This window comes from Setaria viridis, chromosome 3 (genome assembly GCF_005286985.2).
Source record: "Setaria viridis chromosome 3, Setaria_viridis_v4.0, whole genome shotgun sequence".
Classification (NCBI taxonomy): domain Eukaryota; kingdom Viridiplantae; phylum Streptophyta; class Magnoliopsida; order Poales; family Poaceae; genus Setaria; species Setaria viridis.
Genome location: NC_048265.2, coordinates 41,972,332 through 42,043,132, shown reverse-complemented (window position 1 = coordinate 42,043,132; position 70,801 = coordinate 41,972,332). Strand labels below are relative to the sequence as shown.

General features: G+C 46.5%; 6 protein-coding genes and 1 pseudogene across 6 annotated transcripts; 1 reads left to right on the top strand and 6 right to left on the bottom strand.

Moving 5' to 3' along the window:
• The first annotated feature begins 13,056 nt into the window (after nt 1-13,056).
• On the top strand, nt 13,057-18,647 carry LOC117847867 (probable LRR receptor-like serine/threonine-protein kinase At1g05700). The gene is made up of 12 exons (XM_034729161.2): nt 13,057-13,641; nt 13,744-13,937; nt 14,922-15,412; nt 15,598-15,736; nt 15,869-15,940; nt 16,107-16,178; nt 16,261-16,341; nt 16,474-16,643; nt 16,719-16,951; nt 17,029-17,155; nt 17,560-17,628; nt 17,841-18,647. Exons 1-12 carry the CDS (start codon nt 13,144-13,146, stop codon nt 18,524-18,526), a joined length of 2,832 nt encoding a protein of 943 aa, XP_034585052.1. The 5' UTR covers nt 13,057-13,143; the 3' UTR covers nt 18,527-18,647.
• A 22,590-nt stretch (nt 18,648-41,237) lies between these two features.
• Nucleotides 41,238-42,943, bottom strand: LOC117847691 (aspartic proteinase nepenthesin-1). Its single transcript, XM_034728943.2, has one exon. The coding sequence runs from the start codon at nt 42,880-42,882 to the stop codon at nt 41,554-41,556; it is 1,329 nt and encodes a 442-aa protein (XP_034584834.1). The 5' UTR covers nt 42,883-42,943; the 3' UTR covers nt 41,238-41,553.
• A 4,381-nt stretch (nt 42,944-47,324) lies between these two features.
• On the bottom strand, nt 47,325-53,150 carry LOC117848553 (aspartic proteinase nepenthesin-1-like; annotated as a pseudogene).
• Nucleotides 53,151-56,567: 3,417 nt separating this feature from the next.
• On the bottom strand, nt 56,568-57,926 carry LOC140222390 (protein ALP1-like). The gene is made up of 2 exons (XM_072292853.1): nt 57,215-57,926; nt 56,568-57,113 (listed from the first exon to the last, which is right to left on the bottom strand). Exons 1-2 carry the CDS (start codon nt 57,924-57,926, stop codon nt 56,656-56,658), a joined length of 1,170 nt encoding a protein of 389 aa, XP_072148954.1. The 3' UTR covers nt 56,568-56,655.
• Nucleotides 57,739-60,167, bottom strand: LOC140222278 (uncharacterized). The gene is made up of 4 exons (XM_072292444.1): nt 59,643-60,167; nt 59,525-59,554; nt 59,039-59,338; nt 57,739-58,919 (listed from the first exon to the last, which is right to left on the bottom strand). Exons 1-4 carry the CDS (start codon nt 60,165-60,167, stop codon nt 58,257-58,259), a joined length of 1,518 nt encoding a protein of 505 aa, XP_072148545.1. The 3' UTR covers nt 57,739-58,256.
• Nucleotides 60,168-62,018: 1,851 nt separating this feature from the next.
• On the bottom strand, nt 62,019-64,378 carry LOC117847881 (aspartic proteinase nepenthesin-1). The gene has a single exon (XM_034729175.1). It carries the CDS (start codon nt 63,493-63,495, stop codon nt 62,164-62,166), a length of 1,332 nt encoding a protein of 443 aa, XP_034585066.1. The 5' UTR covers nt 63,496-64,378; the 3' UTR covers nt 62,019-62,163.
• Nucleotides 64,379-66,219: 1,841 nt separating this feature from the next.
• On the bottom strand, nt 66,220-68,009 carry LOC117847882 (aspartic proteinase nepenthesin-1). The gene has a single exon (XM_034729178.2). The coding sequence runs from the start codon at nt 67,938-67,940 to the stop codon at nt 66,615-66,617; it is 1,326 nt and encodes a 441-aa protein (XP_034585069.1). The 5' UTR covers nt 67,941-68,009; the 3' UTR covers nt 66,220-66,614.
• Nucleotides 68,010-70,801: the final 2,792 nt, after the last annotated feature.

The window sequence follows — 70,801 nt, the reverse complement described above, 5'->3', positions numbered from 1 at the left end:
CCTGACCAATCGGGATGGAGTGCAAGTGACCTGTCACACTAGGGGAAGTGGTCCGGACCCCATGGTGTTCAGCATGGAGACCAAGACCTTAGAAGGAGTCCCGGTGGTGAGTGAATACCCGGATGTCTTTCCTGAGGAACTACCTGGAATGCCCCCTGACAGGGACATAGAGTTCGTAATTGACCTCGTCCCCGGAACCTCCCCTATAGCCAAGAGACCCTATAGAATGGCAGCCTCAGAGTTAGCCGAGCTGAAGAAACAGTTGGGAGAGTTGCAACAGAGTGGCTTTATCAGACCCAGCTCATCCCCGTGGGGAGCCCCCGTACTTTTTGTTAAGAAGAAAGACGGGAGTATGAGGATGTGTGTGGATTATCGCGCACTGAATGAAGTCACCATTAAGAACAAATACCCCCTCCCCAAAATTGATGACCTATTCGACCAGCTGAAAGGAGCCAAGTATTTCTCCAAGATAGACCTGAGATCAGGGTACCATCAGCTCAAGATCAAGGAGAGCGACATCCCGAAGACAGCCTTCGTCACTCGTTATGGTCAATTTGAGTTTATAGTGATGTCCTTTGGATTGACCAATGCACCTGCTTATTTCATGAACCTCATGAACAAGGTATTTATGGACGAGTTAGATAAGTTCGTCGTAGTCTTCATTGACGACATACTTATCTACTCCAAGAGTGTTCAGGAGCATGAACACCACTTGCGGGTGGTCCTGGAAAAACTGAGAGCCCACCGACTCTATGCTAAATTCAGCAAGTGCGAATTTTGGCTTGAGAAAGTGGCATTCCTGGGTCATATTTTGACCACGGATGGAGTAGCAGTTGATCCTGAGAAGGTTGAAGCTGTCTCCAACTGGCAGCAGCCCACTAATGTTAGTGAAATCAGGAGTTTCCTGGGTTTAGCTGGGTATTATCGGAGGTTTATTGAGGGATTCTCCAAAATAGCCCGGCCCATGACAGAGTTGCTCAGAAAGGACAAGAAGTTCACCTGGACCGAGTCATGTGAGCGGAGTTTCCAAGAGCTGAAGAAGAGATTGACGACAGCCCCAGTATTAACCCTACCAGATATCCAGCGAGACTTCGTCATCTACTGTGACGCATCCCGACAAGGATTAGGATGTGTCCTCATGCAGGACGGGAAGGTTGTGGCATATGCCTCCCGACAACTAAAGCCCCATGAGCAGAACTACCTAACCCATGACCTAGAGTTTGCAGCCGTAGTGCATGCCCTCAAGATCTGGAGACATTATCTAATTGGGAATAAGTGTGAAATCTACACCGACCATAAAAGCCTAAAGTACATCTTTACCCAACCCGACCTAAATTTAAGGCAAAGGAGGTGGCTAGAGCTGGTAAAGGACTACAACCTGGAAATCTATTACCACCCCGGCAAAGCTAATGTTGTAGCCGATGCCTTGAGCAGAAAGTCCTATGGACGGCCCGGACCCGAGAATGCTCGTTTACAAGAGGAAGTGGCCCGGTTGAATGTGCATATCATTCCCCAGAATGCTAGCCGTAGGCTAAGTGTCCAGCCCACCTTGGAGGACAAAATCCGAGAAGCCCAGGGTACAGACCAAGACTTAGTAAAAATCCGCAAGCAAACCGGAGAAAATAAAGCCCCGGATTTCAGGGTAGATGACAAGGGAACATTGTGGTATAAGAACAGAATTTGTGTCCCCAGGGACGGAGAATTCCGGCAGACCATCATGGATGAAGCCCATAACTCAGCATACTCCATTCACCCCGGATCCACAAAGATGTACATGGACCTAAGGCAGAAATACTGGTGGAATGGAATGAAGGCAGACATAGCTCAGTTTGTCGCCCATTGTGACACTTGCTAAAGGGTCAAGGCCGAGCACCAGAAGCCAGCCGGCTTGCTACAACCCTTGCCTATCCCGGTTTGGAACTAGGATGAGATCGGCATGGATTTTGTAGTAGGCTTGCCCAGAACTCAGAAGGGAAATGACTCCATATGGGTAATAGTGGACCGACTCACTAAAGTTGCTCACTATCTACCCGTGCGGACCACGTACGGTGGAGAAAAACTAGCTCGACTTTACATCGACAACATAGTAAAGCTGCATGGTGTGCCCAGCCGGATCGTCTAAGATAGAGGAACTCAGTTCACCTCCAGGTTTTGGAGGAGCTTACATAAAGCCATGGGCACCAAACTGGATTTTAGTTCAGCTTATCACCCCCAGACCGATGGTCAAACAGAGCGGGTAAATCAAATCATGGAAGATATGTTGAGAGCGTGTGTCCTCACCTATGGAAAGGATTGGGAACAAAGTCTACCCTATGCAGAATTCTCATACAACAATAGTTACCAAACCAGTCTGGGCATGTCACCATTTGAGGCTCTTTATGGAAGAAAGTGTCGAACCCCTCTGATGTGGTCAGAAGTCGGAGAACGCTCCTTAGTCGGACCAGCTTTCATCAAGGAAGCAGAAGACCGTGTAGCAGAAATCCGAGAGAAGCTGAAGGCTGCACAGTTCAGACAGAAGAGCTACTCGAACAAAAGAAGACGGGAATTGTGTTTCAATGAGGGAGATTTTGTCTACCTCAAGGTATCCCCGATTCGGGGTACTCGAAGGTTTCAAGTGCAAGGAAAGCTAGCCCCTCGGTACATTGGACCATACCAGGTGTTAAAGAGAGTTGGAGCCGTAGCGTATCGTATCCAACCGCCCGAAGAAATGTTGGATATACACCCAGTATTCCATGTCTCCCAGCTAAGAAAATGCTTGAGAGTACTGGAGGAACAAGTACCGGTGGAAACAATAGACCTACAAAAGGACCTTCGGTATAAAGAAGTGCCTATCAAGATTTTGAACACTGTCACCAGAAGGACCAGGAATACAGCAGTTCGGATCTGCCGAGTACAATGGAGCAGGCATGGCGAAGAAGAAGCCACGTGGGAACGCGAGGACGCGTTAAAGAAGGAATTTCCCCATCTCTTCAGGATCCAGTCGAATCTCGAGGACGAGATTCAATCTAAGTGGGGTAGGTTTGTAACATCCGCAGAAATCACCAACTAAAAATCACCCCGGCGATTTCGCCGTCCCGGCACCCATGCCGACCCCTACCTTTTTATCTGTGCCCGTAAATCTCGCCGCGTGCCGTCGTCAGACCGCCGCGCGTGTGCTCCGACCGCGTGCCGCAAGTACCGCCGGTCCCTCTCTTTTTCTTTCTCTTTTTCCCCATTTCTTTCCTTTCTTTCTTTTCCTTCTTCCTTTCTTCCTTCTTCTTCTTTCTTCTTCCTTCCTTCTTCTCTCTCCTTTCTTCTCCTGGCACCCGGCGCCACACCCACTGGCGCCACTCCTCCGCCTGGCCCGGCGCCATTACTCCCGCCAGTGCGTGCGCCCACTGGCGCCACGCCGCCCGGCCGCCGTGGGCCCGCGCCCGGGCCACGTGCCGCCGCCGGCGCTGGTTCCCCGGCCGGACTGGCCCGCGGGCCACTCCGCCGTACGCCGGACCCGGCCCCATCCCTTTCCGTGCCGCCGCCGCAACGCCACCCCCCCAGCTCCACGCCACCGGCTCGGCCTGCCGGCCCCTACCCCGTGCGCCGGCCCCGCCGGCCACTCCGCCGCACGCCGGCCACCCGAACCCCCACCACCGGAGCTTCCCCCGCCGCCTATAAAAGGGCCGGCTCTCGCCGGTCTCTCTACCCACTCACCACCACCACCACCTGCCACGCCCCCACTCCGGTCACCGACGCCGCCGCGAGCCGCCGCCGCCGCCACATAGCCGCCGCTACCGGTACCTCCACCACCCGAGCCACCGCCACCACCGCCGCCAAAATTCCACCGCCGGCCGCCCCTTCTCCCGCGCCGAGACCCCAAGGTAAGGGGCCAAATGGAGCTCCCTTCCACCGCCACCCCCCGGCCGTGGCTCGCCGCCGGCGGAGCCCCGCCGGCCGGCCGCCGCCGGACCCCCCCCCCCCCCAACTCCCCACTCTCTCTCTTCCCTTCCTGGAAGAAGAAGAGATTAAAGCCTTTCAATCTCGATCCGACCCCCAAGTTTCCCCAAATTACACATAGGCCCCTCCACCTCCGAAAGTAATTGCAAATAGGTCCCTGGTTTATTATAAATCAGCCCTAAACCTCCGTTTAAGCCCCTAATCCATGTTTAACCCGTCATTTCATGCGCCAAACTTCCTCCAATTAACCCCAAATTTTACCACATCATCCTCCAGAATACTTTCGCCGATCTATATCCAAATTTCCCAAAAATAATCCTTCTACCTATTTTCCGTTCACGTTTCCTGTCCGGAGCTCACGGTTAAAAATCGTTTCCTCTTTTATTTATTTTTGTGTCTGTTTGTGCGTGTCGTAGATCGCGGATTGCCCGAGGAGGAGCCCGAGGAGGAGTTTGACCGCGAGCCCGAGCCCGAGGACCAGTACCGCGAGCCGGAACTCCCGGAAGGCTTTGAAGACGGCAAGTCCAATCTCACCCTTTGATGCATACTTAATACCCAGTTTTTCAAACACAACCTATTGGCCTGTTTTACAAAATGCATATTATTTTATCACAAAACATGGTTGGATAGCCACCCCTTGATTGTTATGAACATTCCTTGTTATCCTATGTTTATCTCTAAATACGACTTGCTCTGTTTAGATGATAACCACTGCTAGAACGCTTAGGAAATTGTTACTCAACTGCAATCATTATTACCATGGTATTCTCGGAAAATAAACGTGTGTGTGTGTGCAAGTGAGAAAAATGGCTTTTCGTGTTCAAGGGAGAAGGATGTGTAGACAGGATGGATGGGTATTCCTTGTGTGGGATGCCATGTTGTTGTGCTTGTACCTTGGTGGTTGAGCAATGTCGGAAGATATCCATCTTGTCATATTTAAGGACCGAGTTAATGTGTCATCTTGCCTAATTCCACTATCGTGCAACCACTCGACCGTTGTATGGGCAACGGCTTAGCATAAATCCCACTAGCTGAACTGTTAGTCCTCAGGGGTGCTGGTGAGCAACGGGAGCCCATGGAAAGGGAGTAAGATCTTGGTGACTTAGGTCCTGGTTACGGTCTCGTGGATGAGCCGTGAACCCCCTGGGTGTTTCCGCGAGGGCTAGCCAGCCTTGGCTAAGGTGGGTAATGGCTTTGTTAGGATCCGTACCGTCACTAAGGTGATTGTGATGCGGTACCCTACTTGTGGGAAAAGTGTACACCCTCTGCAGAGTTAAAACCTATCCGGGTAGCCATGTCCACGGTATTGGACGAGTTACGGCTTGGTCACATAACTAGCAATTGGGCAAGGATGTCATGTGTGTGTGTATGTGTGTGTGTGGGATTTTGGAAGAGTCCGGCAGATGTGCCGTGCGCTATGACGGATGGGAGTCCGATAGAGATAAAAACTTGGATCCTTTGTGTAGGATCAACCCCACTCAATGTTTCGAGTATTAAAGGAAAACTTTACCAAAAACCCTTTCGGAACGATCCCCTGCATGTGTTAAAATTCAGCTTTTCCGCAAATAAACCCTAGCCTATCCTTGTTATACTTGTGCATAAACTTGCTTGTATCCCCCTCCGTGGATGGGGTTGGACTTGTTGAGTACGTTTGTACTCACCCTTGCTTCGTTGCTACAGAGGAGGACCCGGACTTCGTCACCGAGGACCTTGAGTAGAGGTTGTGTCCGCACCCGACGCTACCTGTGGTGTTGGCCTGCCCAAGATGCTGCTGCTGCCGTGTAGTCCCGAGTGCTGTCTTTTGGCAGTCGCTTGGTTAGCCGCCGTTATTTATTTACTGCTTATCGCTGCGTGGCTTTCACGCCCACTCCCTCGGGAGTTGTACGGTAACTGAATTATCTGTCGAATAAATGTGCTATCAGCCTCCTGGGACTGATATTTGTATCACATTTAGTCTCTACTTATGTGGGGACGCTTCAAGTATGGATGTGATATTTCTTGTGTGAAATGCCCGTATCATCTATTGATTCAGGCAATGATATGAATGATTATAGGGGCAGCCCCCACACATTTGGCGCCCTCTCTCTCTCTGCTTCACCCTATCCCTATGGAAGTGAAGACCGCTTTTTGCAGTACAAGCAAAGAATTCCCTAGTTGGCTTATATTATCTATACCGTCAGGCTCAAAATAGGCTAAGAGGCAATCAAATGCATCATCAGCCTTTTTATTCTTCAGGATTGTATCTCAGCTCAAATCATTTACTGTCACCGTCTCTCTTGCTCTATGAATACCTGCAGGAGCCAAGTGGGAAGAAACACCATGTCCACAATGCAAAATTCCAAATTAATTGTAACAACCGACAACCTCAATGAGACAATGACCACAACGCAAATCTACTGTAGTAACAAACAACTACCTCCATGGCGGTAATGCAAATCCATGCTCATACAGCAGTTTTACAACCAGACAATCTAAGCTGAACCATAAACAAGTGATTTAAACTATTTTGGGCTCCACGTTGTCCAACGTACACTGCTAGGAATGCGCCTTCAATACCGGTTTCAAATCTCCCTTTAGTACTGGTTGTGCAACCGGTATTGCTATATCGGTACTAAAGGGGGTCCTTTAGTATCGGGTGAAATAACTGGTACTAAAGGGGAGCCTTAGTACCAGTTGGTAAATTGCCTGCCACGTCACGCGTGGCCGAAGCCTTTTTCTTTTCCTTTTCTTTTCTCATTTTCTTTTCTATTCTTTTCTTTCTTTTCTTATTTTCCTTTTCTGCCATTTGACATGCCGTTCCACCGCCGCACCATGCCCGGCCGCCGCACCTCCTGACCACTGCCGTGCCTCCAAGCCTCCAAACGCCGCGCCTCCAGGCCTCCGAGCACCCCAACCCGGTCCCCGATGAGGGAAGTGGCAGCGGCTCGAAGGCCAGGGGAGCACGCACTACAAGAAACTATTTAATTTGCTAATTGTACACAATCTGTGATGATTTTCAATTTCCTGTCACGAATCTGTTAGAGTGGATATGAGGCTCGTAATACAGTGACATTTTATCAATTTCATCATGAAGCGACTCAAAACCTGTGACGTTACAATAAATTCATCACGAAGCGGTTCAAAACCTATGACATTATAATAAATTCGTTGTGATTAATAAATTTAGAATTATCATGGCACACCGGGGGAAAATAGAATTTTTGAAAAAAAAACCCGGGAAAAATGAAAATAGAAAAGGAAATATAATATTTGAAACCGAAAATAGGGGGAAAAATAGGGAAAAGAAGTGTCAAAAATGGGTTCGAACCTGGATCTCGGGTAGAAGAGGCTCGCGTGTTCACCATGGAGCTACACGTGATATTCTAAATGTTCCTGATATTTTTCTATTTTGTAGAAGTGCTCATGTTCATTGCTAACATAGCTAAAGTCCAGTCATCACCCCACCTCATCAATCCTAGCTGTCGTTGCCACATCAACATCCGTTAGGCGGCCCAGGTGGGGCGCTGCAGCAGCAGGATGGAAAGCAACCCCGGGGGGGGGGGCGGGCGCTGCACACGTGCCAGCTGCGGCAGGTGAGCAGGCCAGCGCACCAGGCGGCCCAGCTACGCAGCAACCAGGCTCAGGCCAAGCGGGCCGCAGCGGAGCAGCCAACCTGGGTAGTGAGCTAAAATGCAAAAAAAAAAAAAAGCACAAGTGCCCCACGCAGGATTCAAACCTGAGTCTCCGGTTAACCAAAGGTTGACTCGCACCACTGAGCTGTTGCCTCGTTTTGGTTATGTGGTAATGAGAAAAATTATATGTAGTCATATTTTGAGCAGCTGGATTGGGAGAAAGAACAAATGAACAGTTTACATTTCTCTTTTTAATCCCAAATTAAAACATGTAAATGGTATTTCTCATAAGAACTCCAAATTTGATTTTTTTTTCTAAAGTTTTCTAAATCAAGATATGGCATTTGTTTGTAATTGGGTATGTAAGATAATTATTTGATCTATTAGTTAGTTATTTAAAAAAAATAGAAAAACAACTTTTCTGCACAACAAGTGATAATGTAAATCCAAAAATGTTAATATGAGGGTAAAGGTGAGGTTGTGTCCAAGTTTGAGGTGTGTATGAGCAATACAAGACTTGAGTTGTACGAAAGTTCAAAGTTTGACTTAAGTTGTATGAAACAATGTGAGAGATCTATCCATTTTATGAACAATGTACACTCCAATTTTTGTAAAATCTTATGAAACTTTTATGTCAAGATTATATGTCAATAAATTGATTCTATGGTAATTTTCAGAATTTTCGGAGAAGTTTAGGGTATTATTACCATTATTTTATAATAAGGTTGCAAGTAGAAGTTTGAATTATCCCAAGAAAAATTTGAACATATCATCTATTTTTAATATATGGGCTAGAATTGAACATATAAGCTTAAATATATTTTTTGTGCATTTTTTAAATCTTATTAGAGGTACACATAGTTCAACGTGGAATTACTTTCGATAAGCACGTAGAAATTCATTTAAATGATAGAAAATAATAAATTTGTTAAAAAATTCTTGAAACTCCTACATGACAACATCTATGTTGTCTATTACATGTAAAAATGTAATTAGGGGTATATAAAATAATTATTTTGCAAGTTACTTCATAAGGGTGTATTAATAGTTAGTTAAAAAAATAGAAAAATAACTTTTTTGCACAACAAGCGGCAATGTAAATCCAAAAATGTCAACAACAGGGTAAAGGTAAGCTTGTGTCCAATTTGAGGTGCATACGAGTTCGAACATGTAAAGTGCTACTTAAATCTCAAAGTTTGACTTGAGTTAGTAGAAACTATGTGAGAGATGTATCTATTTGTAAATAATATATAGTACAGCTTTAATAAAATCTTGTAAAACTTTTATAACAAGCTTAGACCCAGTATATGTTGTCATGTCAATTTGTAGAATTTTCTGACCAAATTTAGATATTATTGTAAGTATTATGTGATAATTTGGAGATAGAAGTTTGAATTGTCCCTAGAAGACAATTGAATTTTTCATCTATCTCCAAGACATGGGCTACAATGAAACATATGAGCCTAAATATATTTTTTTATGATTTTTCAAATCTTACAGGAGATACGCATAGTTCAACTTGGAATTACTTTTAATATGCACGTAGAAAATCATTTAAACTGTTGAAAATAGTAAATGAGTTAGAAATTTATTGAAACTTCTACAAAGCAACTTATATGTAGTCTATTGTATATAAAAAATATACTAGTGCATATTAGATAATAATTTTTTTATATTACTTCACAATGGTGCAATAAAATGAAAAAAGAAAAAGAAAAACATTAAGCAGAGAAGGAATGAACCAAGCCCATTTTGGCCCAAATGGCCCAACTATTTCTAGCTGTCTATCGCCGATCCGATGGTTCTGATTGCACTCATGTGGTATAAAATCAGTTGCCCACCCTACAAACCTTAGCTCTCCTCTCACGCACCCAGCCTCCACCTCCAACCGCAGCCCCCTTCTCCTTTCACGCACCTGGCCTCCATCTGCTTGCTCCCTCACTTCCTCCCACACCGTGACACCCTTCTCGCCTCCCCCGTCCTCCTCCTCGCCTTCCCCGCCCAGATCTCCCGCCAGCGGCCACCAGATACCTTCCACCATGAAGGCGGGGTTGGGCGCGGGTCCTCACCCTCCTCCACTCCGCCATGAAACATCCCCTTCTCTCTCCCTCCACCGTTCCCCCTCTATGGAGGCCGGATCCGTGGATCCATGGTGGAGGGTGTGCACAGCGTTCCACTCCCCACCCCTACGCGGCGAGTGGAGGCTCGGAGAGGGGCCCACCCGAAGCGACGGGATGCGGTCGAGGCCAGAGGATGCCATGGAGAAGGTGGAGGCCGAGGCGGCGTCAAGGCGGCGGCGAGGCCGGAGCTGGGGTTCTTGCTCGCGGCGCGGTGGTGGCTGACACCTGATGGCCCCTTCTGCGTCGCCGCTCGCCGCCTCTACTCGAGTTGGCACCACCTCTACGCCTCGATGCCTGTTCCATGGCCGGCAGCGACACACCTCCATGCCTATTGTTTTACTCTCAGCTGCAGTATTGAATTATGACATTTTCTATTGTTGTTTGCTATTCTGCAGGTCGGCAGTCGTTTCATTTATTGACTCCTGATGCAACATTTCCATATATCTGTACTGCCACTGGATTAACCCTCTGGTTTAGCTAGGAAATCCTTTGATTAGAGAACTTTTAGTGAAATTGACTGCTCATATTCTTCTATATGCTATTTATTGAAATTGACTGGAGAGATTACATCTGTTTGCACTATGCAATTGTTCATGATGTGTTGTGATAATAATTCTATCCAAAATTAACATACTCTTAGGTGTTCTTATATTGTTGTTGAAGCACCAAATTAGAAACTGTGAACTCAATTTTTAATACTTGGGGTGCTAAGGGGGTCAATTTTGAATCTAAACTTACTGTATAATGTAGTATTGTATATGCTTCAATGCTCAATTAATGTTGAACTCATACTGTTTGCATCCGTTATGCTCGAGCTATACGGCAGCTGCACGTGATGCTATGGCTCCAGGGGAGAGGCAACATCCATCTCTAATGGCCACAGGTGAGGGTATGCAATCTCGCCGGTGAGCCACCAGATTCTTCTCTTACTTTTTCCTGCTGCTTTTGGGTGTTGTGGAGTAAGCCAACGGATTGTTGCTACTCGTCTGCTACCCTTGACCAACAGTTGTAATTTCATACTTGTAACCTGAAATTTCATACTGCTACTACTTTTGCTAAAGTTTTTTTTCAACTTAACAAGTCGATTAAAACCATTGCTAACTTTATAGTGACGTATACATGTGGCAACAGTGCTTTCATGGGAGGTACTGAAAGTTCTTCACACTGTAGTTCTATAATCTTCAGTTAGTTGTGAACAATGTTTGTTCGCATTCACTTCTATTCAATGGAGAAACATGACCATGAAACTGTTCAATATGTTTTGTTTTCAGGTCTAGTTTGGCAAAAAAAATGCACTTAATTTTGAATTTGAAAGATAAATTGACAAATTATAAATAGTATTAGTTTTATTTTATTTTTTTGTTCTATGAGGTGATCGGTGCAGTTAATCTAAGAAACTGTGGCTCTAATGGATCAATTTGATTTTCCCCTGGGCAAGCTTGGCAGCAGTAGATTTATTTTATCTACTGATTATTCACTAGTAGTAGTAGTCATCAGCTCAGCATCTATTGTTAGTTAAGATTCTCTGAATGCTATTTGAGAAAATGTAGTCAAGTGATTGGAAAATGTTTTTCTTGAAGAATACCATATGTCTAAGACATTAACCATTGCATAAGTCTTGGCATTTTGCAACATTACTAGTTTGCTCAGGTTTTGATGTACGATCAATTTATCCATGTGTGATGTTAGCTGATTGTGTCAGTAGGTTGTTACTCTTAATTCAGTTCAGCTTTACTCAGTTCAGCTTTACGATTATATTTTTGTGCAGGGCTGGTGAGCTATCCCTGAGCTTGAGCGCCTCATGACCGTGGTTGCCAACCCCCGCCAGTTCAAGGTCCCTGCTGAGATTCTATGTAGACTAAGAATATACCTAAGATGATGTTTGCTGATTTGAATGCAAACCTGAGATTGTATCTGTTATTTTGGTTGATGGGTTGATAATTTGATATGTATTCTGGGCTGTAATGATCATTGTGATATATGAGCTGAGAAATTAGATTGAATTTGGTGGGCTCAATTTTTAATAGGCTTGTTTATTGGGTTTTGATATGATACAGTGGGCTGAAAAAATGGCCCAACTAAGTGACCCAGTTCTAAAATGGTCCTGGACCGTGAATGCCACGTCAGCATTAACCATGTCATTGTCCACGTCATTGTCCCTGGCCATGTCATCAATGACATCACCAGCCATGTCACCGTCCACGTCACCAGCCACATCATCGTCCACGTCATCATCATTATCCACTTCACTAGCCTTGTTGGCTGCCACGTGGGAACCATCTGTGCGTTTATTTTCGTTACAAACATTGGGCCTGGGTTGGGCTGCACGGGACTAAGGGTGGTTTGTGACAGTTAGAAAACATCATAGATTGTGCTGATCTATGACGATTTCGAAGAAAACGTCGATCGATTTAATATGTGATGCTCAATACATGATGTTATCTGAAATCGTCATAGACACTACTTTATGACGGTTTTTCAGTGATATGTGATAATTTTTTTTCGTCACTGATTAAATGGTTTCTTGTAGTGGCGGTAGGGGGCGTGGAGAGCGGCAGCATGCGGCTAGCGACGAATCGGAGGCCGGCGACACGCGGCCCTCCAGCGCGGAGGCCGGCGGCGCGCGGCTCTGGCACGGACCCGAGAGGCGGCCGCAGTGAGAGGAGAGGAAGGAGAGAGGTATGAGCGATAGTGTGTGGCCGGTAGGTGAGAGGTAGTGCGTGACCGGTGGGGAGAGGAGAGTAGGGAGATAAGGATAAGGTGTAGCGTGGGGAGACAAAGGAGAGAGATGAGGAGTCGGAGACAGCCGGAAAGAGCCTTTTAGTGCCGGGTGAGGCTCCACCAGGTACTAATGGGTAACCTTTTTACCGGTTGGAGCCCCCAACCGGTCCTGGGTCACGGGAGGCTCCTAGAGAACTAGCTGTTAGACCCAGTACTAATGCCCATATTAGTACCGGGTTAAAAACCAATCGGTACAATGTTCAGTTTTCCGGTAGTGGTAATTTTCCTCAGTTTCGTGAACAAGTAATATAATCGCTATGCTAGCTGATTGCGATGCTATCATGGGGCAAATGTATTTATCGAAACTCAAACGACTTTAAAATTTTGGTTAAAAAGAACATCCGAGTGATTCGTATTCGCTCGACCCGTTTGTTAATTGCACGGATAATACCGACCTCAGTTGTTGAACGAATGCACGCTAAGCTCGCGGACTCATCATCATGCATGTTCTCACTCATTCCCCTGCTCGTTGACTTGCCATAAGAAACTCCACCGCCATGCCAATCACTACTCTGTCCCAATCACGACGTTGACCTAACAACCCGTACACACGACACGACGACACGCTTACCTTGGCTAACTGCCCGAGCTAGCCCGATCGATCAGACGCTACTCCATCTAGTATTAGTTCCCATGCATTGGCAACCTCATGATCACAAACCAAAACGATCAGGTGAAAGCCAGCTCATGCATATGCATCCATGGCGGCGGCGCCGATGATTCTCTACCTCCTGTACTTCGTCGCCGTCTCGTCGGAGCTCGCTGCCCGCGCCCATGGACAGGTCGACACCCTGGGCTTCATCAGCATCGACTGCGGCATCCCAGAGGGCGCGGCGTACGCGGACCAGTCCACGCGGGGCCTCCGCTACATCTCCGACGCCGGGTTCACCGACGCGGGGCTCAACGCCGGCGTCAACCCGCCGTACAACATCAAGGGCCTGGCCGACCGCTACCTCACCGCCCGCTACTTCCCCGGCAGCGACGGCGAGCGCAGCTGCTACACGCTCCGGCCAGTGACCGCCGGCGGCAGGTACCTCGTCAGGGCCACCTTCTACTACGGCAACTACGACGCGCTCAACCGGCTCCCCGCCTTCGACCTCCACCTCGGCGTCAACCGCTGGGTCACCGTCAACGTCACCGCCCCCGGCGCCATGTACATCTACGAGGCGGTGGTGGTGTCGCCGGCGGACTTCTTCCAGGTAGGAGTAGTATAGGTATAGATTGTGTCTGTGTTTTTCCGAACAACTCGGTTACTTGAAGCTTTTCGGTGCTGAATTTATTGGTGCATGCAACCAACTAAGGTGTGCCTGGTGAACCGAGGCCTGGGCACACCGTTCATCTCCGGGCTTGATCTGAGGCCGCTCCAAGACGAAATGTACCCGGACGCCACCGTGAACCAGTCGCTGGCGCTGCTCAACTTCCGCCGCCCGGCGGCGACATACAGCTTCAACCGATACCACTTCTGGCGGCCGGCCAGTACATACCGAGTGTTCAGGTGAGTATGTTTTTCTTTGTTTCTTTTTTTTTTGGGCCGGTTGTCACTAGCTAGCTAGTTAAATTTGAGCATCAGAAATGATCATGCCGCCCTGCGCTGATTTTCAGCCCATATATGGAGCATCTTTTTGTTCGCTTAATATACCATCGATTTGCCCTGTTTAGAATGTAGGGAAGAAATGTGTATACAACGATACAGAAGGCGGTATAAACTAGTTTCAAACTACATTTCCTTCCCTTGCACTATGAAATAGGTTAAGTATTTAAGTGCAATCGGCAATCACTTGTGAAGGGGCCTGCGAAATGGAACCTAACTGATAGCTGCCCATTGACCATGGGGCTCCTTATGGATCACGAGAAATAGAAAACATATGGATAGGAAAAGGGCAAAGACTATCAGTCTATCATGCCCCTTGGATTCCCATAAGGATTGAATTATTGAAAGCACGTAGAGTAGTCAAAAGGTTGTGTTTGATATATGAAAAACACATAAATTTTAAATGGTACTACATGGATTAGGTAGGTAGAAACAGACAGGACCGAAAAAGAGAAATGTTGCTTTTGAAAAGTCAGGAGAAATTTCAAGATAAGCTTAGACTAGCATCATCACCTTTCTCCTCCAAATAGTGTATGATATGAAAGTTTTCTACAGAATTCCTCTAAGTCATCAACTTCATTCAAAGAAGGTGCTAGGACGTGGTTTCTTTTCACTTGGATGGGAATTCTGCAACATTTTTCCATTTTTAATACATTCCAAAGGGGCCCTAAATTATTGCATGATTCTGATAAATAAATTCTAAACAGCAAATCTTTCTGAAAAAAAAAGGAACTCACCAAAGATTCAAAAAGTGCTGACTGAAAGCTAATTCCTCTTCCAATGTAAAACAAAACTACAATTCTACATTCGGATCCCTAACGTTTTACATTTGCCACCTCCTAGCACTGTCTAAGATTCCAATATTTTTTTGTATTCTGCAAACAACAGGTACCCATTTGATCCATACGATCGGCTCTGGCAGTCTTACGGAGATATTGACGCATGGACCAACATAACATCCACAACAGCCGTCGATGTCTCCAACATCAGCAGCTTCCATACGCCATCGAAGATACTGTGGAGCGCTGCCACTCCAGTGAACGGAACCCGGATCGACTTCACATGGAGCTCAGATTCCTCCATAAACAATGACAAGACATCATACCTCCTGTTGCTTTACTTTGCGGAGGTGCAGAGGTTGCCAAGCAATGCACTGAGGCGGTTTGATATCCTTGTTGATAACACTACATGGAATGGCAGCCAGGGCTACAGCCCGAGGTACCTTTCTGCCGAGCTTGTGAAAAGGATGGTGCAGGGATCAAGCCAGCACACTGTCTCGCTTGTTGCCACACCAGATGCGACTCTTCCACCACTCCTGAATGCATTCGAGATATATTCGGTGCTGCCAATGACTGAGCGTGCGACAAATGATGCAGATGGTATATGTTTTGGCACTTTAGTTTTGCTTGAAACACTTTCAGTCGACTTCCATCCATCAGCAATATGTTGTGTTCATAGGATCATAGGGTTAGGCACACTTTGGTTGCAAGCAAATAGGGTGCATATATAACTTCTAGCGCTGACCTGTTTAATTATTTGGTCATTTTGTTAACATATTTAACAGCCAAGGCCATGATGGAGATTCGCAAAAATTATGCATTGAAGAAAAATTGGATGGGTGATCCTTGTTCACCAAAAGCATTTGCTTGGAATGGATTGAACTGCAGTTATACTTCATCTGGCCCTGCATGGATCGTAGCTCTGTAAGTACGGCACCTAAAGGCATTCTACCACAAAAAAAAAGCACGATTATAGACTTACATGGGTGCTAGATAACTGAAAACCAATGATTAATAGAAACTTTTTGTGCCTTGCCATTGACCAACTATATGCAGGAACTTGTCATCTAGTGGGTTGAGCGGTGCAATCGATGCTTCTTTCAGAGATCTAAAATCCCTGCAATACCTGTAAGGCAACTTCATCATAAAAAATTTAGTGCTTGCCGCATGATGAATTTAACAATTTAGTTATTAGTTGATCATGGTTACTACAACTCGAATTAGCATAATGTTCAAGTTTTACTTATATGTTCTAATGTCTACCTTAGTATTATTACAAGAATTACAATCGCAGGGACTTGTCCAATAACAGTCTATCTGGTCCAGTACCTGATTTTCTTGCGCAAATCCCATCACTCACATTCCTGTAAGTATTTAATCTATATATATATTCCTGAACAGAAATCACTTTTTCAAAAATTCAATCATATCAAACTGGGTTTCTGCAGTGATTTGTCAAGCAACAAACTCAACGGACCAATTCCTGCAGTTCTACTACAAAAACGTCAAAATGGATCTCTTGTATTAAGGTTTGCATTTTGAAGAATTACATAGTTCTTCCTAGATGCTTAAAAAATGAATTAACTCGTACTACTAGAACCAAACAAGTGCAGTCACGACATTCTTTCCTAGATACTCATGTAGTGTTTCTCCAATGCTAGGACCGGTAACAACGCAAATCTGTGTGATAATGGTGCTTCTACCTGCGAACCAGAGAACAAGATTGGTAAAAGAATACTTATCATTATTGCAATAGTTGTCCCAGTAGCAGTAGCTACTCTACTATTTTTGGCGGCATTTCTTATCCTTCGTAGAATGAAGAATAAACAAGGTAACATTTCATAAGTGAAACCATAAATTCTGCATTCACTGAAGGTTGCTAATATAAGATGTGACTTGGTTCTAGTTACAAGGACAGCAAACAACTCAAGGCTTCCTAGCCCTCGAGAAAGATCGAATGTATTTGAAAACAGACAGTTCACCTACAAAGAGTTGAAGCTCATGACAGCTAACTTCAAAGAAGAAATAGGGCGAGGAGGATTTGGTGCTGTCTTTCTAGGATATTTGGAGAATGGAAGTCCAGTTGCTGTCAAGATGTGTTCAAAAACATCTCAAGGGGATAAAGAGTTTTCAGCTGAGGTAGGCCACTCATTTTGAATTTATCTTCTGAGTGCACACATGATAACTGAAAGAATTGTCCTAATTACATATTTCAGGCTCAACACTTGACTAGAGTTCATCACAGAAACCTTGTTTCCTTGATTGGATACTGCAAGGACAAGAAACATCTAGCCCTTGTTTATGAATATATGCATGGTGGAAACCTAGAGGACCGTCTAAGAGGTATGGTACCACTAGAAAGGAAAATATCGCTTTTAGGTGCCGAGTTATTCCAACGTACTCTTTAGCTCGTTTTTAGGTTTCTATTTCAGCTTTATCAAACACACTTCCAGCCTTTCAGAACATATGCTAAAACAATCTTATGGGGATTGGTTATGGTTTCAAACACATCCTATTGGAATGTATCAACTTTATTTATCTATTGCTACTGTCATGGCGTAATTAATTAGAAGGCCTAGTTCTTCGGCCAAGGCACACTTTTGAGTTTTTTTTTCATGAGAATGAGAACTGAGTAACTTGCACCCTACTGCTCTATTTCACATTTTCACCAACGAACCACAAGCTATTGTTATCATGCTTTTGCACAAACCTTGCTGTAACCAATTTGTTATGACCATCAATCGCAGGCGAAGCCTCTGCTGCAGCACCCCTCACTTGGCATCAACGTCTCAAGATTGCTCTCGACTCTGCCCATGGTTTGTAAGCCTGTACACACCTGAAATAGTAAAATAGTAGTAAGAGATACATGTTGTATCATGGTATATAGAACTTAAATGTATTCACTGATAACCAGCTGATTGTCACAATTAGATATGGAAATGCCTCAACAAGTTAAGCTAGGTTCTTCCAACCCACCCAACGCTTAACCAATTGCAACCTAATTACCGGTTCATGAACACCAATGCAGGATTGGAGTATCTACATAAGGCATGTCAACCGCCACTGATCCACAGGGACGTGAAGACAACGAATATTCTGCTATCTGCTGAACTTGAGGCGAAGATATCTGATTTTGGGCTTAGTAAGGTGTTTGCCGACGATTTTAAGACCCACGTCACAACACAACCAGCAGGTACCCTGGGGTACCTGGACCCTGAGTACTATAACACATCCCGGCTCAGTGAGAAGAGTGATGTGTACAGCTTCGGAGTCGTGCTACTGGAGCTCATCACAGGTCAGCCACCGGCAGTCCCTGTTACTGGCACCGAGAGCATCCACATTGCACTTTGGGTGCGCCAGAAGCTCTCCATGGGTAACATCGAGAGCATTGTTGACCCGAGGATGGGAGGAGAGTATGATGTCAACTCTGTCTGGAAAGTTGCAGAATTGGCACTGCAATGCAAAGAGCGGCCATCACGTGAACGGCCAACAATGACTGACGTTGTGATGGAGCTCAAGGAGTGCATGGAGCTGGATGTGCTGCACGCAATGGGATATTACAGCTCGGCGCCGAGTAGCACAGTCAATCTCAGTGCAGCGAGTGTTGATTTGCAGAGTGATGCCCAAGAAAGTGATGCAAGACAGGAAACTGCGCTTGACCTGGAACAGTTGGGCAATGCATCATCAACTCAATTAGGTCCTGCACCACGATGAGACCGATCGTTCAATTTGTATGTTTAATGGTCTAGAATTCATGGAGTAAGTCAAAGATGCATCAGAAAATTGTATTTCATCATGTTATTTGAGCTGTTAAATCAAGTAACTAGCTGCACAACCCTCCATCTATGAATGTTGTATGCTTATGATAGAAACTGAAGATGCAATTTCCAAGTGGAGCTAGAAAGATAAAGAGCTTGTTTGATAGGAGCTCAAACATTGAGATAGAAAATTGAATGGGTGTAGGAAAGAGAATCAAGACTCCAAATCCAATCTCATTGCTATGGTTCTCGAGCGCATCAACAGCATTTGATGGGAACAAGTTTGTCTATATATATTGTAATGTCTAGCTTTGTGGAGAAAGAATTTCAAGGGATGAATAGCCAAATCTAGATACGGAGAATAAAATCAAGGTAGAATGTTGGAGATGCTCTTACCAGCACCGGCAGGGCTCACAGTGGGGCAGCTACCAGAGCAACGCGACACACCACCCCACCAAAGAAAAAAAAACTTTCTTTCCCATGGAATCCAGCACTAGCATCTCCAAGAGTGTCCAAAATATGATTCCCAAAACTCTTTTTAGCAACAAAATGAGAAAACCCAGGCTCCAACAGTGGCCCAAACAACAGTGGTATTTTCATCATCTATGGCGCCTCCAGAATCTCTCTGCCATCTTGCAGAGTTGCAGGCAATGGCGGCGTCGGCGTGCGACCTGCCGTTCCTCCGCCGGTCGGCTCCTTTGCGCTCCTCCTGCATGCGACGCCTCGCGCCCTGCGGCCCCCCTACGCCGTCCGCTCCCTTCGCCCCTTTTGTCGTGTGGCCCGTCTGCAGGAGACGCCGGCGCAAGGCCGGTGGGACCACTGGCGGATCCAGGGCTGGGCGAGCCTGGGCACCTGCCCAGGCTCCGGCACCATTGCTAGCTGCTAGAGCAGCTAGTGTTCAAATAAGCCTTCCGTGTGGTTGCAGCCCTCTTGCACCGGAGATAGGAAGATAATTTTTTGGTTTCGGCCAGGCTCCATTTGATTTCTGTCCGCCACTGGGTGGGACGATGACATCATTGACATGCATGGCCTGACAGCGAGTCATGCCTCCGGCTCCAACTCATCCGCTGCGGCCGCATCGAGTTGACAGTTTGCCACCGCTACAGTCAGGTGTAGCCTCTGAATCGTGATGCCAATGTGATGTCACTGAATCGCCAAACTCAAATTAGAGGCCTTACAATCATTAGCTATTCTGAATGGGTTCAGGTAATTGACTATAACGTGCATTGCTTCCCAGGGCTATATTGGTCTATGTGCAATCCCAAATGCAAATGCAACTCTAGAACCCGAATTAGAGACATCATTGGCATTAAGATGCAGAGGGAGCAATCATATTATTTACAGAGCAAGGTCTGTGTTTAATCAACTAGTACTTCCTGCGGATGTTGCCATATTTTTGTTGCTCTGTTTTTGCTAGCCGAGGGAAGAAAATTATTAATGCCTACTACTGATTGACTGAAAACAGAAGGATGAATTGCTTGTGTCGAACAACTCCTGCAGCCCGCGTGTGGTCTCTGTAGGCGCAGCGTGATCGGCATAGAGGGCAGCACAACGACGCTTGTTGCTTGAGACCACAGCGCCGCGATCAACATTCAACAGGTTGCACGGCAACAAGACTCTGGAGGCGCTGTTTTTTCCTTTGTCACACCCGATTTTAGAAGGAAAACCGGGTGCCAGGATCTAAATTTTACACATATGATAGAATTCAAGTGAATAACCACAACCAAGTCACAACGAAAAAGAGTATGAAAGCAGAGAGACTAAAAAATCTCAGCGGAAGAATAAACGAACATTTAACTAAAAGCTCCAACTGCATAGGTAGCTGACTACGAACCTGCCTAGAACTCCTCAAAAATCTCCAGTAAACTCCTCAAAATTCTCTGGGTCTGAGCACAGCTGACTGGGGAACTCGCCTAGAACTCCTCGAAAATCTTCAGTAAACTCCTTAAAATTCGCTGGGTCTGAGCAGCAATCCGAACGTTGTAGATGCAATATATAAAACACAAGCGTGAGCACATGTCGTACTCAGCAAGAGAAAAAAATATATGACATGCAAGGCTTTATATGGTGGAAGGCTGACAAAGGTTAACTGCAGTTAGCACTTTTTAGTTTGTCAAATTTTATTCAGCAACTAATTACTAGCAAATGTAAGTTTATACCAACCTACAATTAATATAGAGCATCAGTATCCCAAAGGCATGAATATAAACAAAATAACAAGTTGATTCATCTTCAAGTAAATTAATCATGTGAGGGTTCAGGCCGCTCATGACCATGATCACGGCTGTTATAACAGTTTTTAGATACTCTGCAAAGGTTGTACATCTTTACTCACAAGTTGTGTAAAAGTTCAAGAGAACTTTAGACCCAACCATGCTATGCCAAAGTAGGCACTTATCACACTACCGAGGTGTGATTGCATAAGGACGCTACGAGGCCTTTACAAAGACTTCTCCAGTGTGTTTTAGTGCATGAGGTTCCGCAAGTCATGCCTCCTCTTATTACCAATCCAGCACTAGAGTCCTCTAATTAATTAGCTAAGACCAGAGCCATGTAGTTCTTATGGTTGTACTATTTTTCAAGGTGGTCGCTCCATATTCCTATTAACAGATATGGTCTTGTAATTAAATCAACGTATAGGAACATCGAGTAAATAATAAAACCATGTTGTTTATTTACCAACCTAGTTGAGCAAACTAAGCATCATCTACCATCAAATTTAATTAAACAATCTGGCTACAAGGTATGATCAAAAGAAACTAGGCACCATCCTTAATAGGAACCCATCATGTTAATGCAAGCAATAAATACATATTTTGAATCAATTGCATGTCATTTAGGTACACATAGGAATGACCAAGGACACTTACCTTCCTCAAAGCCTTGCTACTGCTCAGAGTCTTCAAAGCCTGGATCTTCAGGAAATTCTTTGAACGGCACGTTCTTTATGTCGGTGTTTAGACCCGGCAACCTACCAAAGGGGTACCCGAGGTAGTGTTTTGTGCGTGGGGCTCGCCAAGATCAGGAACTCGAATTTGAACTCAAACACAATTTAGACAAGTTCAGGCCGCTTATGTCGTGTAAAACCCTACGTCATATGTGTTGGTTGTATTGTATTGATTGAACTTGTTAGGAGGGGGTCTCTGCCTCACCTTATATTGCCGAGGGCAGGGTTACAGGTCGGTTTTTTACAAGAATACTAGTCGGGTTCGACTAGAGAGTCATACTCTAATTGCTACGAGTAGTTTCCTAATCCTCGACTAGTTCTTATCCTCCACGTAGACCACGTCGTTCTGCACCGTAGTATCCATGTCTGACACGTCTCAGTGTACAGCCCCGTATCTAGGACTGTCCAAACCTTCTAGTGGGCCCATAGATGTATGGGCGACAAGCCCTCCGAGTACTTTTTAGTCAAATGCAGCAGTCCCAAGTACTTCTGTAGATGTTTTAGCTGATGGGCACATGGCACACAGCCCCCAAGCTGTTACACGACTAGTTTGGGTATAAGGGTCAACCACTAGTCAATGTGACCATTCGCCAACAGTAACCTTATCTCTTCCGAAAAAATTGGAAATTGTCAAGCATTTAAAAATGGACTCTTCCGAAAAAATTGGAAACTTTCAAGTGATAACTTCGAGCATTTAAAAATGGAATATTCCCGTTAATCTCGCATCTGTTTTAACTATGCCGCGGTTATAAATAATGGAGGGATTCATCCCTTCCGTTTCACCCAAGCCATTTGCCCATTCATCTTCCACACTATAGCCCTAGCGCCTCCGCTTGCGATCCTTGAGCTCGATCGCCACCCTCCCCCACCGCTTAGCCACCGAGCGTATGCGCAAGAAGACCCTCGTTGCCACACGAAAGGGGAAGAAGGTGACCTCAAGCAAGACGGCGAAGAGCAAGAAATGGAAGGAAGCGAAGAAGGAAAAGGAGATCCAGTTGCCGGCGCCGAAATATGGGAAGACTGACCAGACGGTGCCGTCGAATCAAGCATGTGCCTGGAAGAAGTCCGTGATGAAAGAGGCGAACATCCAGGTATTGGTGGATGCCAACCTTCTACAGAAGCAAGACTTCATCAACTAGAGGGCTGCCGTTGGCAACCCCTAGCCGATGGAGAACTACACCCATGAGACGGTGATCTTCTCGCACTTCCTCGAGCAAGGTTTGGCTCTGCCCACATCTGATTTCTTTCGTGGGCTGCTAAATTACTACAAGTTGGAGTTAGTCCACCTCAACCCCAACTCAATTTTGCACGTAGCCATCTTTGTGCACTTATGAGGCTTTCCTTGGGATTCAACCACACTTCCAATTGTTCCACAAGTTCTTTAGAGTGAAGCCCCAACCTAGGATAGACCACTCAGAAGTAGTTGGGGGGGCAGGCATTCAATTGCGGGAGCAAGTCAAAGGCTTATACTTCGATTATGAGCTGATAGACTCCCACCCTGGCTGGAAAGAGAGGTGGTTCTACATTGGAAATCACCAACCTCGACTTCCCAAGGTGACTGGACACCGCTCAATCTGGAACAATCACTGGCTGGACGAACCAAGCCACGCAGATAGCTTTCAACTATCCGAACTTTTGAAGAAGATCACGGTACTCAAGAAGGAAGGGTTCACCAGCATCATTGTAGCCTTCAGCTTCATGAGGGGCGGATCCAACCATTGCAGTTGCGCTGTACCTGGGGGACGACTACTCGAGCCCTAACGACCCATCTCGGATGACATCTGAAGAACTGTTCGTGCATTAGGTTATGGCGCGATTGAGGCGCTTCTTCAAACACGCCAAGGCGATCCCAACGATCGTGCAAGAACACTACACCGCCAACCTACCAAGCAGTGTATGTACCCATGGCCTTAGCCCCCAAGTACTAATTTTGATACTTGTCAAGTTTCTGACTTGTCTTCTTTTGCAGGAAGAAGTTCGTCTGTTTTGCTCTGCTCCTCCTCCACCCGGATCGGATGACTCTGACGCTGCTCCACATGTACAAACCATTGCGGCTATACAGAAGGCGATTGAAGAGGAGGAGGAAGACAAGTCGGAGGGATTCTCCTCCTTCTACAGCTCTGATTCAGAAGCTGCTGAAGAGTACGTTGTCAAGGCCCGACCATGGAACAAGGCTGGGTCTTCCTTTGGTACATTGAAGTGTGAAGCTGGAGATGACCTGGCGGCTGGATTAGCACCAGTCCCAAAGAGGAGGCGCATTGTCGCCTTCAAGCGGGTGTTGAAGAAGCCGTCTACTGCTAATGACGTCCAACCCCCGATAGTCACATTCGAAGAAGCACAAGATCCTGAGGATCGAGTACTCAAAAGTTGTTTTCCTTACCGCCATGCCTAACTTGATTCTAACATAGATGAACTGCAGGTAGTTGAGGAGGAGACAGAGGCGAAGAACACGACTACAAAAGTTGTGCAGCAGGAGCTGCCGGCGATAAAGGGGGTCATCAAGCTGGAGGATGACAAGGAGCCTCCTGTTGCCAGGGCCAATCTGATGTAGCACTGGCCCGATATTCCGAAAGGTAATGATAAATTCGATTGGTGGAGACTCGACGTTGATGATCCGGGCTTCTAATCAGACACGATTCGAATCCCTACAACCGCTACACCGTTGCTCCATTGGTTATCAACCAAGCACAACTTGATTGACCTCGCCGAGAAGGCTTTTCCTGCAAGCGAATCGAAGGACACAAGCAAGAAAGTGTAAACACACAATCTGATATTGCAGATATGAATGAAGTAAGAAGGGTTCAAGCTCTCAATTCGAAATGACTAATCAACACAGTTGAGGAGAATAAGAATAGGGGCCCTGGATCACTATAAAAGGACTTGTCGTCACAGTTACAACGAATCAATCTCAGTTTCTCAAAGGAAAACTAGAACTAAATAAAACCCGAGTTTCTAAGGTGGCAGCTACTGAGTTTATATCAAAAGGGGCAAACTAGAGTTGGGGGCGATCAGGAAGGGGGCGCCCACAACTTGGGCTTAAGGCTCGACACGATACAAGGCCAAGTTAGCCCAAAACTGGTGATGTGGCACCTTGTTGTGGTCACACGGAATGATCCACAAACCTTCTAGAGCTAGAGCTAGGATCAGAACCAAAAGAACAGCAGCGGCATCCTCGTTCCAATGCTTCAAAGAATGCCTCATTTCAATGTCGTATGAGGGAGATATGGCTGAAACCGTGCAGGAGTGTCGGTTGAATCCGAAATGAATGCGACGACCGAGTTGGTAACGAATTGTAACTTGGGGAAGACCATGACTCGTGCATGTCCAGCATGGCAAAATCCTCATTATCCTCCCCTTATTGAATTGGAGTCGTCCTTGACTCCATCCCATCATCAATCTGCTGCAAAAGGTTAGGCACAGCAGGATGCAAAGTACGAGACATAGGATTATCGGTAACACAAACATCTCGACAAAGCATAGTATAGCAAGGTGCGTCATGATTATCACATAAGGCAGCAGTAGCAGCAATGGTGGCAAGATAAACTCCCTATTTTAACTTAATCCCATTATGTGTAGCATGAGATGGAATTAATGCATGATCCTTGTTAACAATTTCAGCAAGTTCATTATGATGTTTCCTAATATCCGCAGGAGATAAAGTAAGGAAAGTAATATTTTTGTTTTGATGCATAAAAGTATATTTATTAGTTCTGCCATGGTGTAAAGCATCAACATCAAATTTCCATGGGCGGCCTAACAAAAGAGAGCATGCTTGCATAAGTACAACATCAAAATCAGCATAGTCATTATATGAGCCAATAGAAAAATGCACACGTGCCAATCTAGTTACCTTTGTCTTACCACTATTGTTGAACCATTGTAGGTGTCACGGATGCGGGTGCGCACATGTGGTCAAACCAAGTTTCTCGACTAGATCTGAACTCACCAAGTTGTTGCAACTCCCACTATCAATAATGGTGAGAACACGGCGATCCTTGACGATAAGAAACATGTGGAACAAATTGCGGTGTTGGAGCTTCTCTTCCTCATGTCCCAGTTGAGAAGTCAACACCCGCTACACAAGAAGGCTCTCATAACTCGCCAAGGCAGCCAGAGAATCAATGGCAACCTCCTCCTCGTTATTCGCTTCATCTGCAACAATGTTAGTAGCAAGAACCAATTCATCTTCAACATCACTAGCACTTACATATCTTGTTCCATCAGCTGTGGCTATGTAAGCACGATGATTTGGGCAATCCTTCATGACATGTCCAATGCCCTTGCAGTGATGGCACACAATTTTGTTGGAGCTGTTTGATGACACACCAGGGGCCATAGCTTTCTTCTACGGTTGGGACTGCACAGGAGACAAATTGCTCACCTCGGAAACATGTGTAGTAGTAGTAGACGGTGTCGCTGGCGGCTGGGCAACAGAAGCCTTGGGCTTGTCGACATCGGAACATTGCTGCGGAAAAGATCTTCCAGGGTTGGAACTAAAAGTGTGTTGTTGACGACGTCCCTGTACTTCTCTTTCAACTTTAAGAGCAAGATGGTATAATTAGTTGAACCTGTTCCAATCTTTGGAATCAAGAATATCCTGTATATCACGATTCAAACCACCAAAGAATCTAGTACAAGTATCTTCATCATCCTCATGTATATCACAACGTGCTAGACCAATGAGCAATTCCTGATAGTATTCTTCTACTTCTTTTTCACCTTGTTTTAAAGTTTGCTTTCATACGCAAATCACGTTGGTAATAAGGAGGAACAAAACGAGATTTCATATGTTGTTTTAAAACATTCCAAGTTTGAGGTACAGAATTGGCATTATTATTATTGCAAAGATCATTCCACCAAAAGAGAGCAAAACCAGTAAACTCACTAGTAGGAAGTCTAACTCTATGCTCAGCAGGAACTAAATGAGAATGAAATTTTTGTTCAACAGCAAGTTCCGAATCTAAATAAGCCTCAGGATTAGCATTATCAGCAAAAGGAAGCATGATAAATTTAGTTTTAGCAAAAGGATCATTATTACCACGGTGATGATTATTACCTCCCATACCACGACGATTACGCTAAAGACGGTCCATGTCACGTGCATCATTATTAAGATCAGCGTCATCATCATCCTCCAGACCATCATCATGAGGGGTGGGTTGGCGTCGATGTAGGTGTGCTGGTCAGCAAGAAGCTTTGTAAGCTCGCCCTTGGACACACACTCATTGAAGTCCGAAGAGGACTCCACTCCTTTCCCTTTCCCTGACATGGTTAGAAGACAGCAAAAGACAACACAAAATATTATTCCTATCAATTAGCAACTAATGGGTGGTGGCGAAAGTGGAAAGCAATATCTCAAATGGCTTACTACCGTCTTGCAAGTGTTCTTACCAAAACCAATAGGGTGGTACAATCGTTTGTCAAGCTTGGGTGTAACAGTTGCAAGGTGAACCTGTACTAACAGAACTATATGTGGAGCTTTGGACAGGCATAATATGGTAGCAAGGAAAAACAATAGCCGAAGCAAATTAGCAAAGTTCAATAAGTATCCAAATTACAAGTCACAGTTGCTGGCTAAGATGTGTCCCCAGATGTAGCACAACAATATGGAATGAGCAATGGTGGATAGAACTCAAAGAACAAGCAACCAACAACTCATGCAATTGTTTTAATTCTTTTCCCTGATTTTCCCTCTAGGACTAGTAGGAAGCCACTTTTTTATTTTTCTCAACTATTATGTTTACATTTTTCTTAGAATAGTAATCACACAAGATGGAACCACAAAAATTTGCACCTTAAATAGAGGTGTGATGTGGTCTACAGAAAAACAGGCACGTTTGCTGAAAACCGCGCAACAACATAGAGGCTTGAAAACTCCCACTTCATGATTTTTTTGGGAAAGCTAAGAATCGCAAAAATGCCAAAGGGGTTAAATTATATGTGTAACTTTTCGTTCTGAAAATTTGAAAAAAAAATTCACCTCAATCGGAGTTCCGAGCGAAAAGTTATGCTTGTTTTAAGGAAGGTCGCTCGAATCAGGGTTTCGGAAAGGCACAACATGGCTGGTAAGGCGGCGGCGGCTAGGGCAAAGCATCCCTATCCGTCCAATGCTGATCACGGTTGAGAAAAGCTTCTCAAAAAGCAATATAGGGGCACCAACGTCCCTGGTATGCAACAATTAGGTATTCGCTAGATGAATCAAGAAGTGCTGCGATGCAAAGGCGACACAATGCGGCTTGCAACCTATCTAGGGATTGCGCGGCGAGAGTTCACATAAGGCGGCTACTGGGGAAAGTCAAGTAATGTGGGGGCTTGACTTGTTGTTTGGGTAAAGGTGAATGGGATAGCAACGGAAACAATCAAACAGCGACGGGCGATTGAAACTATGACCACGAACACACTAAACCAGCAACAAGACTCGACTACGGACACAAACTCAACAAAGCGAATCTGAAACGAAAATTGCAAAGACTAAAAAAGTGATAGGTCAGCGGAAAATGTAAATATTTTTGGGCTTTTTGTGACTATAGGTGTTGGACATGAATTGAATCTAAAGGGGAAACACAATAGTATACCTCACGGGTAACCTGGAATCCTGATACCACTTGATGTAACACTAGCCCGATCTTCCGAAAGGTAATGATAAATTCGATTGGTGGAGACTCGACATTGACGATCCGAGCTTCTAATCAGACACGATTCAACTCCCTGCAACCGCTACACCGCTGCTCCGTTGCTTATCAACCAAGCACAACTTGATTGACCTCGCCGAGAAGGCTTTCCCTGCAAGCGAATCGAAGGACACAAGCAAGAAAGTATAAACATGCAATCTGATATTGTAGATATGAATGAAGTAAGAAGGGTTCAATCTCTCAATTTGAAAGGACTAATCGACACAGTTGAGGAGAACAAGAATAGGGGCCCTGGATCACTGTAAAAGGACTTGTCATCATAGTTACAACGAATCAATCTCAGTTTCTCAAAGGAAAACTAGAACTAAACAAACCTGAGTTTCTAAGGTGGAGGCTACTGATTTTATATCAAAAGGGGCGAACTAGGGTTAGGGGGTGACCAGGAAGGGGGAGCCCACAACTTGGGCTTAAGGCCTGACACGATACAAGGCCAAGTTAGCCCAAAAATGGTGATGCAGCACCTTGTTGTGGTCACATGGAATGATCCATGAACCTTCTAGAGCTAGGACCAGAACCAAAAGAACGGCGTCATCGTCCCCGTTCCAATGCATCAATAAATGCCTCATTTCGATGTCGTATGGGAGAGATATGGCCGAAACCGTGCAAGAGTGTCAGCTGAATCCGAAACGAACGCGACGATCGAGTTGGTGATAAATTGTAACTTGGGGTAGACCATGACTCGTGCGTGTCCAGCATGGCGATGTCCTGATCACAATTCCATTGGCACGCAAACTACTCAAGAGGTGGAGACAGCGACCAAAGGCTAGTGAGGATCAAGCTGCAATCCAGCAAGCCATGTTGAAGAAGTCATCGCCCACAGTCAAGTCCCTGCGCCTAGGGGCAGAGCCCTCTTTGAAGATAAGGTGGTCCACAAAGTAAGTGTTCGAGTACTGATTGTGAACCGTTGTTGTCTTGTGATGTGTCGTGGCACTTGTCTTTTTTAGGAAATCCGCTAGCGTGGACATTGGGGGTCCAAGCCCAAAATCTGGAGCTGATGGCACCAGCCGCTCATCCCAAGATCCCGTCCCGGAGCCTGCAATTCCACCACTATAGGAGCAGCCTATGCCTGAAGTCGCTCCAGGTGTTGTATCCCTTGTCGCTGCACTCATGCACAATGTTATTGCATCACTTAATGTTGTTGTAGTGCCAGCCCCTAAGCTGTCGGTGGTCAAGCCTATTGTGGTGACTATTTCCGAAGTGGTGGCGACATTGGTAGCCCTCGAGCTGGAGGCAGAGACCGAGGAGAAGGTGGCGACTACTACTAGAGTTGAGGCTATACTTGTAGCCCTCGAGCCAGAAGCTAAAGTTGAAGCTGCCAGGACTCTGCAAGCGTTGGCCGTCATCCCGCCGTCCAAAGTAGGACCATCTTCTAGCCGCGGCATGACCACCTTCTCATCTTCAGAAGCTGGTCCCTCAACTAGCAGAGCACTGGTTCCTCTTGGTGCACCAACTGCCGAAGAGCATGAGGAACCGTGGATAGCTGAAGTCATGGATCTGGAGAAGATCCAGCTTCTAGCTGACCCTCTGACCACCATGGAGATGGAGGCCACAGTTATGGAAATGCACCACCATGTAGGCGAGTACACAGTGGTAAGTTTCTCTTCTGTGTTTGTTTTCATCTTAAAAACCAGTACACTGTACTTATATGAGTACTTGCTCTGTTTCTGCAGAAATTGATTGAGCACTACCACCGAAAGTCAGAGATGATCCAGGGCTATGAGGACACCACAGTGCGGGTGCAAATGCTTGAACAAAAGCTAGCCAAGGAACGGCAGTACTTCTCTCGGCTACTTATGAAGTACGACGGCCAAACTGCCGAGTACCAGAATCTTGTCCAAAAAGTTGTGGAGGGGAAGGACCACCTTCGGAAGCGCAACAAGGCGTTGAAGAATCGATTGGAAGGTAAGTTGTCACCTCCCGCTGGTCTTTGAGAACCAATTTGTGCTTGATGAATCCGACTTGCTCTTTGTGTTGTTCTTGTAGCACTCACCAAAGAGAAAGAAGATCTCCAAGGCCGTATCACAGATTGGTAGAACTCGTATTACAGAGTGACGGATGAACATGATAAGTTGTCTGCTCTGTACGAGACTCTGGAGCACAAGCTGGAGAAAGAGCGGAAGTTGCGCACCGACGAAGAAGTCTACCTGATGAATACCATGAAGAACCTTCAAGAGTGCAAGTCTAAGTAGGCAGCAACCAAGCTTGCTCTGAAGGAGCTAACAGAAGCCGCTCAGCCCATCACCGATATGGTGGAGCGCCCAGCAGAAGGCATGAAGCCCCACCCCTTGGTCGAGGTACTCAAGGATGTGCCTAGGAAGATCACCGGGTACATCCAGAAGATGGCGGAGTCCGTCTCAAAGCAGCTACTTGCCATTGTGAAATCCTTCTACTTGCAAGCTGACTTAGCTCCAGTTGTGGAGGGGATCGCACAAGACTGCTCTGATGAGTAGTTTCAATAGTACCTGCAAGAGGTGGCTCCCATCGCCAAGGAAGTAGCCGGTCAAATAGACCTTGAGTAGCTGTTATGTAAAAAATATGAAATCAATGAATTATAAACATGTCATGAATGAAATGACCTTGAGTAGATTCTTTAGGACTTCATCAATCTAGAGCCTACCTTTGCAACCTCTTTGGGTTTGTCGGGTGTTGCACTCTGTAGACCTGAAACTACAGATTTGTTATTACAAGCTGCGACTAGATGGACTTGTCTAGATGAGATCTCAGGTAGTATAGATAACTCCCAAGTTACTGACGACTTCTTTTGCAAAGACCGTCGATGGACAGACTTGTCCAAGGAGCTAACTAGCTCATTTTTGTGAGTGCAGGCTTGCTTTTTGCAAGTCACTGCTTATCCAACGAGTTGAATAACCCGAAAGACGTGTGCTAACTTATTATTACAAGCCACGTGTGGACAATTTTGTCCAACGAGTTGGAAGAACTCAAGAATATTCTGTGCAGGCTTGTGACTACAAGCTGCGAGCTAGACGGTAGTACCCGGGGAGCTGAATAGCTCAGCGATCTTGCTTTTGCAAGTCACAATCAGGTATAGACTAGTTGTTTTACGACAAGAAATAACTCTGCTTTATTAAATTGTAATTGTACAACTAAGGTCGATGGCCAATTTTTATGAGTATGTAAACTACAAGTAGAATTGACACAAGTGCTCGATGTTCCACGAGTTGTCGACTTCTTCGCTAGAGAGAGTTTGGAGCCTATATGACCCAGGTCGAGTCACTTTGGAGATAATGAAAGGACCCTCCCATGGCGAATTTAGCTTGTGCAGCCCCTTGGTGTCTTGAATACGCCTGAGGACCATGTCACCTGTGTTGAATGAGCATTCTTTGATGTTGCAATCATGATAGCGACGAATTCTTTCAAGGTATCTTGCTGACTGGATGAGTGCTGCACAGCGAGCTTCTTCGAGGCTGTCTAAGTCTAGACGCCTTGTTTCTTCTGCCGCACCCTCCTCGTACTGCTCGACTACTGGAGATTTCCACATGATGTCGGCGGGGAGGAAGGCTTCTGATCCATAGACCAAGAAGTAGGGTGAGTACCCAGTAGGCTTGCACGGCTGGGTGCGAAGCCCCCAGAGGACATTGGGTAGCTCCTTGAGCCACTTGCCCCCTTTAGTGTTGCCAATGTCGTGTAGTATTTTCTTCAGAGCTTCTACTAACATCCGGTTGGCACGCTCAACCTGGCCCTTGGCCCATAGATGAGCGATAGAGACGTACCAAACGCTAATCCCGTTGTTCTCACAGTACTCCCAGAACTCGTGGCTGTTGAAATTTGAGCCCAAGTCTGTGATGATGCGATTGGGGAAGCCGTAATGATGGATGATTTTGTCGAGAAAGTCGAGTACTCTGTCTACCTTGGGGCACGTTACCGGTTTCACCTCGATCCACTTTGTAAACTTGTCGATCACCACGAGTACTTGGTTGAAACACCCGGCCACCATAGACAAAGGGCCAATCATGTCTATCCCCCAGCATGTGAAGGGCGAAGAAGGTGGTATGGTGATCAACTTGTAGGCAGGGATGTGTTGTTGCTTGGTAAAAAATTGACACCCTTGGCATCAGCGGACTAGTACTTCAGCGTCAGCGAGAGCTGTAGGCCAATAGAATCCTACTCTAAAAGCCTTGACCACGATCGTTCTTGAAGACGCATGGTTACCGCAGATGCCTTTGTGGATTTCCTCAAGTATGTCCTTGCCATCCTGCCATGAGACACACTTCATGAGTACTCCTGAAGATGTGCCTTGTCTGTAAAGCTTATCGCCAACTAGATCGTAGTTCTTGACGCGCCACGAGACTTTCTCTGCTTCTGTTTTGTCTGAAGATAACTTGTGCTCCTTGATGTAGATGATGAAGGGAGTTCTCCAGTTTACATCAATCATCATAACATTTCGGTCTAGTGCATCATGGCCTCCATTAGTGGTTGTTGATGGTGCCGGCTCCACTATGGATGGCTTGTGTAGCTCATGGATGAAGACCTCAGCTGAAACTTGAGCACAAGTAGATCCGACCTTGGATAAGACATCTACGACCACGTTGTTATCATGAGCCACATGATGGAACAACAGGCCAAAGAACTTGTTCTCTAGTTTGCGTACTTCTAGGCAGTACGCATCCATATTGTCTTTGTGGCGATCCCACTCGTCGTTGACTTGATTGATGACTACCAATGAGTCATCGTAGACCAACAATCACTTGATTCCCAATGGGACTGCTAGGCAGAGCCCATGCAGAAGTGCTTCATATTCAGCTTCATTATTGGACACCTCCCAGAAGATTTGCAACACATATTTGAGTTGTTCGCCTTTGGAAGATATTAAGAGTACTCCTGCGCGGGCGCCGTCGAGCTTGAGTGATCCATCAAAGTACATGACACAATGCTCTGAGCATTCTGCTGGTGTTGGTACTTAATTTTCCTGCCACTCTACCATAAAATTGATTAGTGCTTGTGACTAAATGGCAGTCCTTGATTTGAATTCCAGGGATAGTGCTCCGAGTTTTACTGCCGACTTGGAGATTCATCCTTGTTGCATCTCGATTGTGGATGATTTTCTCACAAGGGGAATTTTGTGACGACAGAGATATTGTTTTCCTAGAAGTAGTGTCATAGCTTCCACGAGGTGAGTAGTATTGCACATAGTAGCTTTTGAACTGGCGGGTATCTAGATTTTGAATCCAACAACACCTCGCTGACAAAGTAGACGGGCCTATGTACTTTGTATACATGACCTAGTTCTGGTCTTTCAACCACGATCACCATGCTAATGACGTTAGTTATCGCGGCGATATAGAGCAGTAAGTCTTTATTGGGAGTAGGCGTCGTGAAGACCGATGGCTTTGATAAGAAGTCCTTCAACTGTTGAAAGGCTTGATCCATCTCCTCGGTCCATTGGAATTTATCTTGCCACTTGAATAATTTGAAGAAGGGTATTCCTCATTCCCCAAGCCTTAAGATGAATCTATTGAGGGCTGCCATGCATCCAGTTAGCTTCTGGACGTCCTTGATGCACGATGGAGCGTGCAAATTGGTTATGGCGGTGATCTTCTTGGGGTTAGTTTCAATCCCTCGGTGACTGATGATGAACCCGAATAATTTTCTAGAGGGTACACCGAACACGCACTTGGTTGGGTTCAGCTTCCATCGGAACTCTCATAAGCTTGTGAAAGTTTCTTCCAGATCCGCAATCAAGTCGTCAGGATTTCTGATCTTTACGAACACATCATCCATGTACGCCTCTACGTTGCGGTGTAGTTATTTCTTGAAAAACTCCTGGATTGCTCATTGATAAGTGGCACCTGCGTTCTTCAACCTGAACGACATTGTAGTGTAGCAGAATGCTCCATAGGGGGTGACGAATGCGATCTTGATTTGGTCTTCTTCCTTGAGAGCTATCTAGTGATACCCCGAGTAGCAATCAAGGAAACAGAGTAGGGCGCATCTAGCCATCAAGTCAATGACTTGATCAATCCTAGGGAGCCTAAAGGATCCTTTGGACAGTGTTTGTTGAGGTCTGTGTAGTCGACACACATTCTCCCCTCGTTATTGTTTTTCTTCCGAACCAAGACGGGATTGGCCAGCCACTCTGGATGATAGACTTCTTTTATGAAGCCAGCCGCAAGTAGTTTGGCCAACTCTTATTTGAGTGCTTCCTTTCTATCTTGGACGAATCGGTGCAGTCATTGTCGTTTTGATGTAGCTTTGGGATCCACATTTAGTGAGTGCTCGATCAACTCCCTAGTCACCCCCAGCATATCTGATGGCTTCCATGCAAAGATATCTCAGTTGGCTAGGAGGAATCTGACGAGCGCGTCTTCCCATTTAGGGTCCAGCCCTGAGCCAATCAAGGCTGTCTTGGAGCTATCGCCGGTCTCAAGGTCAATGGCTTTGATATCGACTTCACTTGCCAGCTTAACCTTGGTTGCCCCTGACTTCTTCTCTGGAATCTCGAGTTCTGTCGGGGATAATTTCTTGGAAGCGGGAAGACTTGCATCATCAAATTTGGCACCTGAGTAGTCGCTGCTAGCTCCACGGCTTTCATGTCGCAGTCGTATGATCTCTTTAAGTCTCCCCGCAGGGAGAGTACTCCCTTGGGTCCCAACATTTTGACTACTAAGTACACGTAATGCGGGATGGCCATAAATTTGGCCAAGGTGGGTCTTCCGAGGATAGCATGATATGAAGTTTCGAATCAGCTATCTCAAACCAGATGTACTCTGTCCAGTAGTATTCTTTGGTTCCGAAGGTAACTGGCAAAAACCACCTGACCAAGGGGTACAGCCGCGTTGCCTTGGACAATACTGTAGAACGGAGAGTTCGTCAGGGTGAGCATATCTATAACATCGAGGCCCATCTTTCTCAAAGTCTTGGCGAAGAGTACGTTGAGACCACTACCGCCATCAATGAGTACTTTTGTGAGTTAAGAGCCTGTGACTACTGGGTCCAGGATGAGAGGATAGCGCCCTGGGTCGGAGAAACTAGTCCACTAATCCTTCTTGCAAAAGTTGATTGGCACCTCGAACTATTTGAGGAACGTGGGCGTTGCTGGTTCAATGGACATAATCTCTCGGAAGGTTAGTTTCTGGGACCGCTTGGTAGCTGTACCTAGTGTGCCGTCGAAGATGACGTTGATAGTGTTGGATGGGTTCTGGAATTCGCCATTGTCGCCATCGTCTTCGTCTTCTTTGTCCTTGCCCTTGTCCTTTGCTCTAGAAGGTTCCAGCAGATCTTTCATGACTCCGCGCAAGCTATAACAATCCATCGTGGAGTGCTTAGAGTGTGGGCACCATAGGCACTACTTTTTTATGAGCTCTTTGAACGGAGTCCTTTCTTGATTTCCACTGTCTTTCTCGGAGGTTTGATACATCACCGTGATAGTATTGTATGGCTTCCTTTTGCGATTTTCGCCACCCAAGTAGTTGCATCGGTTGTTGTTACAGTTCTTGTTGTTGCGTTGGCCACTACTCTAATTATTGTTGTTCTGACCTCTATTACGACTAGAATCGAACCTCTTGATCTCTTTGTCTTTTTCATCCGCCCAGGCTTGTATCATGATCTTAAGAGATTTGATATCTTCCGGGCATCTCCTACCAAAATCTTGGAACATCCGGCAGTCATAGAGACTGTTCTGGAAGCAATCTATGGCATCCCGCTCCATGATGTCCATGATAGTGGCCTTCTTGTCGAAAAAATGACATAGATAGCTGCGCAGGGTCTCGCCTTGTTAGTATTTGACTTGAGACAAGTTGATCCTATTGCCAGGATGCTGCATTTCCCCTGCAAAGTTGTTTGTGAACGCCGCCTTGAGGTGACTCCACGTGTTGATGGAGTTCTTTTCTAAGGATTTGAGCCATGTAAGTGGCCCTGCCTGCATGCAGATGGGGAAGTAGATAACTTTGGTGTCGTCATTTCCTCCCACCGCCTGCACTGATAGTGAGCAGCACCTCAACCATTGGACTGGGTCTTGCTTGCGTCGTACTTGGTAATACCTAGAGGTTTAAACTTGTCGGGTGGAACTGTCTTGCGTACTCATATTGAGAAGGCAGGGAACCCATCAGAATCCTCACCCAAGTACTCGAGTTCTTGCTCGCGCTCGCGGTGGCGCCCTTCAATTATTGTGCAGGCATTGCGGCTATTGTTGATCTTATGACAGAGGTCACGTACTGGGGCTTCAGGCTCTGGATGAGCCCACAGTGCCCACGGCCTCCCAAGGATTCCACCCTACTACCTTCTGCTCTAGCTTGACTCGGTCTGGGACCCTCAATTCTGGGAGCCTCGTTTCTAGCACCCTCATTGTGACTTGGTCTGGCACCCTCATTGCGACTTGGTCTAGCACCCTTATTGCGACTTGGTTGCCTACCGCTATTGCCATGATGGGATGAGGTGCGCCGAACCGAGTGTAATGGGTTTTGCTGATCGAGTTGCTAGTACGCACGCTCCGCCAGCTGAGCGAGTTGCCTGGTGTACTTGGTTTGTAGCAATGCTCGAGTAATCAGGTTAATGGATGCAATAGTGGCAAGAGGAGTGTGATGTTGATGCGATTGGACTGCTTCAAACGCGTGGTCCAAGTTCATGATGCGTAGGCCAGATGCAAGGCGGAGGCGACGCTCTGCTCTTGCAGCGTTTCTTCCTCGCCGTTGATTCCTTTGAGCTTCAATCTCTTCTCCTTCCACATTAGCGGTGAGCTCATCCTGCGAGATATCATCTAGATGACGTTCATGTCACGGATTCCTTTCTGGCGGTCCTTCACCATCGCCTTCTTGTGCAGCAATGATGGTGAGGAATTCCCATTCTGAAGAGAAACTACCCGAACTTGATGTGATGACCTCTGTGGAGTCGTCTTCTTCGTAGATAGGTGACAAAGGGATACCCTCCTGGTATGGGAGGATGTCAAGGTAGGCGACAAGGCGTGACTCCTTGTCCTTGGTGAGAGCAGGTGGCTTCATGTTGGGCCAGTAGACGAATCTGCCTTGTAGAGTAGATGTTATCACCAGGCCCTATGTGGACCTGATAAAGGAGTCTCCTCGTCCGGATCTGAGTAGCAATCAAGGTCCTTGATCAAATCCGAGTTGGATTGTGATCTGGACAGGGTAGCTTGGTATGCAACACCCGAGTTTTGAAGTCCGAACGGGAATCGACTTGTATTGTAGGCCGATCTGCACGATGGATTGGGCGTCAGCTCATTGGAACCAATCCTACTAGTGGGAGAAGTTGAGTCGAGTTGTACTCAGACTCGTCCCCTGAGCCTCGAAATAGGTCAAAAATTTCGTTGAATTTTTCGATGAAATACTCCAAAGCTTGGCGATGAAGGTTGATGTCGTACTGCTTCTCCTCTGGGGCCGGCGCGATATGGGGGTGGAAGTTTCCAGCACCGTCTGCGATGCTAACCCAGGAGCCAAAGATGAATGTCGTACCCACTTCGAAAGCGACGATGGGCTTGATGATGACTTGAGCCATCGAGTTCGCCAGTGGATTCTCAGCGAGATCCCCTACCTGGCACGCCAGCTGTCGATGTTTAGACTCAGCAACCTACCAAGGGCGGTACCTGAGGTAGTGTTTTATGCGTAGGGCTCGTCGAGATCAGGAACTCGAAGGTGAACTCGAACACACGATTTAGACAGGTTCGGGCCACTTATGTCACATAATACCCTATGTCCTGTGTGTGTTGGTTGTGTTGTATTAACTGAACTTGTTTGTAGGGGGTCCCTACCTCACCTTATATTGCCGGGGGGTAGGGTTACAGATCGGTTGTTTACAATAATACTCGTCAGATTTGACTAGAGAGTCCTACTCTAATTGCTATGAGTAGTTTTCTAATCCTCGACTAGTTCTTATCCTCCATGTAGACCACGCCATCTTGTACCGTAGTCTCCATGTCTGACACGTCTCGGTGTATAACCCTGTATCTAGAACTATCCAAACCTTTTGGTGGGCCCATAGATGTATGGACAACACTGTACGCATCACACAAGCACATGCAAAGAAAGAAATACAATAAAATAAGAAACAGTACACCAAACATCACTAACCATACTAAAAAGTGGTACGAAACTAATCTACGTGTTAAGATAAACACGTGAGCGAAAGAATCACTCAAAATGGAGCTAAAACGCAAAAAATATGGCCTAAATAAGATATAAGGGCTTAACTGCGAGGAAACTAAACTTCTAGGGGCATATTTGTGAAAACTGATATCATATACGCAGAAGAACTTAAAGGTTGGACTGGATCGCAAGATTAGAACTTTCTGTGGGGCTTAACCAAAAAACTGGCTTCATATTCTTCCTCAAGACACATCCCACCCAGTCCATCCATGTGGGCCGAGCTAGGGTTGCCGACGGTGGCAGCTGGGCAAGGGAGCGCGGGCGGCTGGCGGTGTGGGATGCCGCGCAAGGCGCATCGAGGTGGCGAGCGGCGGCTTAGGGTGGCAGCAATGGCACGGCGCGCAACTGCAGAGGCGGGCGCGGCAGAAGGTACGGGCGGCGGCGCGTGCTGGCAGGGTGAGGGTCAAGGTGACGGCTGCGCAGTCGGGCAAGTGGCGGCGGCGGCTGGGCGGTGGCACGGCTCAGATCGGGCGCAGGCCGGGCGAGCAGGCGCTCGGGGAAGGAGCGGCAGAGCTCGGCCATGGCCAAAGAGGCGGCTGATCGGAGCAGAGAGAAGAAGGGGCTCATCAGGAACGGAGTCCAAACTCATGATTGAACGGTAGAACAGAACGAGGATGACGAGAATAGCGATGGTGTGCTCACCTTCGACCTAGGACTCACGGTTTCACCGGATTTGCTCGCGCGGAGTTTAACAAATGAAGATGTCAGCATCAAACTGTGTGAGTTAGGGTTGTCGAAATGAGGTGGGATTTACGGTATGAAAAAAAGGACGTGAAGGAGATCACTAGAAAGTATTTACAGGCCGGTCTGGAGTTCGGTTTTATTTTTCCCCTTTTTCTAATTTTGGGAATTAATTTCAGATTCGAAAACAATTCTAGAAAATTCTGAAATCGCAATTAAATCATGAAAAATAGTCAAAAACTCGAAAAATTTAGGAAAATTCCTGGGGATGATTTGGGACATGAGGAACCCAAATAAAATACTTGGAGCTCCTAGAAAGATTTTTAGAACCATCCAAAAATTGGATTTAGCTATAGGATCAAGAGAATAAATTCTCTGAAAAACCTAAAAGACGCATAAACGCATATTAAAAACTTTTGCAGTCAATAAATACTAGAATGCACCAGCAAGAATGTATACTCACACTTATTTGAACTAAATTACTTAATATGATGTTTGAGTTTAATTAGCTCCAAGGATTTCCAATTAAAACCTAATAACTTAATAAAGCCTTAATTAAAATTTAGAAAAATTCAGAAAGTTGCTTGAGCGATTATGAGATGAAAATTAGGGTGTTACATCCTTCAGCACGCTGTCCTTGGGTCTAGGAGATGGAGCAGCTGCTTTTGTTAAATGTTGATGCGAAAAAGTCACCAACTGACCCCAGAAATAGATCATGTGGTAGGAATTTGATTTTTTTTTTAGAACTGATTGTTGGCAAGTGTTGGAGAAGAGGACTTTTTTTCTCGCAATAATTTTTGGCAAGTCCAAACAGTCAATTTTTTTTACTCTATTTTTTGGACACTCTTGGAGATGCTATAAAAGGCTATACGGAGGTTGAAATAACTCGCAACTCTGGACCAGCAATTTTAATGGGCTGAAGTTGCTGTGGCTATTGGGCTTCAATTAAGTGAAAGAAAAGTGGAAATCCTATACATCTTCCGGAAGAAAAATGTCAAACGTCGGATTTGATTCGTGCTGCCTCTCCCAAACGTCGGATTTGATTACTTCCTCCACGTGCAGCGGACTGAGCGCGCAGCGCGCATCAAAGAGGCGGGCAGCCAGCAGCCTTTGGGGAAGGGTTGGTTACACGTGTCGCTCCACGGTTGGCCTGGATGGGACCAAGTGCCTTTTGATTTTCAAACTTAAATCGTGTTTTTCTCACGAACCGTGTACTACTTTTACAATCCGTTTAAACCACTGTGTTGCGAAGAATTAATCTAACAAGATCCAATGTGAATATCTTTTTTATTTTTTTAAAACTCAACATTTTTACTAAACTAACTCAACATTTTACATACATTACTTCAACATTTTTCATATAATTTGAACTAATTAATTTAGTTTGAAAAAATGTTGAATCTAATATTTAAAATATTTTATTTTAAAAAAACTCAACATTTAAGATGAACTAACTCAACATGTTATATATGTTACTTCAACATTTTCATATAAATGTTGAACTAGTTTACTACAAATATTGAATTTAGTATTTGAAATATTTTATTATTCTTTAAAACTCAACACTTTAGATGAATGAACTCAATATTTTAGATGAACTAACTCAACATTTTCATATAAATGTTGAACTAGTTTGCTCCAAATGTTGAATTTAATTTGAAAAAAATGTTGAATCTGATACTTAAAATGTTTTGATTATATTCATTTAAAGAAACATAAAAGTGGTAAAGCGTACCTGCCACCTTGAACCTGGGCTACATGTTGTTGGCTGTCAGTGTCAGCCTGCCCTCCCTCCTGCTGCGCAGTGCTGCATGCTGCATGCATGGTAGGCCACGGTTGGTGGGCCATGGTGCTGACTGATCGGCCGTGGGTGGGCCGTGCGATGACAGATGTTTCTGTCGCACGGAAGATGTATAGGAGCGCCCAAGAAAAGCCCTCGCTTCTGGTCTACTAATAAAGCAATAACCCACGCGACCACACCCCTCTTTACTCGTCACTCCCTGACTCCAACCCCAACCCTAGCAGTTTTTTTATTTTTAACCCTTTTTAACATAACAAATACTTAACTTTTTCATTCAAATAAACCCTTTGACCATGCATGATCCTTAGCGTGGCCGCCGAATAAAAAAAATGCTTGTATTTTATTTTTAGGATGCCTATCTATCCAGAGACTAGGTTATATAGTCTAATTCTATACAAATGAAAAGATAAATCAAGAATAAATACATCAATGTGTATCAATAATAAATATTATGGTGAGGCTCGACTATATAATAATTAGAGCAATCAAAGTTATACAGATTTAGCAGTTTGTATAAAATAAAAGTGAAATTTCAATTTTATTATTTTTTTTACGAGTAGTAGTACGGTGTCATATCCATGCAGGAGCATACGGTTATTTGACTCGACGATTGTCGGCGTTCGCTGCTCCGACGATTTTTTGCAAACCCAATAAGAAACTACTGTTTCGTGTTGTTCCACAACGGTGACGACTCCGGCCTCTAATGGTGTTGACCCCGATGCCGTCCTAAGCCGGCTTCGCCCCACGTCATCACATGGAACTGCAGTCCGCCTGCTGGAAGGAGAGGACGCCGTTGCCGAGGTCGTAGAGCAGGTGCATATTCTGCTGCATGTAGTTGCCGATGACGGTCGTCTCGTTCATCGGCAGCGTCGCGTTCGGCCGCGCCGCGCTGAACACCACCATGCACGCCGTGGCCTCGTCCACGGGCGCCCAGTAGTTCTCCGGCGGCACCACCAGGTCCGACGAAGCGCCGCCGCCGCTTCCAAAGTGCAGCACCAGCGGCGGCACCAGCTTGCTGGCGTCCCCCTGCGCCACGGCCACGCACAGGTCGAACCCTTCTACCCCGGCCGGCAGTGGCACGACGCTGTCGCCCAGCTGCCGCGCCAGCTCCGCCCTCAGCGCCTGGTACGCCACGTCGACGAGCCTCATGAACGGGGCGCCGGAGTCGATGAACGTGCCGGCCCACCGCCCCGGCGCGACCTCCCGGAGGTCGAACGCCGCCGCGGGGACGTCGAGCTTGGCCTCCCCCACCGTGATCCCGGCGAGGGGCAGGAAGTAGAACGTGCCGTACAGGTCGTCGTTCGGGTTCTTGACGAACGGCACGGACGTCACCGGCGCGCCGCCGCCGCTCAGGTCGGCGGACGCGCCGACGAACAGGTGGCTCGTGTTGACGGCATCGCTGAAGTAGGGCGTGAGGCAGTAGGAGAACTTGGTGTCGCCGAGCTGGGAGACGAGTGACAGGTTGCCCCGGCCGAGCCCGATGATACCAGACGCGTTGTTCAGGGACCCTGGAGTCAGCTCGTTCGAGTCGATGCACCCGAACGCGAGGCTCACGTTCTCAGACCCAAACGTGAACGTCTCGGTGCCGAGGAGCCCCAAGATGTCGCCGGCGCCGTAGCTGGTGTTGACGGCGCACGCCTTGCCGTTGCACTGGGTCTCCGAGCCGAAGTGGCAAGCGGAGTCATCGCATGCCACGGCACGGACGCTGCTCGACTGGGAGGGATCATAGTAAGGAAGGTTCTGGTGAAAGCAGCTGGTGCGGCGGCAAAGAGAGCACTGCGTCCAGACGAGGTTGCTGCCAGTGTCGATGATGGCCTCGGCGCGCTGCGGCGGGTCGCCGATGAGGTACTCGGCGATGTACTGCGTCGCCCCAGCCCAGTGGACGGGCGCCGTCACCCCGCCCATCATGGAGGCCAGACGGCGGTGGGTGCGCTCGGTGGCGCGGCGCAAGCGCTCCTCGACGGTGCACTTCTCCTTGGCGTCGACGTGAGTGAGCTCGAGGTGGATGCCGGCGCAGTTTGTGGGGAACGGCATCAGGGAGGCGCACAAGAGCGCGAGCCAGAGCAAAGGTCTCTCCATTTTGATCTAGCGTGAATTCTTTTGGGTTTTGTGTTCGTGTGTGAGCGTGTGCATTGTGATATGTAGAGGGAGGTTAAGCGTATATTTATAACACATCCTGATAAGTGGGGAATTAATGGATGATAAATAAAGATCGACAAAATGTCGAATTAGCGTAACTGGACATTGGACTCCCTCCGTTTCAAATTGTAGACCGTTTTGACTTTTCTACATACATGATTTTTACTAGATATATATATTATCTAGAAAAGTCGACTTACAATTTGAAACAAAGGTATTGCTCGGTAAATATAATTTTTTAAAAAAATAATCGACACAAGATTTTACGGGGTAATGAAATATTTTTTGCCATATTAATTATTACATGATTGCCAGTGAAGTTGATCGTATCACTGCATCTCTTTTGGAATGAACCATGTTCACCTGACCTCAGTTGAGCTACATGGCTAAAAGTTTTTAACTGAACAATTCGCATGTCATGTTTTTAAGAGTCATGCCAACTTAGATTCGTATTTGATATTAATGCTTTATTCTTTAAATGAAAATCATATTTAGCAATATCTATATATAAAAAAGGCCGTTTTCCATGCTTAGTCAGGTTTAGTAATTACTAATGAAAATTATGTAATTGTCTATTGCTATCAAGGTGTAGGTAGCATTTTGGAGGCAATTGACTTGACCTTCTAAGTCTACGTGTCACAATCCTTTGCCAAGTCCATGGAAATCCACAGACTCATCCTCCAAATTTCAACATAATCAGATTTCCTAGAAAAAATTGTTGATGTCCATCCAAAATTATTACATGGATGCAAAATTTTCCTTGATTTTTAGTTTTTTTACTTTTCTTTGATGATTAAATGGCATGGCAAGTAAAACAATAACTTATGAGAGTTCCTCATGGTATTGAACTACTATGCCCGAAAAACTTAATAAGCTTATGAAAAAATATGAAAAAAATCATTTATGGTATGGCGCTCCCCCTATCGTAGGCTTTCTCGGATACAGAAAACTTTAGTAGGCTTCATTGCAATTGTTTATTAAGAATTATCAGATATGACTGAAACTTTGGCTTTGATATCATATTAAGCTATTATTAGGGACCCACAAGAGGGCACGAGCTAGAGCAAAGGTCGTCTCGCCATTTTTATCATACTTGAACTCTTTGGCGTGGTGTGCAGTCGTGGAGCTTGATCCGACGTTGAGGAGGGGCCGGCACCTCAAAGATTAGGAACTACTCAAAACAGGGATGGCCATTTTCATACCTAATCTTTAATTAGGGGAGGATCTAGCACCAGGGTGAATGGGGCTCAAACTCCTCCTACTGTTGCTAGAGTCATGGAGCCTCTCCTATAAATTTACATACATTGAAGCTTGAAAATAGATCGAGGTTAGAGATAGAAGATGAATGGCCCCTGTTAGTCCTCACTAAGCTCCGCCCTTACTTGTGTGTGTGAGTGCCAGTGCGTGCATTATGAGATGTACACGGAGGTTAAGTGTATTTATAACATCGTGATGAGTGAGGAATTAATGAATACATAAAGATTGCTTGACAAAATGTCCAATTGAGGACATCACTGCAACTGAAAGTGTATGCATTAATTACAGATTGCTCGGTAAATTTGATTTTTTTTTAAAAAAATGTATTAGATCAACACAAGATTTTACAGGATTAATGAAATATTTTGTCATATTAATAATTACATGATCGTCAGTGAAGTTGATTGTATCATGCAGATTAAGTCACGCATCTCTTTTAGAATGAACCATGTTCGCCTGACCTCAGGTGAGCTACATGGCTAAAAGTTTTTAACTGAACAATTCAGATGCCATGTTTTTAAGAGTCATGCCTACTTATATTTATTTCAATATTATTAGGAAAAAAATCCAAATTACTTCCCTCAAATATAGCGAACCTCCAAATTACCCCTAAACTATCTTTTGGTTCAATTTACCCCCTAAACTATACTATTTGGTTCAACTTACCTCATAATATAATTTGTTCCTTTTATTCCTCCACCTCCATACACAAGTTGAATTTTAATTTGAGATTCTGCAGGGTGATAGTGGACATCAGATCTACATTAAAAATATATTATAAATTTTTTATCATTATTTTTCATATAATTTTGTATACTAAAGAAAAATCTATTATTAAACATCCTACCTTGTCAAAATAATGATAAACAAATCATGATATATTTTTTCACACATCTTATGATATCTGCTATTATCTTGCAAAATTTTAACTTAAGACTCCACTTGTGCATGGAAAAAAAAGATAAAGGGGGTAAATTGAACCAAATTGCATAATTTAGGGGGAAAACTGACCAAGAAATACTTTAGGGGGTTATTCAGTCTTTGGCTATACTTGAGGGGAGTGATTTAGACTTTTCCCTTATTATTAATGCTTTTGTTGTTGAATTGAAAAATCACAACAATTCGCCTCCAACTTATTTAGTTAGCTAATCGTGAAGTCTCAAAATAAGGGAGAGGGTACCAAACGGATTCCTTTTCCCAACGGAGTGATTTATACTTTTTCCTTATTATTAATTATTTTGTCGTTGAATTGAAATTCATATTTAGCAATATCTATATATAAAAGTCCATTTACATGCTTTGTTAGATTTAGTATAATTACACATGAAAATAATGCAATTGGCCATTTCTATCAAGGTGTAGGTAGCATTTATATATTGACTTGACCTTCTAAGTCTATGCGTCACAATCCTTTGCCAAGTCCATGGAAAATCCACAGACTTACCCTCCAAATTTCAACATAATCAGATTTCCCAAAAAAAAATGGTTGATGTCCATTCAAAATTATTACATGGCTGCAAATTTGTCCTTGATTTAGTTTTGTTTTTTTCCTTTTCTTTGATGATTAAATGACATGGCAAGCAAAAAAATAACTTATGAGCTAGGTTCGTGCACACGAATCATCACAAATCTTGAGAGTTGCTCATGGTATTGAACTACTATGCCACAAAAGCTTAAGCTTATCAATTGTAGGCTTTTTTAAGCCTCGGGTTCAGAAACATTAATTAGTAGGCTGCCAATATTTTATTAAGTTTTACCAGATATGACTGAAACTTTGGCTTTGATATCATATTAAGCTATTATTAATTTAACAGCCAGTCAGAACCAAAATGTGAAATGTGGACAATTCTCTTATTTTTTGACACATATCAAGTCAGGTAGACACGTTATATGTTGTTTAGCTTCTTCTATGCATTAGTACTAGCCAAGCTTTGAACGTGTGACGCAAACAGTCGCACGTCAAGGTGAATGCTAGGACACAAGAGGTTGGATCTTAATTTCAAGTTTCCAGAGCCTGCAGGACTGGTGGTTTCGTGTCAGGCAGCTTCTGAGAAAATACAAGAGAAAGCTCAGTGCTCGTCACGTACCGTACCTTGTTCTCCTTGACAGTATGACACATTTCGAAAGACGCGCAATGCCCGGAGCTTCATCTGCAGGGTCAAAGCCGCGTCTGGGCGTCTGGCGTGTGAAGCTGGAGGGAAACATCTCAGCTGCCTCACCATTCACCGAGGAGTAGTTTACCTCTACGAAACAATTGGCTGTGGAGTTGCCATTTCTGTAGGCTGTGTAGCACAGCGGGCTCCTTGTCAGCGTGAGTGCCGTCACGCTCAGCTCCATGTTTGTAACCTTTGCCTTGTGGCTGCCATGTGCGAATCAAGTGTTTTTCTTTTATCTTTTCCTTCCATTCTAAATTGTAAGTTATTTTGACTTTTTTAATCCAAAGGTATGTGTTATGAAACTATGTATCTAGAAAATTTAAATTGACATTTGAGTAAAAACATCCAAAGAGAATCTGCGAAAAAGTATGTTGTGCGATTGCAAAGCAACTCTCCAACTGCGAAAAAGTATGTTGTGCGATTGCAAAGCAACTCTCCAACTAATAATTCCCATCGCCATGAATAACCCTTTGTATATCTCATCATGTTCAAATTGAAAGGTTTCTCTAGACTCTAAAGAGTTGTGTGAGATCGAGAATACACTAATTGTCATTGTTTTGATTTTATCTAAGTATGTATATTCGAGTTATGATTCTATGGTACGATCTTATGTCCGATATTGAAAAATGATACATCTAGGATCTCTGTCCCAACGGATTGGGATTTTGTTTTTTTCAATTTTTCTGTTCCCATAAAAAACACCGAATTTTGCGAAATTTAGGCCAAAATTTAGACTAAAAGTGCATTTTTCGATGAAGAGAGCGAAGTTCGGGCAAAAAGTAATTTTGATCATCACCGGAAAGACCAAAATTTCATTTCGGCTGAAATTTTGAACATGGCACAACAACCTTGACTTCAATTTTTTCCCCTTTTTACTCTTGTCTATCTAAAATAAATAAGCGCAGCTTGCGCATGAATTTGAAGCACATTTTGTAAATAATTGACGTGGATCATAAATCAACTCATCACTTGAGTCCTTGACAATGCATGTTTATTAGGAAGGGGGTATATGAGGGTTTTTTTTTTTTCGTTGCGATGCACGGACATGTTTTTTTAGTAGACGTGGTGACGTGCATATGGTGTGCAATGTGCACACATACAAGCAGGTGTACTCTCTCTACGTATGGCCGGCTGCCGTGACCATACAAATCATCACATGGAGCTGCAGTCCACCGTCTGGAAGGAGAGCACGCCATTGCCGAGGTCGTAGAGCAGGTGCACGTCCTGCTGCATGTAGTTGCCGATGATGGTCGTCTCATCCGACGAGCTGAACACCATCATGCACGCCGTGGCGTCGTCCAGGCCCCCCCAGTAATTCTCCGGCGGCACCACCAAATCCCCGCCGCCGCCGCCGCTCCCGAAGCGCAGCACCAGCGGCGGCACCAGCTTGCCGGCGTCTCCCCGCGCCACGCACAGGTCCAACCCTCTCATCCCGACCGGCGGCGGCACGAGGCTGGCGCCCAGCTGCCGCGCCAGCTCGTCCCTCAGCGCCTGGTACCCCACGTCGACGAGCCTCGTGAACGGGGAGCCCGAGTCGATCAGCGTCACCGCCCAGTCCCCCGACGAGACCTGCCGGAGGCCGAACGCCGCCGCGGGGACGTCGAGCGAGGTCCCGTCGACGGTGATGCCGGTGAGGGGCAGGTAGTAGAACGTGCTCGTGCTGAAGGGGTCCCCGTTGGGGCTCTCGACGAACGGCACGGACGTCACCGGCGCGTTGTTCCCGGGGCTCGGGCCGGCCGACGAGCCGACGAAGAGGTGGCTCTGGTCGACGGTGTCGGTTGAGTAGGGCGTCAGGAGAACGTGGTGTCGCGGAGCTGGGAGACGAGCGACAGCGCGCCCCTGCCGAGCCCGATGATCCCGGACGCGCCGTCCAGGGAGCCCGGCGTGATCCTCGTCGCGGTGATGCACCCGAAGTCGAGGGTCACCTTCTCCGACCCGAACGTGAACTCCTCGGTGCGGAGGAGCCCGGTGATGGTGCCGGCGCCGTAGGAGGTGAAGACACCGCACGCCTGGCCATCACCCGCGCACCGCGTCTCGGAGCCGAGGGAGCACGCCGCGTCGCCGCAGGCCACGGGCTGATGGGCCGTGCGCGACTGGGAGGGGTCGTAGATGGAGAGGCCTTGGCTGAAGCAACTAGTAGATGATGAGCGGCAGCCGGAGCACTGCGTCCACATGAGGTTGCTGCCGGTGTCGATGATGGCCTCGGCCTGCTGCGGCGGGTCGCCGATGGGATACTCGGCGATGTACTGCGACCTCACCCAGTGAACGGGTGCGGACACCGCGTCCGTCCACGCCAGCTGATGGCGGGTCCGCGCCATGGCACGGCGCATGCGCTCCTCGACGGTGCAGTTGGCATCGAGGTGGGTGAGCTCGAGGCGGAGGCCGGCACAGGTGGTGAAGGTCAGGGAGGAGGAGAAGAGCACGAGCCAGAGCAATGGCGTCCCCATTTTAATCTTACCATGTATGATGAATTCCATTATAAGATCTTCCAGGCTCTTTCAGCTCTCTGTCGTATTCGTGTTACCCTCGGGTGGATAGGGCATCTAGTAGTGATCTCTATCATGTTGCCCACTTGCCCTCGGGTGGATAGGGCAATGCCAAGCAGCCACACAACAATCCTTGTACTGAAATCCATGGGCAAAGTCGACAAGGATTGAAGAAGGGGTCTGTCTCCGCGTCAGGTGACTGACGGATTGCTTATCCGTCAGTCACCAGTCCTAGCCGTTCGATACACATCTAACGCTACCTGATCAAACCTGTACAAATCCCACCAGACACCCCGTTAACAGATCCACTAGCTGTGTTGCGGGCCCGTCAACGCTATACGTTGCTGGGCTGATCAAATCCAGTCCAGAAAATTGTAGGATCGGTAAATTTTCACAATAATATAGCCCATCTATAGGGAACAACACAGCCCACTTACTCACCCAAAAGAAAAACAACACAGCCAGCTTTCAATTGAATAGATTGGGCAGCTTCATTTTTGGCCTGTAACCGTTGCTCACAGTAGATACAATTGAACACGCGTGCACAAAATCAAACTGATTTGAGTTATTACAGCAAATTCAACACAGAATTTTACATTCGTGCAAACGTAAAAATTACAGGAACATGAACATCTTAAAAACATTAAAATAATTACTATGTTTTTGACAAATGTAACATAAAAAATAGTAAATTTTTGCCCAAGTTGTAAGCAAAACATGACCTACATATGTGAAATGTAGATCTGTTTTGAGTTTTGGACTAAACTTTAAAGCTACTGGTTGAAGGCAACAAACAGACAAAAATCATGTATTCATGTGTGCTTGTTGGGCAACTTCATATACCTATATCAGTGAGAACCACATGATCAAATTGGTGAAGCACAAGTTCAACGATCAAGTCTTATCTGTGTGAAAGCCTGCAACTCAAAAAATTAAGGATAAGAGTACTGCATTGATCTCAATTAGTTTACTGTATTTGAGATAACTTAATACTGAACAGTAGCAAGCTGCAAAAACATTAGATCTGATCATTGTGTTCTAAACCTATTATTAATAGCATTGATCTCAATTACTGAACTGCCAGTTAATTTAGCTTCAGTTAACATGTGAATGAACATATCTAAGTCAAAAGATTTGACTTGACCTAGATCATAATTGGAAAAAAACACAGCACAACCCAGTTCATGTCAACACCTTGCACTAGGCCTCACTCAGTTCATAAAAGAAAGGTATAAGAAAATATTAAAATGATGAAGAATCCTATAGGAAAATGAAGTGAAATATGAATATAATAGCCACAATTTTGTTCTAACCTAGACAATAAAATATTGACCATGGTGATGAGTTCACCACAAACAGAATGCAATCAGCAAGCCGTGTAACTCTAGCCCCTTAAGTCTTAACTGTCACACTGATGCACAATTACAAATTTATATTAACATAACAGAAAACTTAGGATGGTACATCATGGTGTAATTGTTTGCAATTTCATATTAAAATCGATACAATCTTCAGCTCATATATTATTAGCTCCATTCTTTTACTATGACACATAATCTAGATCAATCAATGTACTGCAAGTAGATAACTTAATACTTGATTTACCATGTCAGTTTCTACCAAAAGTAAATTCAAGACTAGTGCAGAACATTGTGAACCCATAAGCTTAGAATACTATGAATTTCTTGGCAAGCTGGCCTGGTTTTACACAGTTACATATAGCAGATTTGTGGTCAACTCCTAAACGCTTCAGCTTATAAGCCGGCTGAAAAGCTGAAACGGCTGATTTGTTGTGAGAGGAAAATACTGTTTGGTGGCTGATAAGCCGGCTGAATAAGCTGAAGCGAACAGGCCGAAGGATAGTTTGGACTTGAATTACAGCTCGTAAAAATAAGAAAAGGTGACTGAAACCTCTGACAACACAAATGAACAAAGACATGCCATCCCATGTATATACACTAGACAAGCAAGCTGGAAGGAACAGTAAACACATTATACCTGCAGTTTTGGCAGAAAAACATAGGTCATGCACAATACAGAAAAAATAACAAAATGCACCAAAATTATGATGCTATGCCATGGTGTAATCCTAGTCCAAATTATTTATTATTAATATTTCATCATCTTTATTCTTGTACTTAGTGTACAACTGATATTATAAAAAGATAGTATAGTCCCGGAGATGGAAAAACACCCAGGATCATATGTGTACATATAGCGGGCTTCTGTCGACCCTGAACAATAAAGCAAGAAAACAGTACTTGACAATCAAAACCTGATAAAAAGTGGTAGATAATACATAGTTCAGTCTTGTTGGTAGAAATTACTCTAGATACCATTGAAAGGGAAACACATTGCACTTGAAATATACCAGTTGATATTGCAACTATTTTCCAATATTGACGAAATCAATTTTTCCTACATACCGAAGTCGAAGCACTCCTCACAGAGATGGAAAGCACCCTCATTATTGTTGCAGACTTTAACAAACTAGATGCAGTTCTAGATGATAGATCAGCAGACCCTAAAATGGAAGTTCAGAGTTCTTCATTATGCCAAACCATGGCAATACTATAAAATTACAAGGAAAAACCATCAAATTTTATACCTGCTATCAAGGCATGTTATATGACTGCATATACCTGTTTCCAGCAGCTCCACAATTGCCATCTGCCACAGCCCATCCCTTCCTCTCTGCCCTATTTTCTAGAACACCAAAGCTCTTTTTTCTCCAGACAAAAAAAAACAAAAATAAGCCAGTAACTTTGTGATTTAGAAAAAATAATGGAAGAGGAGTAAGGCTACGGCTCTGAAAAGGAATGTAGGGACCATGTGGCTGGCCTACAGACTTCCCATGGAAAGAAGGGTATCCGTGCTGCTATCCTGCTATTCAAGTGAAGCTCGTGTCCACCCTTAGCCATGATGAAGGCAAAATCCAAAGGATCATACTCATCTCCACTTACATATTTAAAACATAAATGGAAAAACATTTAAAGCACCTGATTCGCAAGACATGTACAAGATAGCAAGAGAATAAAAAGAAGACAAAGCAACCTTAAAATCATTTTGGCCATAAAAAGAATGTAATCCCTAAATTATCCTAGTTCTAATCACAGTTCTACAAGGAGATGCAGGTGACAGCAATGGACAGATGGAAAAGAAAAAAAACAGAACACAAATGGGAAGCAGAAAACATGACATCAGTGAACTCCAAACAGCAGGGGACAACAAAAGCAAAAGGCATGACTAAATTGAGAAGAACCAATCAAATCCAAAATGAGAAAGGACAGAAAAGATAGGTTGATGATCTCACCAAGAAGGTGAACTGGAAAAGGGGCGATCTCACGAGGGGGAATTTCAAACAAACAGGTACATTGAACACAAATTCTTGTAGTGCACTCTGGATGTCACAACACAGAAAGGTACATTGACCACAAATGTGAAGCTAATGGGGACCTAATAGAGCTCTAACCTGTAATTAACAGACCATATATCCCCAAGTCAAAAGTCAGAACCCTTAGAGGCAACAAATTAGCCATTATCAGATCAATATCCAAATTGAGCTCAAAATTGGAAAATAGTATACCACAAATAACAAAAACTGAATCATAATTGAGAACATATCAGACAATAGGAGACTATGAATCCCCAAACTAAACCCTAATAAGGCTAACTGTCAGACACAACATAGCCCACGAGGAAACCTTATATGCCTAAATCAAAACATTACAACACAGAATCACGAAGTCCAAACTGATTGAAGCTAAATCAAATGTGATTAAATCAAATGTGAATAACAAAAATCAATGACAGAAAACGAATGGGGATTCCATAGAATACCTGGTGCGGATCTGGCACACCTGAAGACCCCAAGTCCCCAACACATCTCCCAGTTGACTGCACACAAGACATACACATGAATGATAAATCATAAAAAATCGATGAACACAGCACACATGGACCTTTACTGGCACAAATCGAACACAACGTTATAATTCCCCAGGCGGCTACAGGCCTGGTCAGCATTTGGGAGAGGCAGGACAGTGGTTAGGCGATGACGGGGAGATCTCAACAGCCGACTTCTGCGCCTCCCCTCGCATCAAACAACAGAACCGAGAAAGGAAAGACGGAGAGAAGAAGAGACCAACCTCGAGAAGACCTCGCCGGAAACCTACCGTCGTTATCGAGGCAGACAAGCCGCCGAATCCCAGGCCTCACCGTCTCCGCCCGTTTCGCCTCCGCACAGCTCAGTCAAGAAATGACAGGGAGGGAGACAGCGAGTGGAGTATCAACCATTCAGCCCAAACCCGATAACATTTTAACACCGACTACAAAGGGCACAAACAACTGACACAGGCGGCGGCCGATTACAATCTCACACGTTCAGCTCCGATCGGACGGTTCACAGCGTCGACTGATGCATAAACAAATCCTTAGTCGCCTGAGGAGTAAACCTATATATGGCCATTTGGCCCGCGGCCTGTTAGCTGGCCCACGGCACGACATTTTGACCCCGTCCAAGCACGACGGCTTTGTAGGCCGAGCCGGCCCGGCCTACACCACGGGTCGGGCCTGGACTGCTACCTCAGCCCAGTAGGTCCACTCCGACTTAAAAAGACGGGTCACCTCTTTTTTAAACACTTGACCAAGCCTATTTCTATCTCTCAGCCGATGGGCTGGCCCGGCACGGCCTAGCCTATTTGGCTCGTGGGCCATAAACGGTGGCACGGCCTGCCTGAGCCTAGCTGAAATCTCGGATAAATGGCTGGTCGTAACCCTACTACCCTAGTCCCGCACTGCTCCGCTCCTGCTGCTTCGAGCCGCCTCCCCGCACTGCCTCCGTGCCTCCCATGCCTCCCCAGCGGCCTCCGCGCCTCCCCTGCCTCCCCTGCTGGCCTGCCCCCGGCGGCCCGGTCGGCCGGCCCCTCACTCGTCGCGGCCTCCTCTGCCTCCCCTGCCCCCGACGACCCGGCTGGCCGGTCGCTCGCGCATCATGGCCTCCGTGCCTCCCCTGCCCCCGGAGCCGTGGCCCTCCGCCGCCGCCTCCCCGGCTGGTCCCGTGGTCCTTCACGGCCGCAGCGGTGGGGAAAAGAGGAGCCGGAGCCGTGCCCCCCCCCCCACCGCCTCCCCGGCCGGGACCGTGGCCCTCCACGACTGCGACAGCGAGGAAAAGAGGAGCTAGAGCCATGCCACGGGCCGGCATGGGCACGGCGAGCCTATTAAGGCCTACTAGGCCAGCGGGCCAGCACAACCTGCCTAAGAAGGCAACAGGCCGAGCCTGGGCCACTCCTTCAGCACGTGGGTCAACCGGCACGATTACTGTGCGGGTCTAACAGGTCGGGCCTAATCGGGCTCGTGCTAGGCCGGGTTGGGCCGCCTGCTTGGCCATCTATAAGTAAATCTCTTCAAGAAGACATACACCATGACAACGTATACATACATATGTAAGCTCTGTAAAAGAACGGATCACAATTAATACAACATGGCGGAAGTGCCAACGTATGTTTTGTGAATTGTGATTTTAAAGAAGGCAGGATAAATGTTTGTCAATTCAAAAGGAAAATGCAATCTTGAATTTGGAAAGTTCAAAAGATCATTGGACTTGATAGCATCATCAAACTTATCATCCCCTCCAATTCCTTCAATGTAAACGATTGTACGATTTCAGCTATCGATGATGATGTTTTGATTAGAATCAACAGTTCAATCATCCGACTTATAAAATACAATATCAGATTACCCTCCAAGACAGAACTCTATGTATATAATTTTTTCTTGAGAAAGTATGTATAATCGAATAAAAATGAAATAGATTGCTTCAACCATGTTTGTTCCTGTTCACATACTGTACTTTTTTCTAAAGGTGAATAACAAATAGTTACCGCAGAAAAAATATAGTTGATAGCAGGATCATTAAAAAAAGAGTTTTTTCTCAAGGTATTATCGCTTACTGACATTATACCTACACGCTGCAAAAAGAAATTACAATAGCTCATTAATTTTTTTGCGGGTACAATAGCACATTAATTGCTGGTTACATAAAACAAACAACTGATCTGATGATGATATATTATACCCTAGAGAATAGAAATTAATTCTTTTCCTAGCCATTAGCCAAAGCATCTTAAATTAAACAAGCAACCTCTATGAGCCCATAGCGACCGTGGGGCGAATAATCAAGCTGAGATTCCTGAAAAATCAAGCTAATAAGTCGGGCACGACATGACTGATGAACTGATATCCTAGAGCCATTGATTCAAGTAAGGTGAGTTGTTACTTGTAAGGTGAGTTGAGGAGGAGCGCTTAACTGCTGGTCGGCGGAGTTTGCCAAAAAAAGAACTGCTGATTGGCGGCGTTGCTCATCACCAGCATTGCAATTGAAACGCTCTGTATCTTGTGATTAAGACCGGGCGCAGCCATAAAACTAAAGCTATTAGTTGTAGTTTCAACGCGTCAGGGAATCATCTTGTTCGCATCACAGCATGTCAGCGTGACAGTTGGGAAGGTTTTTCTTTCTTTTTCCTTCTCACAGGCAGCGGTGACGGGGAGGCCGAGCCGACGACGGAGGCGCCGCGGACGACGGAGGGCAAGTGAAGATTAACAAAACCATATAGACTCGTATACTCCCTCTGTCCCAAAAACAAATCATTTTACACATTATAGGATAAATTAATAAAAAAATAAAATGATCTTGTTTGCTCCTACGTTCTCTATTATATGATGTTGGTTAGCTCATTTTTAAACTAATCAACGTCATATATTAGAGGATGGAAGGAGTGTTTGTTGGCCATATTTAGTATTAATTAAAAGCCAGTTGCACTTGCACATACCATACAGAGTAAAACGACATATTTTTTTTGATAAATTTTGAATCTAAATGACATGTTTTTTGGGATGGTATATATTAAGCTCTTGGTTAATTAGAATCTTTTGAGGTGAAGCATGTCAACCAGGTTCGAATTCTCAACTCATTATTTTGTTGGTAGATGACGTAATTGATAATAGTGAGCCGCTTGCCACTTTTTTAATCTCAAGATATGACGGATTAATCTCTCGGATCAGTGGCGGAGCTAGGAGTGAAATCAAGGGGGACCAATTCCAGGCTAATGACTAATCTACAATTATATGCAAGGGCACGTTGTAGTTCCAAAGCTGGTCATATGGATTGTGTGTAGACGATAGGCACACCGGCATATGCATATATACTTTTTATGAATTTGTGATCTACTACTCATTAGATGAGTGACATAACCACAATACTAAGACAGGAGCAGCTTAAGAAGGGATCGAGTTGCATGCCTACATGTGCTCCTGCTAACTATTACCACACTGCACGCATTGTGCGTTGTCCTTGAAGGAGACGGTAAATATGCAAATTTTAAGGGCATGTTTGGTTCTTTAGTCCATGGATTAAAGTTGGACTAAAGTTTTAGTCACTCTTTAGTCCATGGACTAAAGGCTGTTTGGTTGGAGTGACTAAAACTGCCTAAAGATATTAAATGCTATAGCAAAAGGACTATTGTGCCCTCCTACCAGTTAACCCTCCCACCTTCCTGGCGCCATTTTCTCCAGGCGTTGGCGCCATATTTTGCTCCTCCGATCCAGCATAAGCAACGCACCAGGAATTCATGCGCACCAGCACAAGTAACGATCCAGTACAAGCAACGCGCTCAACTCCCTGGTCAGCATCAGAAACAAATCTCCATGCGCACCAAATGCCAAAAAAACTATTATTGTGTCACATGTTTGTACAAAAATTCATCCATACAAAAATTCCACAAAGCAACACACAAATCACCATTAAAAGTTCAAATCTATGATCTACTAAACAAACCATCGGCAATCCAATCACGGAATTCGTTCATGTTTTGATCTTCATCTCCATGACGTATACTTGACACATTACCATCAGAAGATGTTCCTTCGGTGAACGAAACATAGTTCTCATCATGATCAACCAAATCAAAGTCTGCATCCCCTATAAAACTCTCTCTAATGAAATTGTGAAGTGCCATGCACGCAATAATTATTTCGCTTTGCTTTTGCATAGGATAGCTAGGTAGGTCAAGCAATATCCTCCACTTCATCTTTAAAACTCCAAACGACCTCTCAATGACGTTACGAAGTGAAGAATGGGTGTAATTAAATAGTTCTTTTTTACCTCTTGGCATTGGCCCTTGTCTAAACTCTGGCAGGTGGTACTTGGTTCCTTTGTACGGTGCAAGATATCCTGATCGGTTTGGGTAACCCGAGTCAACAAGGTAGAACTTACCTAAATATTCAATATAAAGCTTGTCAAGATATACTTGGTTATGTATGTTACATGACAAGTGTCAAAATAGTAAGTCAACGCATAAAAGAAGTAGTCATTACCTTCAGGTGGATGCGGATATTTGTCTCCAAACTTCTCAATGGCATCTTTGAACACCCTCATGTCATGAACTGACCCAGGCCATCCCGCCACCACAAAAGTGAACCTCATATCAAAGTCACATATGGCCATGACATTCTGACTCGTATATCCATGCCTGCCCGTATGTTGTACTACCAAGCTAGTTGGCACTACAACTGGAATATGAGTACCATCTATTGCCCCAATGCAGTTGTCAAAGAAGGGTGTGAACCTAGGGGATTGCAACCTAGAATGCACGCTCCTAAACTCAGGGTCCTTTGGCTTAATGATGTCCACTGCCAGCTTGTTTACACTCTCTAGTACTTCATCAAACTTTCTACATATAGTCTCCAGTGATCTTGTGAAATGGTCCTCTGCTTGTCTAACTGATTGAGGTGCACCACATATCCATAAAAACAGGCCTAGAGCCTCTACAGATGACATCTTCCTAGTTGACTTTAATCCATATGAATCAACTAGCACACTGTGCAACCTCAGAAACAATTCCTGACTCATTCTAAACATATTGAAGCAAGATGTTCTATTTCCTAATGTCTTCATGACCCATTCAAACCCACTTTCTGTTGGTACTCTATAATCTCCTTTGTTCATATAAGTGTCAAAGTGGTACATACCCAACATAGCAGCAGCCGTAATTATGATTTTCCTCCTCTTCTTCCGACACCTCAACATGAACTCTTGTACTCTTCGATCATATTCCTCTCTATCATCGTCCTCTTCATCCCAATAATCATCTTCTGAGTCATCTTCTTCCTACACACAAGAACAAGGAGAAATCAGTACATTGTCGACATGTACAAAATTAGATCTTAATAGAAATCAGTACATATGAATCAACTAACAGACATAACATGACATTCCACACAACCAGCAATAACATGACATTCCACACAACACACCAACAGAGTCTTAACATAGATCTTAACAGAGTCTTAACATGAATCTTAACATAGAGTCTTAACATAGAGTCTTAACATGAATCCTAACTAAAATTCATAACACTCATCGATAGCCTTTAGTATACTCCTGCCAGGTATTCCTCAGCCAAATCAATCTCTCTTCTGGATTGTCGACCATGTGAAAAACCTCTCTGTAGTACTCATTTTGAAAAAGAGTTGTAGCCATTCCAAACTCCTCAGAAGTAGGTCCTGCTCCGGCTTCTTTTACCAATGTCAAACAATTTTTTATGTCCTCCCTAGCCTCATCCTTCAGTTTGTTTCTCATTTCATGCCTCAAATGTTGCCTCTCTTGCAACTCTTTCTTCCTCAATTGGTGCCTCTTTTCCAACTCCTCTTCCCTTTGCTTTGCCATTTCAGTTAGAGCTTGTTGCTCATTAGCCATGTTAACTTGCAACTCAGTTAGAAGGCCCTGGAACATCTTCATCAATGGACTCTTCCTCTTCTTGTTGGGACTTGAGGCTGTGTCAACAGTGCTGCTTGTTCTCTTGCGACTGCTGCTGCTCGCAGGACTTCCTACCAACTCCTCTTCCTCTTGTTCTCCACCTTCCTCGATATCTAGGCCGGCTTCCTCATCATCCAATATTTGAGGTGAAGATCCTGGGATACAAGCAGCCAGTCCATCCACTGCAACACCTCTGAACATCTCTATAAGTTGGGGAACATATGTAGGCACAAACTTCATGAACTTCCTACACTCAGTCCTCCCCTGAAACCCACAAACAAGTGATTAGGTACATAAAAAATAGTACAAAAATGGAGCAGTACATAAAAAACAGTACACCTCTGAACATGGAGCAATACAAAAATGATTTGTTTACCTTTAACTTCTTTTTCCCACCATGCTCTTGATGCTATGACAGTACCATCAGGTCTTCGCCCTAGAGCGGTACTAGTTTGCAACTCTTTCCAGAAAGTGTATAGAGTTTTGCACTGAGTCCATCTGTTCTTCAATTGCTTGATAGTTAGGTTCAGTCCAGCCTTTAACAGAAATCCTTGCTTCATGTTATTATAGCCTCTACGGGACATTACTCCCTTACAACAATTCCCTGCCCTTATTTCCTCAACAGCAAGTTCACAGTAAATATGGGTATTTTCCTCGGACCAATCGGCCCTGTCATGATGGTTCTATAGTAGAAAATAAAATGTTACGCTACGCATTGCAATGTCAATCTACAAGAATTATAGCAGAAAATAAAATGAATAACATGGAACCATTCACAATTGACAGTAACATGTAACCATTCACAATTGACAGTAACAAGCAACCGTTCACCATTCAAAATCTATAACATGCAACCATTCATAACTGACAGTAGCAAGCAACCATTCACCATTCAAAACCTATAACATGCAACCATTCACCATTCAAAACCTATAACATGCAACCATTCACTGTAACATCAAGTGGATTGGCAGTGGAGGCAATTACCTGGGAGGGAGTTTCAGTGCCATGGGAGGGAGTTTCAGTGCCATCGTCATCTTCTTCGTCACCAGCATCAACATCAAGTGGATTGTCAAAGCCCTGACCACCAGAGGAAGATGCACCGCGACCTCCTCCCAATCTTGCTCCCCCACGGCTGCCAGATCTTCCTCCACGCGAACCTTTGCGTCCACCTCGTCCCCCGCCCGCAGCTATCTTGGACCCGCGACCACACCCTGTGCCACCGCCTGCTCCCACCCTCCTTGCAGGGGCCCGAGGAGGGAGCTGCAGCTCCAAACCAGTTGCAGCTCCCTGCAAGAATACCTGGTACGACCCAATATTAGGGAAGGCAGCACCCTCTGAGTTGAGGTCCAAGTGCTCCATGTGGCGCCGGGAAGCGGACAGGTAGGAGGCCGGCGGCGAAGCAAACGGGCCGAAGTCATCCTCGTCCGCATCTTCCTGGGATGTGTGGAAGGTACGGGCACCGGAAGAAGATCCCTGAGACATGAAGTCCCTGTAGTTGTAGTTGTCCATGGCGCGGAGGAGTGGCGGGCGAGTTGGGGGTGGAGGAGCGGCGGGCGAGTTGGAGGCGAGTTGGGGCCGGCGGGCGGGTTGGACGCGGAGCAGCCGGCGGTGAGCTAGGCGAGTTGGGGGTCAAGGAGCGGCGGATCCGACGGTGAAGGACGCAGGGATGGTGTATCCGGCGGGGGTTAGACGCGGAGGAGCCGGCGGCGAGCTGGGTGAGTTGGGGGTCAAGGAGCGGCGGATCCGGCCGTCGGCATGGATGAAGGCTCGGGCGGGGGCGAGCGGATCCGGCGGGGTGGAGGGTGGCCGGCAAAGGTGGGCGCCGCCGCAGATGGATCGAGAGGCGGCGGATCCGGCCGGGGGGAGGGTGGCCGGCAAAGGTGGGCGCCGCCGGAAAAGGGAGGCGGCGGCGGCGGGTTGGGGGAGGAGGGGAGTGTGCAGACGGGAGGGTGCGGACGGGAGTGGTGCGGACGGGAGGGTACGGGGCCGCGGGGGTAGGGCCCGTCAAAATGGTGTTTTAGGAGATTTTAGGAGGGGTTGGGATGACTACAAAGTTTTGAGCCTCCTAAAGATTTTAGTCCCCTTTTAGTGAATGTGTTTGGTAAACTAGTCACCTTTTAGTCAGTTTTTAGTGACTAAAATTTTAGGAGGTGGAAACCAAACACCCCCTAAGAATAGTTCAGATGATCCATGTGTATCTAATGCTAGTTGGAGGTGGGTTAGACATATTCTAAACTAAATACACCTGGTGTATGACCTCTCAGATTCCACAACAACAAAAGAATCCCAAAAGTGCAATGAATAAGTATAATATAGTAGCCGAGGTACCTATCAATACAGCTAAGGAATGGAAGAATGCATGGTTTGTAGGAGAGAGAATGCATTTATGCATGTGGCCATGCATAACAACGGATGTGCTCTCTAGTTTAGGCATGCATGCAGCCATGGCGGCACTACCTTCCATCCCACCCCCAATTGACTTTGGACTCAGGACTAAAGCATCTTTAATCCCAGGTTAAAAATAAGGCACCGAAGGTCACTGACGGGAGGACCAACCGGAACTAAAGGGCCCCTTTAGTCCCGGTTGTAACGGTTAAAAAAACTGGCCCCGCCCTCCCTGTCCCGGTTGAAAATTCCAACCAGGACAAACCCCCTCCCCCACCCCTGGACAGAAGATTTAGTCCCGGTTGGAAATTCCAACCACGACAAAAGGGTTTCCACGCGCGGCCCCCCTCCCACCTTCCTTATTTTTTCCAGGCACCTTCCACCTTCTTCCTTCCTTATCTTCTCCCTCCTCCTGCCACCGCCTCCTCCCCCTCTGCTGCCCCTCCCCTTCCCCCTATGCTCGCCCCTCACTGGCAGTGAGGAGCGGCATCGGGGCGAGGGCAGGGCCGTGGCGCGGCCAGCCGAGCGGCGGCGAGCGGAGGCAGGTGGGCGCGGGTGGACGGGCGAGCAACGGCCGGCCGGCCGGCGGGCGTGGGCGTGGTGGCTTTTTTTATTTTTTTCTCGAAACCTTTTAGTCCTGGTTGGTAACACCAACCGGGACTAAAGGGGGTCAATGACCCGGGACTAAAAAACCCCCTTTTATCTTGAAAATTTAATCCCGAATGGATTTTCGGATTTTTGACCCCTATTAACCGGGACTAATGCCGCGTTTTTAAATAGTGAGGCGTGTGCTTTCTTTGAAAATTGCTCTACAGCAAGGGGGCCACGGCCGCCCCAACGTAGCTCCTCTAGTGTCTCGGATATACTTGTAGGGTACGTGTGTGCGTGTATGTGAGTATAAAAAAGTTTTAATATCTATTTAATTTATTACAATTTTTCGGAAAAAATTACATATTTTGTTGTTTGTAAAACAAATAGTCAAATGCAAATTTAATAAAGCTTTTTCACTGTGGGTTTTCGTTACAAAACAAATATGTATATGTATACATACATGAAGAGACGCAAATTGCAGCCATTGGTTATCATGCCTCCATATGGCGTGCCCACAGTGAACAAATCATCACACGGAGCTGCAGTCCGCCGGCTGGAAGGAGAGGACGCCGTTGCCCATGTCGTACAGCAGGTGCATGTTCTGATGCATGTAGTTGCCGATGACGGTCGTCTCGTTCATCGGCAGCGTCGCGTTCGGCCGCGCCGCGCTGAACACCACCATGCACGCCGTGGCCTCGTCCACGGGCCCCCAGTAGTTCTCCGGCGGCACCACCAGGTCCGACGAAGCGCCGCCGCCGCTTCCAAAGTGCAGCACCAGCGGCGGCACCAGCTTGCTGGCGTCCCCCTGCGCCACGGCCACGCACAGGTCGAACCCTTCTACCCCGGCCGGCAGTGGCACGACGCTGTCGCCCAGCTGCCGCGCCAGCTCCGCCCTCAGCGCCTGGTACGCCACGTCGACGAGCCTCGTGAACGGGGCGCCGGAGTCGATTAACGTGCCGGCCCACCGCCCCGGCGCGACCTCCCGGAGGTCGAACGCCGCCGCGGGGACGTCGAGCTTGGCCTCCCCCACCGTGATCCCGGCGAGGGGCAGGAAGTAGAACGTGTCGTACAGGTCGTCGTTCGGGTTCTTGACGAACGGCACGGACGTCACCGGCGCGCCGCCGCCGCTCAGGTCGGCGGACGCGCCGACGAACAGGTGGCTCGTGTTGACGGCGTCGCTGAAGTAGGGCGTGAGGCAGTAGGAGAACTTGGTGTCGCCGAGCTGGGAGACGAGTGACAGGGTGCCCCTGCCGAGCCCGATGATGCCGGAAGCTCCGTTCAGGGAGCCCGGCGTGAGCTCCGTCGCGGTGATGCACCCGAACGCGAGGCTCGCCTTCTCCGACCCGAACGTGAACGTCTCGGTGCCGAGGACGCCGGCGATGGCGCCGGCGCCGTAGGCGGTGAGGACGCCGCACGCCTTCCTGTCGCGGGTGCACCGGGTCTCGAAGCCGAGGGCGCACGCGGTGTCGTTGCACGCCACGGGACGGACGGTGCGCGACAGGGACGGGTCGTAGTAGGAGAGGTTCTGGTTGAAGCAGCCGGGGCGGCAGGCGGAGCACTGTGTCCAGATGAGGTTGCTGCCGGTGTCGATGATGGCCTCGGCGCGCTGCGGCGGGTCGCCGATGAGGTACTCGGCGATGTACTGCGTCGACCCCGCCCAGTGGACGGGCGCGGTCACCCCGCCCATGGACGCCAGCCGGCGGTGGGTGCGCTCGGTGGCGCGGCGCATGCGCTCCGCGATGGTGCGGTTCTCCTTGGCGTCGACGTGGATGAGCTCGAGGCGGATGCCGGCGCAGGTTGTGAAGGTCAGGGAGGCGCATAGGAGCGCGAGCCAGATCAAGGGTCTCGCCATTTTTATCATATGGGAGTGTGTTTGTGTGTTGTGTGCATGGAGAGTAGAGGGAGTGTGAGTGTGTTTATATAACAAATGAGTAGGGAATTATTTGATGGGAAATGAAGTGATCAAATATATATGTCCATCGGTATATTGACTTTTTGCAAATTTGCAAGTGGATGTATATGAGATTGACATAAAAATTTGTAAAATAAAATAAGAATCCGATAGGATAAGCACGGCATTTTATAGGATTGATGAAATTCTAGGTACATGATCAACGAGTTAATCATATCACGCAGATTCAGCGTACATCATTTGGGTCTTGGGAATGAATGAGAAGACCTTATAATTCATCTACACACTGCTGAATTGTTTGGACCGAACAATTCAGATGATGCATTCTTTTAGAGCCGATGTCATGTATATGACATTGATGTTTAGTTGTTCAATTCGAATTCAGGTCTAGCAACGCAAGTGCCAATCACAAAGGCCATTTTCCATACCACAGTCAAATTTAGTTAGCATAATATAATAGGCAATATTTTGTCATTCGACATTGCTATCAACGAGACGGTAGCATTATTTTAGCTGTTATATTGACTTAGTCATCTAGACCTATGTAAGACAAGTCTTTGCCAAATGGATGGCAAATCTACTACGAGACTCCAAATGCCAAAGGAATCTCGATCTCCTAGAAATTTCTCGTTGCTAAACATATTAGAAGCTCAGGAGTAATCATATCTCAAAAATATATGTTATGTGGTTTTGGATGCGTATGGTCAACAAAATGATTGTTGTTGATTTACACTACTGGGGAAAACCCCATCACTATTACTACTGTTTTTGCAATCGGTACTACTAGTTCGGTACTAAAGAGGACCCTTTTAAGTACCGGTTGAAACTTAAAAAAAAAGAAAATCCCCCGCCCACCCCGCTGCCCTCCGCCTCCACCCCGTCACCCCTCACCCCTCCACCCATCCCGCCTCCACCCTCAGCCCCGCCTCCGCCCCCCGCCCCACCCCGCCACCCTCCGCCCCGCCTCACCGCCCGCTCCACCTCCGCCTCCGCCTCCGCCCTCCGCCTCTCTGCCCGCCCCTCCGCTCTCCGCCCCACCCCTCCACCCTCTGCCCCACCGCCCCTCCCACCGTTGCCGCCGCCGCCTCACCTCGCCCCGCCGCTACTCCTCACTGCCGGTGAGAGGCGAGCGGAGGGGGGAGGGGAGGGGAGGGGAGGCAGAGGAGGAGGAAGGGAGATGGGATAGAAGAGGGAGATTGTGAGAGCTAAGGAGGAGGAGGAAGGGAGATGGGATAGAAGAGGGAGACTTGAGAGAGAGAGGAGATAGAGATAAGGAACGGGTGGGATGGGAGAGAGATAGAGGAGAGAGAACGAATGGGAGTTTTAGTAGCAGGTGGGAAGTCCACCTGGTACTAAAAGCCACCAGGTACTAATGTGCCTTAGGGCTTTAGTACCGGGTGGAGCTCCCACCCAGTACTAAAGGGGATCACGGGGACCATCTCGAGGACTATCCATTAGATCCGGTAGTAATATCTCGGGATGAATGTTCAGTTTTCCAGTAGTGGTAAGGAGCAAATGACCTGGCAAGCTTCAATAACAACTTGGGCGTGGATATAAATATATAATAGACAAGTTGCAAATTTGGAGGGTGTGCTTGCACGAGTCAAAATACTTGTCTATACGCGGCTCATTACCTACTCTCATTGTGTGGCGCAAACTGTCGAATATGGTGATATTTTGGACCAAATGAGCTGAACAAAGCAACAATTTAATATACAATCCATCAGCCTGTGACGAACAATTAGAATTGATTTCATAAATAAGTATATGATTGAGTAATCAACAATCATGTATTATCTGCCAATGACTGGTAATTTGCATTGGAAACATCGCTCCTAGTATGTAAAGTAAAATAAAATACCGCACACGAGACCAACCGTCCAATCTAATTCTATTATATACAAATGACAACGGGCACAAGAGTTTTCTTTAGAATTTTGATATGAACAACGGATAAATCATCATCAACAAAACTACTGCATTAAATCCTACTCACTTTTATTCAAAAATAATTGTTTTTTATTTGAGGTGATGCCACGATATCGACGCACTAGTAGAGAGACCTTCCATCCAACATTTTTAGTCCCGATTGTTTTTGGACCCAGAACTAAAGGGCATTTAGTCCCGGGTCAAACTCCCACCACCGATTGCCACCTCCGACAGCCTCTTTAGTCCCGATTGGTAATATCAATCGGGAGTAAAAAACCCCCTTTAGTCCTATTGTAACGGCTAGTGGGACGAGGGAATCTGGTGGGGCGTTTAGTCCCGGTTGAAAACATTAACTGGTAATTTCAATCGGGACTAGAGGAGGGACCTTTAATCCCTTTTTTTCACGTGACCCCCTCTCTCTTCACCTTTATCTTCTCCTCCTTTTCCTTTCTTCCTTATCTTGCCGGCGCGAGCGGCGGGGCACGCAGCGGCCGGCACGCGAATCGTTCAGATGACTGTGGATTGTGGAATATGTAAATTTGGTGCATAACTTCACAAGGTTGTAAATGTACGAGGTGTTTGACTGTTTGGTGTTTCGACTCAACTAATAAAAAATGTTTTGTTTTTCTGCTGGAATACAAGTGTTCAGCTGACAATACAACATATAAATTGAGAGAGAAATGTCACCATATATAATGAAACGGTATAATTCACGCACAAGTATAACATCACACACATATGACATACATGGACACACATAAATACGGACTGCCTCCATTTTAAAATATACGATACCATTGATTCTTTTTCATTTGAGTGTTTGTCTTATCTAACAATACTTATTCACAGATAACTTTACAAGTTAAATGTAAGATACTTCTGATGATAGGCGTAGTGCAGTGGTACTCATTTTTAAGTTATTTGACTAATTCGTTAAATAAATATTATTAGTTAAAGTTAATTTGAGAGAAAGTCAAACGACGTATAATACACGGAGTACGCGGAGTATAATATGTATATTATAATACGTATATTATTAGTTAAATTTTATAATACGTATATTATTAGTTAAATATTATTTTTAAGTTAAAGAACATACTTCAGGAGTACGCGGAGTACGTTCGTGCACAATGCACGAATCACATGGAGCTGCAGTCCGCCGTCTGGAAGGAGAGCACGCCATTGTCAAGGTCGTACAGCAGGTGCACGTCCTGCTGCATGTAGTTGCCGATGATGGTCGTCTCGTTCAACGGCAGCGTCGAGTCCGGCCCCGCCGCGGAGTTGAACACCAGCATGCACTCCGTGGCCCCGTCCACGGGCCCCCAGTAGTTCTCCGGCGGCACCACCACGTCGCCGCCGCCGCCGCCGCCGCCGAAGTGCAGCACCAGCGGCGGCACCACCCTGCCGGCGTCTCCCCGTGCGACGCACAGGTCCAGCCCTCCGGTCCGCGGCTGCACGAGGCTGGCGCCCAGCTGGCGCACCAGCTCCGCCCTCAGCGCTTGGTATGCCGCGTCGACGAGGGTCGTGAACGGGCTGCCGGAGTCGATGAACGAGCCGCCGGCCCACACTCCCGCCGCGACCCGCCGGAGCTCGAACGCTGCGGCGGCGATGGCGAGCCTGGCGGTGCCCACGCTCATCCCGACCAGGGGCAGGTAGTAGAACGTGCTGAAGGGGTATTCGTTCGGGTTCCTGGAGAACGGCACGGACGTCACCGGCGCGCCGCCGCTCAGGTCGGCGGAGGCGCCGACGAACAGGTGGCTCGGCTTGGCGGCGTCGCGCAGGTAGGGCGTGAGGCAGTAGGAGAACCTGGTGTCGCCGAGCTGGGAGACGAGCGACAGCGCGCCCCTGCCGAGCCCGATGATCCCGGACGCGCCGTCGAGGGACCCCGGCGAGAGCTCGGTCGCGACGACGCACCCGAACGCGAGGCTTACCTCCTCCGACCCGAACGCGAACGTCTCGGTGCGTAGGAACCCGACGATGTCGCCGGCGCCGTAGCGGACGGCTACGGCGCACGCCTCGCCGGCGCGCGTGCACCGGGTGATCACGGAGCCGAGGGCGCACGCCGCGTCGCCGCAGGCCGCGGGCTGGGCCGTGCGCGACCGGGACGGGTCGTAGTAGGGGAGGTTCTGGGCGAAGCAGCCGGCCGCACGGCAGGCGGAGCACTGCGTCCAGACGAGGTCGCTGCCGGTGTCTACGATGGCCTCAGCGCGCTGCGGCGGGTCGCCGATGAGGTACTCGGCGACGTACTGCGTCTCCGACCAGCGGACGGGCGCGGCCACGCCGACACCGCCCATGGACGCCAGGCGGCGGTGGGTGCGCTCGGTGGCGCGGCGCAGGCGCTCCTCGGCGGTGCAGTTGTCCTTGGCATCGACGTGGGTGAGCTCGAGGCGGAGGCCGGCCGCGGAGGTGGCGAACGACGACAGGGAGGCGCAGAAGAGCGCGAGCCAGATCAAAGGATTCGCCATTGTTCTTATCTTACCTGACGTGAACTCCGAACTCCTTGGCGCGGGCGTGTGTGTACGGATGGAGGTATGTGCAGTGAACATGCTACTATATATAGGATTGTCGGTGGGAAAATGCAAAAAATTGTATATGCCACTGCATATTGCTCAATTTTGTTCATGCTATCGCCATCAGGGCCAATTCGACCTACTCCCATGTTCTTTTTGCCATCACGATGAGTGACCGTGAGTTTATTGTGATTTTACCTACTCCGTACTTTGACTACAAATTGAGCGTAAAGGTTTTCGAGAAAGACCATGCTACCCCTGTATGAGTGGTCAGGTCCGAGTTCTTGCTCTAGTTGTAACTTGTAAGGTGCGAATCACAAGGCAGGAAGATAGTGTTCAATTGCCAAGCTCCAGTAGGCAGGCCAACCAAAGTGGCAAAAGGAACGAATTCCGGATGAAGTACTTTAAGCTTGATCCAAAAGTTCAATTTCAATCAGGCTATGGTAATGTCTGGAATTCTGGATAGGACAAACACAAGGTTCAATAGAGTTGATGAAGTATTATTTTCTTGATCACAAATGAATCAAGCTGACCACACTTGCGAATAGGCATGTGACCAGTTGATCAGTAGAGCCTTATCCTGTACAATCCGTAGTGGGGACGAATTATGGTGATTTTATAGGATTTATTCCTAAAATGTTGTGGCTTCACTCATGCTGGATTGTGGTGTTCGAGAGCATCTCTTCGAGGTAACTACATGCTGGTCATCACAGCACGGTCGTTTGTCGTGATATTCTGATTTGAAGACCTTTTTTTAATAAAAACCATCTAGCGTTAGAGACATGTCTATCCCTGACAATTTCAACAATCCATCTATAATGATTAATGAACCCAGCTTATTGCATATAGGCCGACCTGCACGGTGGATGACGAGGAGGATAGCGTACGGTATGAGGGATATAGGTACCTATAGGTCCTCACCAACTAGGATATTGGCCGAACCTAATAAGAGGATCCACCCGATTAGGACGTGCGGACTGAGGATATGAAGTTACTTGGAGTACACATCAGGGTAACTAGACAGTCCAAATCTGCCCGGATATCGTGGGACGCGTTTTGTAGTCCAACTCAGATGGCTTTCCATGTAAATACCGAGTATATTAAATTCAAACCGACTTATAATCCTTGGTCGTCAGCCTATATAAGGTGGCTAAGTGCACTCCCGAGGGCACATCATCTCATACCAGCAATACAATCCACGCATACAGGACGTAGAGTATTACTATCCGGAGGCCCGAACCTATCTAAAACCCTTGTGTCCCCTTTGTGTTTTCACGATTACCTTCGAGTTCTTGGTTTTGCAATCACCTTCACCTATAAATCAACCACTTGGGTAACCCTCTGGTGGACTGCTGGCTCATAAATCCGATATGTGGCGCGCCAGGTAGGGGGTTGCGAGATCCTCTTAGCGACCTTGATGGCATCCCGTCCCGACGTTGTTTTTTCCGAGAGCACGAAGAACTTCCTCGCCAACCCGATCTAGATTCAATTCAGGACCATGCCAGTGGATTCTGATCCGACCGCCTCTTCCGTCAACTCGGCGACTTCCGCCAACCCAGCGTCCAGCACCAGCTTGGCTTCCGTCGGATCTGTTCTGGCGGGACAAGTTCTCCACCCAAAAATCATCATGCCGCTTGCCCAGCAAGTCGGCGAACTTTCTCTCTCCGAGAAGGTTCCAGATCTACTCGTTGGCACCCACCCACCCATGCCCTCCGACCTAATCACGGGGCTAGATCGCATCAGCAGCACTATTGTTGAGTGCATAGAATTATCTGAGGCGGCGCTATGCTCAACAAGGTCGGCGCAGGGTCCGTCCCACATCCCTTTCGGTCTGTGGAACTCAGCCGCCGCCGAGTACTCTGCTAAGCTTGATCAGGTTTTCCAGATCCAATTTGGAGAACGGCTCGAACCCACCCAGTTTCCGTACTGTGGTGAATTTCAGGTGCCTCACATCATCCCGACACCAAATCCCTATGGAAGCGATGATGAGAGCAACTCCTCCATGCCAGATCGTGAAGCTTTCATGGTCTCCACTGATGAGCCACCTCGGGATGGCGAAACGGAATCTCAAGAAGAAGGTCATAATGCCAGGAACAAGAAACACGCAGCACAGCGCCAACAGGAGCAACCCAACACCCAGTAGCAACCTGTTGCTAATGCAGATGCAGCAGGCGACCAGCGCCAACAGCCGCACAATGACTGCGACAATGCTGACCAAGGTGGCGCTCGGGAAAGACGGGCGCCCTATACGCGCCCGCAATCTACTAGCCAACCTCGAGTAGGCCGGCCACAACATCTTTGCCACACCGCAGGCCAACCTGGGGGCTGCCTTTGCTGAGCTGGAAAATTTTCCAGATTCAGACCAAATCCGACGGATTCAGGCATGACTCCAAGTCGCCAATACCCAAATCAAGGAGCAGATCAACAACTGACTTGTACATTCTCAGTCCACATCTTCCCGACACTCTCGAAGTAGGTCTGGGCATAGCAGATCCAACCACCATCGAGGCGACCGCGCAGGTGGTCGGATGGAGCCAATCCATGAAGTGGAGGTGGAGTAAAACACCATCCCACCCGCCAACCCATCTGTCAACAACAACGTCAAACCACCGGCCAACAATTATGCCAACCCACCTGTCAACAACAACATCAACAACGTTCGCCGGCATGACAACAATGACAACCGCCCCCGTGGTGGGAGAGGCGATGATGGAGAGCAAGGCCGACCATGTTGGCAACATGATCTTCGTGATGAGCTGCGTGACCTCCGTCAACACCGCGACATGCACGTCGACCTCAACAACCGCCACAACGAG

What these genes read in the sequence shown, in the direction of transcription:
- LOC140222278 (XM_072292444.1), bottom strand. Translation starts at nt 60,167, where the DNA reads ATGGACAACTACAACTACAGGGACTTCATGTCTCAGGGATCTTCTTCC. An exon ending in GCACTGAAACTCCCTCCCAG is followed by an intron (nt 59,555 to 59,642) that starts GTAATTGCCTCC and finishes TGCATGTTATAG; the next exon opens with GTTTTGAATGGTGAATGGTT. An exon ending in GTGAATGGTTGCTTGCTACT is followed by an intron (nt 59,339 to 59,524) that starts GTCAGTTATGAA and finishes TTTCTACTATAG; the next exon opens with AACCATCATGACAGGGCCGA.
- LOC117847881 (XM_034729175.1), bottom strand. Translation starts at nt 63,495, where the DNA reads ATGATAAAAATGGCGAGACCCTTGATCTGGCTCGCGCTCCTATGCGCC.
- LOC117847691 (XM_034728943.2), bottom strand. Translation starts at nt 42,882, where the DNA reads ATGGAGAGACCTTTGCTCTGGCTCGCGCTCTTGTGCGCCTCCCTGATG.
- LOC140222390 (XM_072292853.1), bottom strand. Translation starts at nt 57,926, where the DNA reads ATGTTGAGGTGTCGGAAGAAGAGGAGGAAAATCATAATTACGGCTGCT. An exon ending in ATATCCGCATCCACCTGAAG is followed by an intron (nt 57,114 to 57,214) that starts GTAATGACTACT and finishes TTGAATATTTAG; the next exon opens with GTAAGTTCTACCTTGTTGAC.
- LOC117847882 (XM_034729178.2), bottom strand. Translation starts at nt 67,940, where the DNA reads ATGGCGAATCCTTTGATCTGGCTCGCGCTCTTCTGCGCCTCCCTGTCG.
- LOC117847867 (XM_034729161.2), top strand. Translation starts at nt 13,144, where the DNA reads ATGGCGGCGGCGCCGATGATTCTCTACCTCCTGTACTTCGTCGCCGTC. An exon ending in TAGAATGAAGAATAAACAAG is followed by an intron (nt 16,644 to 16,718) that starts GTAACATTTCAT and finishes ACTTGGTTCTAG; the next exon opens with TTACAAGGACAGCAAACAAC. An exon ending in ATAAAGAGTTTTCAGCTGAG is followed by an intron (nt 16,952 to 17,028) that starts GTAGGCCACTCA and finishes TACATATTTCAG; the next exon opens with GCTCAACACTTGACTAGAGT.